This window comes from Pleuronectes platessa, chromosome 16 (genome assembly GCF_947347685.1).
Source record: "Pleuronectes platessa chromosome 16, fPlePla1.1, whole genome shotgun sequence".
Taxonomy (NCBI): domain Eukaryota; kingdom Metazoa; phylum Chordata; class Actinopteri; order Pleuronectiformes; family Pleuronectidae; genus Pleuronectes; species Pleuronectes platessa.
In genome coordinates this window covers 8,267,614-8,330,608 of record NC_070641.1, presented here as the reverse complement: position 1 = coordinate 8,330,608, position 62,995 = coordinate 8,267,614, and the positions used below count along the sequence as shown (strand labels likewise).

General features: G+C 43.4%; 1 protein-coding gene across 1 annotated transcript; it reads left to right on the top strand.

The window, feature by feature from the left end:
* Positions 1–3,527: 3,527 nt before the first annotated feature.
* Positions 3,528–61,203, top strand: shank1 (SH3 and multiple ankyrin repeat domains 1). The gene is made up of 27 exons (XM_053443563.1): positions 3,528–4,059; positions 17,580–17,783; positions 18,354–18,425; positions 18,849–18,957; positions 22,816–22,970; positions 23,619–23,786; positions 24,588–24,704; positions 25,657–25,734; positions 26,406–26,472; positions 26,722–26,891; positions 29,625–29,746; positions 30,623–30,771; positions 32,618–32,731; positions 33,686–33,761; positions 48,405–48,487; positions 48,619–48,743; positions 49,621–49,756; positions 49,869–49,949; positions 53,569–53,577; positions 53,867–53,893; positions 54,011–54,067; positions 54,252–54,367; positions 54,835–54,958; positions 55,601–59,117; positions 59,314–59,325; positions 59,616–60,530; positions 61,116–61,203. The coding sequence occupies exons 1-27, from the start codon at positions 3,553–3,555 to the stop codon at positions 61,201–61,203; spliced, it is 7,398 nt and encodes a 2,465-aa protein (XP_053299538.1). The 5' UTR covers positions 3,528–3,552.
* The last annotated feature ends 1,792 nt before the right edge of the window (positions 61,204–62,995 follow it).

Below are 62,995 nucleotides of genomic sequence, written 5' to 3'. Positions count from 1 at the left end.
AGCTCTCATTCCTTTGTGTCTCCCAGTTGCCTCAGCACACGCACACCACACAAACACTCACACACCGCCGACTGCGCCAAGTCAATTTACAATTTAAAGTGGCCTCATTATTCCGGCACTTGAAATTCATATGAAGTGAAATGAAAACAAACAGCATCTTGATACTGATTTTTTCTCTGGATGCGTAGCTCAGTTTTGTACAGTTTTGTCTTCACGTCAGTGGTGCAAGAGACACTAAGATGCGTATGAAAGAATATGCAAAGTTACAAGTTGTTTAAAAGAAAAGCAGTGAAAAAAAAAATGTAGTGGAGTAGAAGTATAAGAGACTAACTGAACAATCATATTTCAGTAACCATCTTTTCAGTGTACAGTTCATGTACAGCACAAGTACAGTTTATGGGACGGACACAGCCAATTCACATAGATAAGTTACAAGTGATTTTGCAATAACTCGACAATAGTCTCTAAAATCCCTGAGTGAAATGAGATATTTCAGTTCCCAGGTTTTCTGCAGCTTGCTCTGTTTGTAGGGATTAAAGCATGTGTGACGGATAATGTCTGAATATCCCATGACATGATATCGTAAGAACTGTTCTTGTAAAGACAGGGATTGCGGCAATTTTTGCAGTAGAGCCTTATGGTTCGTAAAGGAGGATATACCTACCTCTGGAAATGAGGAGTGGGGTGTTTATCCACGGCGATGAAGAGCAGTGCTCTCTGTGACACAAAAGGCTTTAAGGTGGAGGGACAGGCTACATTTACATAATGGTACATGGACTGCTTTCATTTAGGGCTTTCCTAGTGTGTAAATGCTTGTCTCACTCACATATTCACATAAACAAGCAGTTTGAGGTTCAAGCTTCGACTCACTGTGGAGGAGTCTGGGAATCAAACCAGGTATCCTTGTGATCACTCTATGACCGCTGCCCCTATAATCCAGGGCAGGCAGAATGGCAGTGGACAATGTAGTGGAGGAAAGCTCGTCAGGTGAAGTCCATCCTCCATCCTCCTGTGGATTTGAGCGTCGTCCCTCTCGCCATTTATTTCGTGCAGAGCTGTCTAGAGTGTAGTGGTGCTGAAAATCCCGAAACAGCAAACAAAGCCGTTCGGGTGCCGCCAGGGGCTGATCTGTTATCTTGCTCAGCTCATTACTTGAATGCAGCGCTGCGTCACCGGTGCTCTGAAGTGGCTTCACTTGGCTTCCTCAAGGGTGATGGCAAGAGCAAAAGAGTACAGTTTATCATATGAAGAGCTGTTATCCACTGAGAGTGTCTGTCTTGCAGATGAACAGTGATAAAGAAATATGCTGCTGTGCAGACTCTGAGTTTACAGAAGTCGTTGTTAGGCTTAAAGGGACTGAATTAGTAAAAACTGACATTTAATTTCATCCTGCCTCAAGAAACTGTAGGGGAAAAACATTACTTCTGAACATGTATTTCGATTGATTTTATTTTAGTTCAGACAATTGTTACCTTTAAATGGTTTGAGGATATTGATTAAATAGCACTTCGCTGCAGCTTTAGCAAAGAAAGACTTCAACTCTCGGTCTTGGTAGCGGTGCCTTGAGGCGACCTTATTTTTTATAACCGACAACATGAATGTGTTGCACGTATAAAACTAGAAAAGGTACTCAGTAACTGGCCTTCCCCTGCCAAGGCCCTTTGGATTCAATCAAGCTGCACTAAATTCCACACACTCATGGATATGAGTTCCTTAGACATACGTGATTTATTTTAATCAAGATTCATTTTTAAAAACGTCTTATTATGCAATTTTAAAGAAGTGGAAAACAAATTCCTGGGTCCACACCAACATTTAATGGGTATCCTTCCAAAAAATTAATTCTGTGGTGTAGTTTCTACTTAATCCAATTTACGAGGTACAAGCTGTCCTGACAAAAGAGATGGAATTGATAGTAAAATTATATATTTTTTGTGAACTTATAATATGGTTTCCTGAGGAGACTGTGTACTCTATTGAGTGCCACTATAATATTTCAAAAGTTTTCAAAATGGAAAGAGTTTATTTTTCCCTGGGGAATGAACCTGTGCATTGTAGTTCATGTAGATCTTTTTCCCTGTGACGTGTCTGCCTTGGTTCATTTTCTGTGTTGTGTATTTGTTTTGTTGTTATTTCCTGTTTTATTCTGTACTCACCGTCATCTCTTGTTTTGGAGCACTTGACTTCCTGTCTTGTCTTCCTTCCCGCCATTTGTGAGTACCTCAGATCTGCTTCAACTTTGTGTGTTTCAAGCTGTCGGTTTGTTTCCCTCACTTCTCTGTGAGTTTATTTCTCAGTGTTAGCTCTTTGTGTGTGTTTGACCCAGTTCAAATTATGTATTGGATACCACCAACTTTCCTCCTTCCACACCTGTGTCCCGAGCCTTGTCAGTCACTCAGTCGAGTCCTCGTCTCTCTTACTTTATTCTCACATTCCCCGAAGGTTTTAACATTTGTAAAAGGTGTCAAGCTGACTTTATCAGTGGTTTCCAACGTATTGATGCAGACGGACAGAAAGATCTGTTGTCTTCAAAAAACTCTACAGAGGAACATTTCCCCCTTTAACAGGCCTCAGTCGTTAGTTCCTCAGAAGGTCGTCCTGACTTCTGTGTGCTCAGGTGCTGTGAAGTCAGACCGTTGGGTGTGTGGATGCTGAAAACATAATGTTTTTTATTTGGGATCCAGAGGGTTTAGGCAGTTTTTTTCCCCCAGTATTGAAAAAGGATCATGTGTGACAAGCCTCTTGGACGTGATATTTAAATACTGAATCTTCAAATTTTGATCAGTTGCCACTTGGACTCACAGATAAACTGCATGGATTTTCGTGATGAAAGAGCAAGGTGACTTCATGAGTCTGGAAATATAGTGTGGAAACTGAAACTGCACTGGCTGGTGGGGAAACAATACAAAAACCTGAAATCATTTCAGTTTTTTATTTCTAGTGTACTTTTCTGCAGGTCGACAATAGACATGTGCAGCTGATTTCACATCACAAGCTACTATTTGAAACTGCTTGTAAATTGGTTTCTGTGATTATATCAGAAACTTGTACCAAAAGTGTTTAACGTTTCCATTTTAAGTCGGAGTTTCTGACTATATTCCCAGTAAAGGGAACTCTTTTTTCAGATTATTTACCAACACAACATGAATGCATAATCGTTGCAAATATATATCGTTGTGTAGCACTGTCCTGTGAAGTCATACATGTCACAGTAGAGCCTATCAATCGGAGCATTTTCCAATATGGTTTTATGCCCTCAGCCGTAGAGCCATTTTTGAGTCAAATACTGATATGTCTCATGTGTCTGAAGGTTCAGTCATGTGCATGGAAATCATGGAAGTGTGAAAATGAAAAGCACTTTTACCTAATATACGCATGAGCTGTGTGGAGTATATGTCCTCATACATGGGGGGTTGGATGTACTGTATGTCTGCAGTTTGGCAAGAAACTTTTCTTTATCTGTTTTAATCATGTCTTCTCCACCTTTCTCTCCCGATGCAGTGTCTCACTGGGAATGATGGTGTTGACACTGGTGCCCCCCTCCCTGATGCCATGACGATGCCATTCAGCCCCCTGTCCAGCGACGAGGAGCAACAAAGGATGCTGGTAAACAATCGACGTCTCTATCCAGGGGCAGAGGACGAGGAAGAGGAGGAGGAAGAAGAGGAGGAGGAAATGGAAGAGGATGAGCGCGATGAGGACGGGGAGGAGGAGGAGAATGGCGAGCTGGAGGGGGAGGAGGAAGAGGACGAGGAGGAGATGGTGGAGGAGGTCAGGCGGGGAGGCCTGTCGAGGGGGGGCAGAAGTGAAGGACACAGGCAGACAGGGAAACTGGCTGCACGGCCCGGTGGGGACAGACAGGTCCGGCCAGGGAACCCTGGGCACACCGCTAACCCCTACTCATCTAACCCAGGACCCACACACCAACAGCCAGCCAATCAGATACAGCAGCAGCAGCAGAGGAGGCTGAAGGAGCGCAGCACCAGCTCGGTGCCATCTGAGGACACCCACATCGCCATGATGGTGTTTCGCATTGGGATCCCAGACATTAAGCAAACGGTCAGTTCTGTCTCTGCACACACCCACAGAAAGTGAGAACAAACCCTGAAAGTTCACAAACACAAAGAGCCTCCATCCCCTCTTTGCAGTTCTGCTCTCACTTTCCATTATTTTCACCATTTAATCTTCTTTGCGTTTCATTTTCTTGCATCCCTGAGAAAAACTGGTCTTTTCTACGAAGATCTGCATTTGAAATATAACTTGCCTCAGCTACGTTTTTGTCTTACATAAATGTTTGACATTTTATTCAATGCTTTATTATTTCTGGCTGAAAAGGGGGAAGCAGCTTGCCTGGCTCTATCTTAAGGTAACACAATCCACCTGCACAGTAATTAACAAGTGATGTCTTGTTTATTTAAAAAAATAAAAACTATCACACAACTATTTGCCTTTTTAAAGTGGGTTGTTTGATCTAATGAGTTACTTCATCTATTAACTTTTTTGTTTACCTGCTTAAGGATGACAGATGCAAATGAGCAACTCTAGAGGGATTACTTTTAATTATGTGCATGTCCCTCCGAAAATAAGCAATTCAAATAAATATAATAATCTGCTGGACTATTTCTGAATAAAGCAAGGCTCTTGGTTTACCCCTCTATCTAACCCTTGGGAATAAAAGTGAGTAATTTCCCAAAACTATCGTACAGTCCTTGATATATACAAACAGTTCATGTACACTCAGATCAGTGTTTCGATAAGTGGGTGCATTAAATGAGTTGGTGGATCAGAGAGTAAAAGCACAGAAGAAGAGGCTGTAACCTTCACTTATGTCGCAACAAGAAAACCATTATGACATCTTCAAACGAAGCGTTTGTCCCTTCAGGTTTTCTGTAGAACATTTAAGCCTCCGAACTGACACAATATTGTGTGAGCCTTAGGGGTCTGGAGACGGATGGTAGGTGAGCGGTAGCCATGTTTGCCGTCTGTGCCTAGGGGCCTGTCCGTAGTCTCATTATCTGTCTGTGAGCTTATGACATTATATGTTGTCAGTTTAGTCAAAACCGTGCTGTGCTCCAGAAACACTCCAAATCTCAGAGGATTTGACTTATTATGTCAAACAGATTCTCGGTTTTTCATCACTGGCCGAAAGCTGAGAGGAGCAGAAACACTCATCAGCAAAGTGATTGTTCAGAGAGGCTGAGGGAGACTTTCAAGGTGACCGAGGGAAACCGAGTGACGGCGAGAGACGGAGCCAAATTGCATTCAAGAGCACAATGAGAATATATGGGCGAGAATTCGATTTAAAACACACTGGGAGCAAGAAGGGATTTAGAGGGAGCGAAGTTGAAGTGAGGAGAAGAGGGGGAAGTGCTGCCTCTGGCTTTGCGTTGCAATAGAGCTTTTAAAAATGGTGTGATGAAGCATGCCATGAAAAGCGTGTTGTCCAGAATCGTGATAGAACAAGCCGCCATCGCTCTCCATTTGCGGATCTTACATCACGTCAGCACGAGAGCCTGCAAAGCGTGTCGAAATTGGCTGCAGAGGCTGGAGATGCAGCTGCCTCCATTTACTGAAGCTACTGTCCCACATCCCTGGCAATGATAACGCCCTTAGAAACTCACCTCTGCTCCCCAGAACTATATTAAGAGGTTTTTCCCTTCATGCCTGTAAGAAATCTTCGCTCTAAAACTCTACATTTTGCCTTATTTAGTATTTGCTGATCCATGATGAGTAAATTTAGCCCCATGTCTATCTCCAGCTTCCCTGCAGCTGCTCGCCTGCAGCTCGGGATCTGCTCTTTCAACACATGAACCTTTTTTTTTGGTTTGTTAGAGTGCTGGGAGCTACACAGTGGCAACCTGTTTTAGAAGAGAAATTCAGGCGTCACGACTTTGAGGATCAAGATTGCTGGTTGCTTATGACTAATTTGCAGCAGAGACGGCAGAGTAGGCAATATCCTGGGGCCTTGAGCCAAGAGGGCAATTACCCAACCCCCCCACAGATCACGTCTGTCAACAGCAACTACAATTTTGCGACAACCCTCTTCAATTCTTTGATGGACTATGTACAGCAATTTTGTACATGCAAATACTCGTGCAGCCAAAGTGCTGACTACTTATTTTTCTCCTCTGTAATCCACATTTGAAACACCATATGGGCTTGATAACCCCTTCCAATGAAAATCCTTTGTTAGTTGCCAGTCGCTTGGCACATAGTTTCTCTCTATTTTTTCCTGTTTGTGCTCTCCCGCTGAGCAATGTGTCAAAGAGAATAATCAAGTGGCAACCCACTGAGACGTTACCCATTGGTTTGTAAGCTGCCGTTTTGAAGCTTTGACTTTGGTATTTTGTCGAGCGCCATCTTGTTTTTTTTCTAAACCAGACGTAAGCGTATTTGAAGGAGTTGGAGCTGAGAACTGAGAGCTGGGGGACACTGCATGCTGCCCAGCCAAACCTGGGACCTGCACCCAATTGGATGATTCTAGCTGTCAATCACGCGTCCTGTATATCCACACTCTAATGCAGTGGTCTTCAACAGGGGGTCCGCGGGGGTACTGCAGGGGGGTCGCGGAAATTTTTGTTGATAAGACAATTTTATTTAATTTTTATTTATTTTTTCAAAAAAAATGTTTCCACAAATTCACCTCTTCAGAACCAGAAGTGTATATATTGTCTTTAGATACACATTGACATTCAACATATTGTAGCGAACGGATAAATTGAGGCAGAAGACTTTATCTTTCAGTCAGCAATGCACACATTCAGCTACACACAGTAGCTCTCTCAAGCTGGGCACCGGTTCACAGCCCCTTTCATGCAAATACAACAGCACAGGCACTAGCCAATCAGATCGCGTTTATGCTCACGTCTAAAGAGTGCGAAGCTCAAAAATAAAAGATGGCGGAAACTCTGTAGATGATCGTATTTGTACCTAAAAGTTGTTTGTTTGCCTTTTTTTGCTTAGATTTTAAAAAATTTACAGAGAAATAGACACTGTACAATGTAAAAAAAACATTACTGTAACTGAAAAATAAGTCTGAGAGGATTTGCGAGGTGTCAAAGCCACCTTTCTAATGTTAGCATGCTACTACCCACAAGGGTAGTATTGAATGCACAAAAACAGGGTAGCTATGTTTATACATGGCACTAGGCCCAGAATAATATAAACACTATTTTATGCAATTTATATAGTAGGGGGTCCCTGCTCCATCTCGCCATCAGTTTGGGGGACCTTGGTCTGAAAAACGTTGAAGACCCCTGCTCTAATGTATACCAAGCTTTATCATCTATTTGACTCTTGCAAACTATTGATTGAGATCATGAACTTCTTTGGTCAATTTTTACCGGCGTTAATAAAAAAAAGGTGACAAAAATATTTTTTCTCTTAAATGTCCACAAAGGACTTATTTCTGCAGCCAGTTGAGTCGTCCTTTGCAGGTCATTTGAGAGAATACAGGTTCCAGAACCCGCAGACTGCGTCTATTTTTTTTTATAGCTGTTACTCAAAGACTGGTAACTGAAGAAAACCAGAAAGAACAAATAATTAAGCCCATTTTAGAAAGAGGCTGCATCCAATTTGTATGTTTTGGAGCAGGACAGACAAAACCAGGAAAAGGCAGAGGAGAGGAGCGGGCGTCTTTGTTCATTGCAACATTTGTTGAAAACGAGACTCTTTGTATTTGACAATCAGAAGGCTTCTCAGACATTTGCTGTCTCTCCTCTTTTCTCCTCTCTAATAAGTGATCGAGGCCCCTGTGATGTGCCGCTTTGATAAATCACCAGCAGGTATCAAGCCGCAAATGAACTAAATGTATTTGTATGTGGCTGTGGAAACGAATGTACACATTTTATATTTGCCTTCCCAGTGCACTATAAATGCCTCGCTCAATGCTTCTTCCTCCCTCTTGCTGCCGTGTGATTTATTATTGATCTGTGCATGGGTGTTTTAAGCACTGTGTGTGTGTGTGTGTGTATTTGTGTGGATGCACAAGTGCGCTTGATTCAGTGTTTTTAAATCCAACCATAAATAATTCACCGCTGCCTATTTATTCTAACAAATCGACATCAACATTTTATTGTAGAAAGAGGCGACTGGGGTTAAAACCTCAGGAATTTCTTGATAGTCCTATAAAACATACATGTGGCACAAATGAGTGGAGAGAGAGAGATGGGAAAAATTGTGACAGAGATAAATAAAGGAAGACTGAAATAGAAATGGATCAAAGCAGAGGGAAGGTAGCTGAGAAAGATAAAGGTAGATGGAGGATGACAGAGCTAGAGATAGATGCAGGGGGATAAAGTAAGCAGGAAATAAATAAATATGGAAAGTGATTTAAGCACAGAAAGCCCTACGTTGTCTTTTTAAGCTTCCTGTGACTTCTTTTATACTGTATCTTTGGATCTGAGCAGGTAAATCTCTGGACAACTGTAAATACGGCTTTTTAAAATATGAATGTCATCATTGCTTGCGAGAAAAATCCCACAAAACAGCATTTACACTGTGAAACAATTACTTAAAACTCAAAATTAATTGGAATGAATTCAAGATATTCACCATCACGTCTTTAAAAATCAACAGTGTCTAATTCGTTGTTGTCACAAAACTACTGTATATCATAATCACCTGTAAAAAATAAAAAGGCCTTCAAAAAACTCACAGATTCACCTCTTCTGAGTGTTTTAACAGGAAAGGTGTTCACACTTTTAAGTAGTTAAGTGCTGATGTTTTTGACTATTGTGCCAATGTTAATTTACTGAATGCTTCTTCTTTTCCATTACTGGAACATTTAAGCTGAAGCTCCACCAAATATCACCTTTGCACAGATATTAACATTTTTTACCTCCGCCAACAAAGTTATGTCCCCCCCCCTGTCCGTTTGTTTATTTATTTATTGGGGGGGGCAGGTACCAAAATCTTCCTGATAATTTTTAGGTTTTTTTTAGGTAAGTGATATTTCTGAGTGTGTGGAATTTGGCACAGATCCAAATAAGAATCCAGATCTAGTGAATGTAAATGTAGTTTCCCTGTTGGGCCTTGATAGAAGTGACATTTACAGACCTACTCCTCCATAAAATGTCATTGTAATTGGTTCAGTAGTTTTTTTTTTGTAATCCTGCAGACAAATGGACATCAATGAAAACACTGGTGGAGGTAATTATCAGTTTTGAGTCAAATTCCTTTTTCTAAACTCACACACTCAGACAAACATTAACAATAGAAGCTTAAACACGTCTTCAATCTGGGTTTTGCTCTCTCTCCGTCATCCTGCCCTGACTCAACCTCTTCAGGCCATTTCCCCTCTTTCTCTCTGTCGTTCACACTCTGCTCTTTCAGATTAAAGTGCACTCAGATGTTCCTTTTTCCCCTTTTTTTTCCTTCTTTGTATCTCCTCACCCTCCTGATCCCCGGGCTCGGGTAATATCCCTTTTCTCTGCCAGTACATTGGGTCTGTTCCACGTGTCAGCTAATTCACCCTCAATAAACTCTAATTGCTTGTTAATTGCGTTGTAATGAGATGAGGGAGTGACTGTATCACGCAAATGCAAATGTTAGGAATTGAGGAAGGAGGGTTATGTCATGACGAAAGAGCACCCACATGTGGATAACACACACACACACACACACACACACACACACACACACACACACACACACACACACACACACACACACACAAACAGGGGTAATTATTGCTGTTCTATTTTAATAGACATGTTATGTGGCTCTGTGATGTGGGATTTTCATCAGTCAGAGACGTCGACTGATTACAGACTTGCTTTCACCAATTTACTTTAATACATCAACTTACATAATGCTTCCAGTGGGTCTCAAACATGTGGCTACATTAAATCCTGAGGCAGTAAACAGCTCCTGGTGATTAAAGCCTGAAATAAATCTTTTAGTGCTGGTATCAATATTTGAAAACAAATCTGAGGTCAGGTCTTTTTGAATAACCACATTTTCAAGCCTCAAACACAAGCTACATAAAGGATGGATTCAAATGTTTCTGTGTCTCTTGAACCAATATTCAGGCTCCTGTATGAACAATGACATTTTCTTGCTGTAATTATTCTTCCTTTTCATTCAACGGTGCGAGATACAAGATGGCAGCACCCTGCTGCTAAATTACACAAACAACTACGGCAGTTTCTGCATAAAATAAACTGCTTTTCTGAACTATATTTTCTAGAATGACTTGAAAACATGAAAAAGGGCCAAGATGTTGACTAATTCATCTCCAAGAAAGGCCGGCATTTCCACTTACTGGACATCAAAAGACTATTTCTGGATGCACATTCAATTTAAACGATGGGGACTAAATCTGCAGACCTCTTTTGGGGCAGATCTGTATTGGGCTTTGCCAATGGGAGAAAATAGAATCAGGAATGGTTTAAAAAGGATTGACAGCTCAGTTGGTTGTGTACCACCACGTCCTCGACACCACGGCTTGTTCCCTCGAATCCCTGGGACCTCGAATCTTGCTCCAAATGACGTTACTGGCTCAAAATAACAACTTTCCGATCATTTCATTTCTGGACAGTGGGAGGAGATGGAGATACCATGTTTTAATACAAGCTGTCTTTCTTGTGCCATGGCTGTCATTTTGTGTATTTTGTAATGTGGCGGTTGCTAATTCCCTCAGACTTTTATCCAGTGGTCAGTGTTTGTTAATTTTTGTTGTTACGTTTCCACAGAGCACTCAGGGAAATAGTTGTGTTGATGACTGATGTCAGCACAAACCAACAGGGGAGATCGCTCATGAGTCGTTGTTTATGAAGACTCACTGCTGATGCACAGGTCTGACTGACAGAGGGAGAGGCCTGTGGGCTCCATCAGTCCGTTGTCAGGGGGGGGTTCAGACCATAAATCTGGGCTTCAGTTGTTTGCTTTTACAGGTCAGGGTGAAATATAGTTGGCTTTATTTCCACCACTTCATGCTGGAGAGAGAGGTTCTCTGTAAAAGAAACACATTTTTGCAGCGTAAGAATTGATGTCTTATCCCATTATATGTGCTGAAGGTTAAGGCCCTTCTGGCACACCGAGCCTGTGTTGCAGAAGGCTTCTTGCACAACCCGCTGTTTTGCTGACCGAGCATCATCGTTGGGATTTGCAGGTCAGATGTGCAGGAACAGGGCTGCTGCAAAAAAACATCGGTTTGGAAACAGTGTGAAAGTTGTGGCTAATTAACGTTTAATATTAATGGGGCAGAGATTTCCTCTCTATTTCACATTTGTCCTGTTTGTTTACAGAATGAGCAAAACAAAACGTGTAAATGAGAACAGCTTTATTGGGAATTGGGCTGTATTAAAATTCTGCATATGTGAGCACAGAGAGTAGGAGGAGAGAGAAAAGGATTGAAAGGCTAAAACCGACACTAGTCAGACAATTTATGCAAGCAAATATGATGCAGTGATACACTTCAAATGGTGTATTGTGGTTCCAAGGCGGATGTAACTCCTCCTACTGCACATTGACCTTCCACAGTACCACCATACACTATGGTTTGACCTTGTCTTGTTAATGCTGTTGTTTCAACATGAGAATGAATCAAATACTGTAGCGACCAATTTCAGATTGAACTATTGGGTCCTCGAAGTAATACATGACACTTGTATTCCCTTAAAAGACCAGAAGAGGGCGATTACACTGGGTTATAAATCAGTCCGTTTCTTGATTTATAATATCAGTTAACATTTTCCTAAGGAGTTTATGGTCTCAATCTCTAGTTTTATGGCTTCTTCAATACATCATAATGTTCATTTTGTGAATTATGGTCCCATTTAGGGTATAGAGTATCATATGCATCGGTGTGTGGATACCGTGTGATTGACAGCTAGTACTGTCCAATGGGTGCAGGTCGCATTAGTGGGTGGCTGTGACTTCTGGTTTCAAAAATCTTGAACCAAGCTTGATGCTTCCCGACGGCAGTTCACAAACCAAGGGTTGACATCACGGTGGGTGGACACTTGATTTGAGTGTAGGCGTCACAGTGCAGAGTAACTAAGTACATTCAGTCAAATACTCGGTTTCCAGTTATTTTAATTCATTATTAAATTCTATGTAGCTTTACTCATTCAGACATATAAAACTCCCATCATATAATATATTACACATATAATATATTAGTATTTACACTGCGTTTTATTTAAGTGAAATTTTCAATTCATAATTTTAACTTCCTGTAGTATTTCGATTTTTCCTGAACACATCTGCATACTTCACACTGATGAGTGGACCTTGATCCTGCCTCTAACTCTGGTGTCTAATGAAATATGTACAGGTCCATTAACTCAGCAGGGACAGTGTATCAGACGTTGTTGAAACCATCCTCTCGCAACAGGAGGTCAGGGCCATTTTGTTTGCAGGTTTATTATATTGTCAGACTCGTGCACACACGGACGAGTTGGCATTTTCCTTCCATGTGCATTTAGCAGTGAGAAACAAATGAGTTTTTCTCCATGGTCTCTACTTGAGCTGAAGTTGTGAAAACTACGAAGTACGATCAGAAGCCCCTGAGGCAGGATTTGGCCTAGTAAACACTGTGCATGCTGAAAGACAGAGACAAGCATGCACGCAAGGACTCACACTCTCATATTCCAGTGCCTAGTCCGACAGGCTATGTGAACTACTCAGACTGCAAGACTCAGACACTCCACACTGCCTCTGCAGAAGTGTAAAGGTTGCATGTCAGGGAAAGGGTGAGACCCAAAGGTGAACAGAGGGGGTGAGATAATAGAGAGGTAAGTATGGAAGGAGAAGAGAAGGGAGGGCTGCATCAGAGAGAGAGAGAGAGGGAGAAAGATGACAGAAACTAGAGAGACAGAGGGAGCACAAGGCAAAGAGGGGATGAGAGGAACACTTCAAAGAAATGAATTTGCTCTTCGTACAAACTGCAGTAGAGAGGAAGGGGGTGGCTGGAGTGGTTAAGAGAGGAGCAACAGAAAGAGAGTGAGGTATGGAGAGAAGTTGACTTAAATGGTGACAAGGCTAGCGTGTGAGTGTGTGTCTTCGGTGGGGGGTTATTTCCCTACAGATCTCATTAAAGGCTTCTAGTCCCTGTGTGCTTGGCCTTCAGAAAAAGGACAGAAATGGAAAGAGAGAGACAAAAAGAGAGAGAGAGAGAGTCTTATTCCAGCATATTAAGATGGCAGAGCTGTTGCAGAAAGATGGAGGGAGAGCAGGAAGGAGGAGGGAGAACGAAGGCAGAGATATGCAGCGGTAGATAAAGAGCAGCATGGACTGAGTGAGTGGGCGTGTGTGAGTGGGAAAGTGTGATCACGGCTTCAGGAGACAAGACAGAATTTTTGGTCTGTATCCTAAGGACCACAAGAGAAACAGAAGGACTTAAGAATTTCATCTACAACTGAAACTCATGTGAAAGTCATCTGTGGCACTGACTACATTAACATACTAGTACCTAATTATGAGCACAAGCACAGTGTAACGCAGACAAAGCCAAATTCATTTGTATATTATCGTTATTAGTGTTGCAGTAATGTATAAGTGGCCTGTTACTTAACTAAACGCTTTTGGCTTACCGATCTTCAAAAACCTTCAATCTCATAGACATTTCTGTAAATTATTACGACCATTTTTAAGGAAGAATATTTTACTTCAAATCAGTTTGTTTAAAAATGAAGGGAAGTGACGGCTTAAGCTTGAAACAAGATATAATGAGGCAGTTTGCTGCACCAGGACCATGTAAAATAAATCTGTGTGTTGAGAAAACACTTGAAACAAAATGATTTGTGTTTAAAATGTTGTTATTACGCTGTCAACTTATTGTGTTTACATTTCCTCAAAGGAAAATAAGATTTAAAGACTGGCGAAAAGGACCTGGGTGGCCCGGGAGTTAAACCGAACCGCTCCCGTGCAAAACTGTCATAGCTGTAGACTGCGATCAGCCATATTTGGGGGCCCCCTCACTTCGGAGCCCCTGGCAATTTCCTGCTTTGAATAGCCTGTTGGAACACATGTATGATAACACACATACATATACACACACACACACACACACACACACACACACACACACACACACACACACACATGTATATCTGTTCCCTATCACACAATCTTAAAAGAAAGTAGTACAAAAAAAAATCCTGGTTCCAGAGCAGAATTTGATGGGTTTTCTCCTGACCCGTTCTGCATCATTTCACCAGATCTCCCTGAAATCTGTTCTGTTGTTCTTGAGTTAACTTGCTTAATCAGATGTTATCATGCTCTCAGGAAAGTTAAAAAACAAAAGACGAACAGCAGTGGGTGATCCTCTCTCCCCCCTCTACCTGGCTGTTAACTCGTGAATAATTTAGACAGTGTGATTTCCAGTAGCAAACTGTAAGAAGGAGAGATACTTTGGCTGAGTGTAAGTGTTAATCCTGGTTTATCTCATTTCTCTGGTGGGAAGCAAATATATTCAAGTCTAACGATAGTGTACTTGAGCATTTACATTTCTCCCACTTCGTCTTAGGAAATATTGTCCTTTATATTCCTCTCCATGTTTCTGACTAATACACCACTAAATCCAAAAGTTGCATTGCAAATATTGAAGCAGTGGCCTCTAACCTCTAGGCTTGTTACTGCCTGCAAATAGCAGTGTGTCAGATGAGCCCTTTTTGTCATGTTTCCTTCAAAAGAAAGATTTCCCGTCGCGATATCTTTGATGGTTTTATTAAACTAGCAGTTTGAGGCTCAAGGAAATCCCACGATCCAATACTTGAAATCAAAATTACAGAGATAAATGAGCTGAAGAATGTTTTTCAATGATCGATGACATCCCCGCAATTTCAAGTATGAAGCTGACACTATTTATGTGCTTATAAGTAGGTATTTGAATGTAGTAATTGAGTATTTTTACACTCTTACACTGCCATTTTCAAACTATCCGAGTAATACTTCTAGATCCTGGCACTAAGCGGTTTAAGTGCTTTGTGTAATTTACCCCAGGTCAGTAATGATCAGCCAGTCTTCTCGCAGGGACAAGCAGTAGTCAAGACAGCAAAATATAAAAAACATCTTGGCATTTATATCTTTATATTCTGGCACAGAAACAATACTGTCAATGGACATTAACAGTTTGCATTCGGCCTCAACTATTCCGACACACAGCAGCTCCACGGGAGGCTAAGTTGCGAGGTGGTCTGATGTTAGAAAAGAACAGTTTCCCATCTGCACCAATGAATTCAGAACGGTGCATAACTGTGAGTAATATGAGACGAGTCGGTGGGAGAAACCATCTGCTCACAGAACCTGGGTGCGTTTATTTCGAAGACCTGATGAGGGTGATGAAGCCGTGATGAGCTCTAATTGGCTGGCTGGTTAGAGGCTGTAGGATCAGTCATATTCCCTGGAGGTGTTTGGATCAATAAGCTGCATGATGGCCGCCTCAGTGAAATCTCCCACTCTCTAAAGCTTCTCAGGCTGTGTAAGCAAAGTTTTAACACAAACTGAAGCTCCGTTAGTTAATGAGCATTTTCCTGTATCCTTTGAAGTGTGTGTGCGTGTGTGTGTGTGTGTGTGTGTGTGTGTGAAACCTAATCTAATAAAAACAGACACACCTGTTCATCCTCTTTCAATCCCATACTCGTAATCTTAGACGTTCCCCGCCCTCTTACTGCACGGTTGAAGAAAAAAGAACCATGCACACCCTCACACACGAGCACAGGCACACCCTCCCAGTACCCCATCTCCAAGGGAACACAGGGATGTCTCTATGGCAACAAGCAGCTTGCTCCACTAATGAACCCGGTTGCCGTGGCGACCGGTTTGGCTGTGCGCGAACACTGAATGAAATAGAGAGAGAAAATGTTGTTAGTTCTCTGCAGGGTCTTTTACCTCTTTTCTCTATAGGACACACACGCACAGAGGCATTCGTATGTGCGTCTGTGTGTGTGTGTGTGTGTTTGTGAAAAGACATGAAGATGAATGACACGACTGAGCGGACGTTGTGGGTTACAAGTTGTTGCCCAGCGACGAGTGGCTGCAGTACTGCAACGTGAGGCAGGGGTGTCTGCAGCTGGCTGTTCTCTGCATGGGCTGCTCGTCCTGCTGCTGCCTCAAGGTCAGAGAACATCCCAACTCCAATTTGGGCAGGGAGAGGTAGAGAGGGAGAGAAGGACGGAGAGAGAGAGAGCGAGGCAAAGAAGCAGTGTCAAACACCTTATGTCAGCCATCTGTGTGGTGAGTTATGCTCCACTTTGCTGAGTGGGCCTCTGAGCTGACATGCATTTGGCCATTCGTGACCCCAGCGGACGCACTTAAAGCTGCACCAAACTGCCATTAATATCCTGGCTGCAAACCCAGGCCACCGGGAATCACCCCCTTTCTTTTCTTTTTTTTTCACTCTGCAGCTGTCTCCCCCTGCTGGCTCAAGAGGGGGATGGCTTCGGTGTGCTGCAGTCAGTCTGCTGAGAGCATCCACTGCCACAGGACCGTAGGCACACAGAGAGGTCATAAGATACACTGTTAAGGATACAGGATGATTAATCAGCGTAGAACTTAGAATATATGATCCTCTGTCAGTACTGAAGTGAAAAACCAAATACTAAAATGTGTGAATTCTACAAATGTCCTGCTGTGAAAACAGAACAAATACTCCTGTGAATATAATCAACATTACTTGATTGTCAGTACTGACACATTGATGGATAAACAGAACTTTAAAGATGTGGCTGTTCAAGTGAGATTCAGTTTCTAGGTATATTAAACCAGTGTTTTTTTTAAACTGGGACCTCAGCCCCTCCAAAGGGTCCCAGAATAAACCTGTACAGTGGTTATTCAGGAAGGAAAAGAAAGGAAAAATTATGTGGTTGTATACACACATGTGCTTTTTGGCTTTTCTTTTTTTTGTAAAATATTGAATAATTTAACTTTTTCAGGATTTTAACAAGCATTTAAATGAAACCGTCTAAGGCTTTAGTGGCACCAATAACACGCGCGATAAAGATAACAAGTGATTTGTTGTGAGGTGCCACACCCGGAAAATGTTTCCCCTTAAACTGGTCTAAACTTTAACAATGTGGTGTATTCTATAACCTTAATCTATGTGTTTTAGGTCAAACATTTTTGTGAAAAGTAAATATTGATTACAGCAGTAAATTAAGTGAAGATTTACATTTTCTTCTGAAATGTAGAAATACTTGAATAACGTCAGAGATGTTTGTGTTCTGAGGCGGTGTACTGTTTAAAAGTTTACAAATCGATTCTAATATTATTTTCACAATTTATGAATAGCTGCTTTAAAGATTGTGTTAAATCACAGCATCCCGTCTAGTTAATTCTGAGTCTATAGATTTACCAGAAGAGATCTTTTCTTCCATGACGGCTTCTATTAGAAGATCAATGCGCATGATGAATTCAGTCCAGTTCTATCCTTTTTAACCTCAGCTCTTGATTCTCGTGTTACTGCTGCTTTCCCTATGATTTGAATTTATGTCTGAAAACCACCAACTGTGTATTCATTTATGCAAAGGTCACATTTAATTCGTTGACATTTAGAGTTTCTCGTTGTGCCAATAATAATTTCTTTGTGAACTGAAAGCCTAGCTCATGCCTATTTGTCCCTGTATCTACTTCAGAAATGTTTGCGGTTCAACCCAGATGCCACGGTGTGGAAGGCAAAGCAGCAGGTGCTGTGCTCCCTCACCGAGTCGTTGCGGGACGTCCTGAACTACGGCCTGTTCCAACCGGCCACCGACGGCCATGACGCCAAGTTCTTGGAGGAGGAGAGGCTGCTCAAAGAGTACCCACAGTCCTTTGAGAAAGGGGTGCCATATTTGGAGGTGCTATTTGCGACTTTCCTTGACACAGTTGTAAGACAGAAGTGATGTGACCTGGATTTCCTCAAGAGGTTTTATCCGTACATTCGCCGGTTTAAAAAGGCTCTCGTAAGATCCCTCCTCCTTGAAAGTTTGAGTGTGTTTCAAGGGTCATCTCCAAAGTCTAATATTGATGTTTTAATCAACTGTTTGTCCTGCAGGGAGGATGATGGTGTCTGTTATTTATGAATGATTCAAGTTAGATCAATGAAGTTTCTCAAACACTTCTTGGAAGGAACGTCTCTATTTTCTATACCTTCTAACTTCTCCGGTCCATTCTCGCACCGTATTTTCATGCTACATATTGACTCAGTGGAGGCTTCTAACCATCTTTAACCAACTGCTTTAAAACCAGGTCACTTTTATTTCTACACATCTTGTCGTCAGAGAAGTAGAAGATCAGGTTTGTTCAGAAAACCAGTTAAAGCTTCTCTGTGAAATAAATCTGCAGGCCCCATTTTGTGGATCCAGGCCAAAGGAGAATTGAGGACAAAGGATTAACGCTTCTGTTTCTACACTTTTTTTCTGTCTTAGTTTCGATACAAGACCCGGGTGTACAAACAGACCAATCTGGATGAGAAGCAGCTGGCCAAGCTGCACACTAAGGTCTGGGGATCTTCTTTACATGATATGTGAGCTGCATGTTACATGGCAAACTGTGAATGAATGAAACTCAGTACATAACAGCTATGTTTGTGTAGGTGTCTGCATGGTTTCCATTCACAGTTACTGGCCTTGACTGCACTGCAGTGTATTATACTGCACTGTACTTGTGTACTTGTTTACCCAAAACAGAAAGAATAGGGATTGCATCTCTTTTGAGTACAAATAACAAAATCATGAGAAATAACAAAAATCATGTTCACAATTTCATAAATTTACAGCAAAATATGTGAATATGCTTTATACGTATTTGCTGCTATAAAACATAGGAAAGCACCACTTATGTCTCATAAAATAATATTTCACATTCTGTGATGATACCATATATCTGAGTTTGTTCTGTTGCTTTCTTCTCTCTACATGTAGGCCAGCCTGAAAAAGTTCATGGATTATATCCAAACCACCGCTGTGGACAAGATGGTCAAGTTCTTAGACAAGGGCCTCGACCCCAACTTCCAGGACGGGGACACCGGCGGTAAGGAGGGCCCCCGAAACACCAAGTGTCACCGATGTTTTTCCGATTTACCTCAACTCCGACACAGTCCCGCAGATTCTGAAGTTTAGATTAGCAGTTTAAAGCAAAGTGTCAAATTAGACGGGTTCACGTGAAAGTAGCTTTAAACTATACTATTTTTGCGTCAAACAAGAGCAGCCATGTTGATGGAAATTTGAATATGCTATATAGTGTCTGTTTGACTAAATGATTCAGGACAACATAATTTAATTTACTTCAAAATCTGATGTTGATCTGATGATGAAATGTTGTACACTCTTGATATCAGTCCCCTCAATATGCCAGTTTTTCTATTAAGAAGCATTAATTATATAATAGGAATTTGGTGAAAATGTGAAAAAACAAAACTGAAAGAAAAAATTGTGACCCATACCACATACGTCCACCTATTTCCGTGGAAATCTGTTCTGTCGTTTTTTTTTTAAATCCTGCTGCGGAAAAATCCTACCAACTAATAAACCAAACGATAAAAGGTTTAAAGCCTCTAAGAAATATTAAGTCTTTGACAGAAGTCAAGTGATTTACATAAACCAATTATGTAACAGTAAATTTAAACTCCATCCTTCCGTACACAGTTTACTCTACATACATTTACACACTTACAAGACCTTCATCTCTGTCAGTTGTGTCATGTCTGTCCACGGTGTATAATCTCAGATGAGTCGCACCGTTGCAATAAACATTCAGTGTAAATGTGTGTTGGAGATTCAACGCATTTGAGTTTCTGATGAAGATATTTAGATTTAGATTTAGATCTGACGATGATCGTTTTGTGAACTACTCTCTGAGCATGCTTGTTGCAATGCTTCAGCTGGTGCTTATCATTTAGAGAATTCTAACACAAACATGCTGTTATCATGCTGGCCGCTGAAATACTTCTGGGTCAATTCACTAAGTTAGGAATGGACTATTAGAACACAGCAGTTCTGTGATCTGTGGCTCTGCCGTATAAACTCCACCTTTAAACTCTTTGCGAGCAACAGCTCTCCCGCTCCATTCTCTGCCCTTGGCTCTGCAGCGCGTCGGCCTCACACTCTGTCAGGGAGCGGGGAGCCGGCGCTGTTCACAATTTGGTGGCTTTTTTCTCAGGTCTTGTTAGTGCCTGGGGTGGGTGGGGGGAGTGGGGGGGTGCAGCAGATGGCTCATTTGCAGTTTGTGTGTGCTTCTCTGTGTCACTTCAGCCACTCTGGGAGCAAGTGTCAAAACATAAACACAGCCTGTCATCATGGGTGTGAAACACACTTCCACTGCACAGCATCGGGGCGGAGGGGGAACCCCCGGGCGCGTCATACCTCCTCAGACACGACGACTCCCCCACCCCACCATCCGCTCATGTCGCGGGAAAATCACAACCTCAGACTAATATTCATGTTGCAAAATGAAAAGTCAACATATTCGGGGCTGTTCTTTGTCTTGTTACTATCTGGTGTATAATCACACTCTGCGTTTGAGGAGGAGAACGTTTATTCCCTTTCTGATGATAAACTCAAATGTTTGGAACAAGAGTGACTTACAGCTATTCAAGCTCCCAGGGTTCCATCTCTCTAAGCTTGTGTGCATAATCTCCCCAAAGTCCTCACACTGATCACCTCACTGGGTTTTTACCAAAAGACAAAAGTTTGTTACTAAAAGTGATTCTTAAGGTCATTTTCACCACATCATCCACTCAAGGTAATCTGTAGAGGCGCCAATTGAAATTTCAAGTTTATTCTCGACATTTTGATTTATTCTTTATATGCAAAAATCGTATGCTTATGCTTTACTCTAATGCTTAGGGAGATGTTTTGGATTATATGCACTTGTCTCTTTGCAGATTGGCACAATTAGAAGTAGGCTGAATTACCAGTTTCTGTTCATAGAATTTAAATGGATGTATAGACAGTCACTGGCGTACCCTGATACTGAAGAAACACTTTTATAGATTATGAACTTGTTAGCTGTATATTTTAGTGTGCTTTCTTAGATTTATTTGTGATGTAGATATGTCCACAAATGGTTTCCTCCTCTTTCATGACTATGAGATTTTGTTACGGTGTCCTAACATTTATTCCATGATAAATGCAGCATTAGAGCTGTGAAGGCAGAGTGAGGACACGATTAAAGGCCTTTAGAATGATGCTTTTTTTGGGCGCTCAGTTTTGAGGCTTCTGCAGGGGCCCCAGGTTTGGGTCCATTGGGCATTTTACTCAGTAGAAAAAGTTCCTGCCTGCAGGATTAAGCCATTTAAATACGGTTAATCACCAAAGAAGCATTTTGAATATTTATTTGACACTCTCGCAGAGATTAAGTTGTGCTGCTGAGTAACCCGGGAATAAAACTGAGCATGTGATGGTGGGATTAAGGACTGATGTCTGTTCCATGGAGTGACTCTTCTTTAAACAGTGAATGTAGAAAACGGTCCCTAATAATGAAATTGTTACACCTAGATTAGAGTCAGGAGGCTCTTCAACCCTAGGGCTGGAGTTGGCCCTCAGATCAGTTCCATAGGACCCCCACATGCTGTGGATCTATTACACCGGCTGCAGTTTTCCAATAAAGCTACAGAATCTGAGGATAATGTCTCATGACATTTAAGGTGGTGATCTCCTGACTTTTCCTGTAGCGCCTCCATGGGGTCGATGTTTGTACTTTTTGGTGAAATGCATCATCAACGACTGGATGCATCATCATGAGATACATTGCAGATGTTCGTGTTCTCCCCAGGATAAAGCGTAAACACTTTAGCGATGCCCTGACTTTTCCTTAATTCTCTTAATTTCTTAATGAGTTTACTAATTGTTGCATCATCCTGCTGATTTTAACAGCAGCAGGTTCGTACTAGCATTTAGCTTCAAGCACCACTGTTTCTAATTGCAGTCAATGAGCCATTGACCTGACTGACAACACAGCTGGAGCTTTGTTACATAGAAAATAATTTATTGACCACCTATGCAATTAGGTACATTTACTCAAGCACAAATATGGTGCTTGGTTATGAACAAAAACGACCCAACAAATATACAAGAGGTAAATATCTGTAGATTCAATAAATTTAATAAAAGCACCTAGCCTGACGTTGTCATACTCACAATTCTAGTCAGAATGTGAGTCTGATACCGCTCCATTGGGCTGTGATTATTGGGCGTGTTTCAACCGAACCAGAAAAAAAAAATCCTCTTCGCTCAATTGGATAGACCTACAACCAATCAGAGAAACGTAGTATGTGACGTATGTAAAGCGACGCATAGCTGTTGTTAACAGAGCTCAATTGCACCCATGCTGGAAGAAGTAGAAGAAGAAGATCAGTAAAAACGATTTTTGCCAGTGTTGTAAAAATAATTTAAGGATACATGGAGATCTTACCAACACGATCAGCATTTTTGAGAGAAACAGTAAATGTTTCTCCCGATTTCGAGCCGTGCATAATTTCTCCCCAACGGAGCGACTCCAGACCGAACTTCCTGACCTCAAATGTTGTGGGCGGGGCTAAGTTCGTCTGGCATCCAGGCTAAAAAACACCAGGAATAGCTTCCCAAATGTGATTTTTAAATAGATAACATTTAAATTGTTGAGGTGTGAACTGTGAATCAGACAAAACCTTGAAGAAGTGTGAATGTGACACTGCAGGTAATTGTGAAGACTGCAAATATTATCAAAACATAATAGAGTATTCTGTAGAGTCTAATAGGACCAGTATCTGTCTCATATTCAAGGACAAGGTTGGTGCTCTCTCTGAATCTAAACAGAGCAAAGAAACGCAGCTGTGGGTTTGACTTTCCTTCTCGAGAATAATCCCTCCAACCATAAATAACCGAATGTGAATCTGTGTGTGTCCTCCAGAGACTCCTCTGTCCCTGGCTGTGCAGTGTGAGCCAGGTGGAGGTGAGTCCATCCGCGTCCTCGCCGAGGGAGGGGCTCATATTGACTTCCGTGCCAAAGATGGACTCACACCGCTACACAAGGCTGTTCGAGGCCACCGCCATACAGCCCTGCTGGTAAACACTCACACATCACAACAGCAGAAAGGGCCGCTCTTATATCACCATAACAAGTGACTGAGAAAGAACCAGCCGACACATACAGTATCTGCAGGATGGATACGTGCCATGAATCTGACACTGCCATCCTCATTTGTTTCCTTATAAGTAAACAAGTTGAAGACAGAATAGACAGACTCTCCCACTCAGCAGTCCACACCAGCCCACACACAAAATGCACAGGAACAGAAAAACTATTCTCCTATTCAAACAGGGTGAAAATCTTTTTTTCAAGAATGCAGGCACCAAGGGACGAGAAACTCCTTCAGGGGGTAATAATGTGTAACGTCAGCACTAAGGAAAGAATCAGCTGCTATACTGCATAGAGGTTTACAGTCGACTGATTGAAAACCTAATTCTCTCCAGTATGGGGTGTTGCATGACCCCTCTGAACCCCTACCTATGAGTTTCCATCTTTATTTAAAATCCACGACTCCTTGACCCCCCCCCATGTATTTTTCTGCTTCCTGTGTTTCTATTATCGTTCTTATTCATGAATTCATAACAGCGTAATAGCTGCATAGTTTCTCAAACTCCCCACATGTTGTCATGACTTATTCACGACCTGCACATGAGGTTTATCTCTCTCTCCGCGGCTCCCTGCAGGTCCTCCTGTCTCTGGGAGCATCTCCGGACTATAAGGACCGACGAGGGCTGACGCCGCTCTACCACACTGTGCTGACAGGGGGCGACACCTCCTGCTGCGAAACACTGCTTTACCACCACACCAAGCTGGGCATCAGGGATGAGAACGGCTGGGACGAGACACACCAGGTACACCAGTGTGTCTTTCTGTGTGTGTGATGTCATTCCCTCTAGACTTGCAGGGATTTTAAAGGGATTTTTCTTAAGATGTAAGACAATATTGCAGTTAATAACTACAATTCATGAGAAATTTACTTTTCATTATCTGCCAAGTGCGCCTTGTACAGTTAATTCAACATAAAATAACTGGTAAAACCTAATGTTAGCGGCTAAAATATTAATATCTAGTTGGGTCAGTGGCCTATTTTGTATTTATTGGTGGGATGTGACGGGAAAGCACCTGCCTCATGGTTGTTCAGTTTGTGTTGTTTGTATCCTGTGCGTGCGTCCTTTTTGTAATGTACAAGTGTATTGTGTGTTCCAGTGTCTGCATCTGCCCCCACATCAAAACCCATTCCAACACTGCACCTCTCATCCTTTATCTCAGACACCTCTCACCCTTCACCCCACCCATCCTGCTTCCGTGGCCTCATGACTCGCAGCGATGAAGTGGATTGTTGAGGCCAGGGGAAAAAAAATATATAATAAAGGTATCAGCCTCTTCATCTTAGTGTGATCACCCACACGCCACTTCATCAGCATGAGTCTCTTCAGCTCTCCAAGCCACTCATATCCCCCATCTTATACTTCCTGTGTGTTCACTGGGATTTGACTCATACTCATTGATACTTTGGTATTTTGGTTCACCAATGCCTGTACGTTATATGTGATGTAGGTGTGTGTCCAAAGGAGAATTAAAAATATTTGAATATGATGTAATAATTGGCTCTCAGTTCTTCTCTCGCTGTTTTCTGGCCCTCTGATCATCAGGCCTGTCAGCATGGCAACTCGCAGCATTTGGAGCACCTCCTCTTCTATGGGGCCGATTCCTCCTCCCAGAATGCCTCTGGAAACACTGCCTTGCACATTTGTGCTTTATACAACAAGGTACTCATTTTTTTCATTGTGGCTTGAATAGAAGATAGACGAGATAATACATGTTCCTCATGTCTTTGAACATACAGAATAAGAAGGTAAAAGTCACAAAAGCCACATACTGTATAACAACAGCACCGACCCCAGCCGCTTCACCTACCAACCAGACAGATGCTGTTTACCATTCTGAATAAGTTCTTCATATTTGTAGCTTCAATGCTTAGAAGCTTAAAACACCATCTATCCGGAAGTCTTGTCAAAATGTTCTTCCTCATCAGAAACAGCAACTTTAGAGTAAATATTTACCTGAAACATCACCTGAATCTACCTGAAGCTCAAGTATTCCAATGCTTTTATTATCATTGCAAAGTGAACAATTAATGTAAGTGTCCCAGTTGCACAAAGTAACAGTATTACAACCCACAGAAAAATAGACACAGTACAATCTAATAAATAAACATAAAAATACAAATTATAAAACACAGTGTATTAAAGCAGATGAGTATATGATGCCTATAGTTAAAATGCAAATGATAATATTGTACAGTTATATGTAATATTATTTAGCTTGGTTAAGTTTTTTAAATGCACTTGGATAAACGCCTGTCCAGAGTCTGGAAGAGGGAGTTTTTAAGGACCTGTAGCACCCTCCAGAGGGGAGCAGTGTGAAACAGTGTTGACCTGGTGAGATGACTCACTTATGATCAATAATTGAAAAAAGTACAAAATCTGAGAAACCGGATGTTTAGGCCTTTTGAACTTTAATTTAACTTTAGTTAATTTTCACCTAAATATGTTACAAAAACACATTTGACATGAAAAATAAGTAAAAAGAAGGAATATGATACCATGCTCTCTGAAGCCAATGCTCTTATGAATGACATACCTTCCTACGCTAAGCAGTTATTAAAGATTTTATGTTTTAGGACAAAACCTGTGCATTAATTTACAGTGTCTGTTGCAGGAAAGCTGTGCACGAATTCTGCTTTACCGGGGAGCAAATAAAGACACCAAGAACAGCAGTGGGCAGACCCCGTTTCAGGTAATGGCTGAGTGCGTGGCTGGGTTATTATTACGTTTGTTGGTGGGTGTATGGTTCAGTGTTTTATTAAGTTAATGTAGCAGAAAGCGCCGGGGCCTAATTTCACTTTTAAGCATTATTGTGCTGCGATGCACACGAAGGTCCCAGGTGGCAGGAAAGAGTGTGACCCCTTAATCTGGATAAATTAATTCTGTCAGTGCAGAAAAAGCCAGCTGAGACTATCCTGTCGAGTGTGTGTGTGTGTGTGTGTGTGTGTGTGTGTGTGTGTGTGTGTGTGTGTGTCTGTGTGTGAGTAAAAGAGAGGGAAAACGAAATGGAAAAAGCATTAGTCTGCTTTATTGTGCCCTGACCTGCATCATTTTTTAAAGCATTTATTCAGTGGGGGAAAGAATGCTTAAATATGTTTTCTAGTGTTCGCAAACTATTATTCTTGATCAAGAAACTAGGAAATCTCATTTGTTTTTGACTTTGTACTTCTAGATATTCTATAATCTCCAAAGAGATTAAGTTGGATGTATCAAGGGGATGATCTGTAGGTTTGTGTTAATATTAATCTAAACAGGCTACAGCCACCAGTGCCTACAAAATAATGCATATCTGTGAACCTGTTTCTGCCGCCTCTGAGTCGATATCCCAAAAAATAGCATTTTTATTTTTGTTGTTTATATTAGGTGGCTGTCATGTCCGGCCATTTTGAGCTGGGAGAAATAATTAAAAACCACCGGGATACAGATGTGGGTAAGTAGCTGGGGTCTGGTCTGATCTTGTCATGTTCAGTCAAATGTTCCAGTTTAGATATTCGATCGAAAAAAAGACAAAATATAATCTTCACGAGGGGAGTTAACAAAAAGAACCAACAAATGAAAAAGGATATATAACTATAGCAGCACATTGGAAAAAGTCTGGATAAAGAATGTGAAGAAATATAGGTGAAATCCTGCAGGAAAAGGATTGACCCTCTCTGTACCATTTCTCCTCAACTCACAGTTCCCTTTGTGGAGTCTCCAAAGTACGCCCCCCAGAGGCGAGAGAGCGCCCACAAGCTGACGATACCCCACCCTCATCCCTTCCTGCGGGCCAACAGCGACAGCAGCATGAACCTGCCGGACTGGATGGCAGGGCCCAACACTCCGGTGACCAACATCGTCTCCGTGCAGGTGTGCCCCTGTTTGTGCGTGTGTCCATTGTGTTTTAAGTTAGTCACTTCTGAATTCACATATACACACTTATGTTTCTATTTATTTACCTCTGCCAAGGAGGTTATGTTTTGTCTGTTGGCACAAAAACTACTGGATCAATCACCATGAAACTATAAAAAATGTTTTTATCACTTAACAAGATGATGATTTCTTGTCATTTTCATTGATTATTCATGGATTTGATAAAAACTAATATCAGGCACATTTAGGGCACAGATCCCTATGAGTGTGTGAAATTTGGTGCAGCTTGATGGAATTTAAGAAGACTGTGAGTTCTTGGTGGAGGTTTTCAAGTTTTATGCTTTTTACCGTCAGCATCAACAGGTACTATATGCATATGAATATATAAGTATGATCTGTGTATTACTGTGAGTATTTTGATGCAGAAAATCTAATTAAATGTTTCAGGGGTCAAAATATCAACATTAGAGGAAAGTGCAATCTTGGTCAAAGTAGTGTCACACACAGTTTTCCAGTGAGGACATTTTGATCAAGTAAATATCCATTCATAATTCAGATTGTTGACCAACCATCATATATAACATTTTACTTTGAGTAAATTTTTTACCGGACTGCAAAGTCAAACCACTCTGTGCCAACACTTTGATGTAGTACAGAGCTTTAAACACTGGAAGGTGCTGTGTCTCAGACAAATGAAAGGTTTCAGCTGCAGTTCACTCTGTGGAACACGTGGTACTGGACATGAGGCAGTTTAAATTCAATTAATTCAACATTCTTTTTTCCGATTTAGTTATTAATCTAATGATTTTTTTTTTTTTTGTCTAATAATTATATTTTTTACTCAATTAATATAATAATGAATTTTTCTCAAAATTAAAATGCAAGGCATTATTCCAGAACAAAACATAGCCCAGTCTGAACTGCTTTTTCCAGTCCCATATCTCAAATAAAATAAGTGCAAGAGCTTGTTCCATTCAAGTAAAAGGAATCTATCAATCTACATTAAGCTGTCCAACAACAAAATAAATGAAAACCAGAGTAAAATTCAAGTATCTTTAGGAATATCAAACAAATTATCTTGAAGAAGCCTAGTAGCTGTATCAATGTCTGTATGAAGTCAGAGACTGACTGTCAAATAAATAAAGTAAGTATAATTTCAGTATTTCAACAATGATTATTATTAATTTTCACACTGAACTGAAGTGTAATAATAGAATGATTAGGCTTTTAGCCTGTTGCCTGCTCGGCCTCACCTGAGCAAACAGGCTAATGCCCGTAGCTGAACACGACCCGAATCTGTGGAGAAGTTTTCACAATAGTTTGTCACTCGGCTGCTTCTCCTGACAGAGAAGTCGAAGACGTCTGTGGTCCAGTTTCTGTGGTAAGTCAAATATAGAATTTATGTGTTAGTAGTGATGAACAGGTATCTGTGTTTCTGTACCTGGCTTGTTAGCTTAGCTCAGCTAGCCTCCAGGAAAGAAAACAGCAGTAATGTTGATGCTAACGAGACCGTACCAGAGTTATTCAACAGACACAACACCGACATGAACCGGTCCACAAGGCAGAGAGAAGCAATAGAGTTTGTGGTGATACAACTTTTAAACTGAAGGCGACTGTGTGTGTTTGGAGACTAAGCTCCCTTTCTGAAGACTTTACTGAATCTGTCGTTGTTGTGAACATGCAGAATGATGTATTTGTTTGACACATATAAATAAATCATAGGAAGTGTAACTTTACGAGACTAGAGAATCACAGAGAGAACCTGAGGCTGATGTCCACCACCTATTTCCTAATCAAAGTGAAGTGATTATGATCTGATGAGTAATAAACTTAGATTTTTATCATCCAAAACCAAATTCAAATACATATAAGTAACACTTCTTCTGCAATAATGCCATTCTTTTTATTCATTTTATTAGGGATGGACGAGCCTGAAGGACAGACCTCTGCTGACCTTGTTCTGTCTCTAATGGCTAAGAAGAAAAATTAAAAAAAATGGTTTTATTATAAGTGTATAACATGTGTATAACAAATATATGAAATGTCTTTCTACCTCCTCTGTGATATTAAAGGTGACAATCTCTCACATTGCTTGTGATCTCTCAAAGCAGGCCTCTCTCTGCAGGAGTCTGATGGGAGGAGTTTGGTCGTCAGGGAGATTCAGCTCTCCCCCATGGCTTCCACAGCATTTGGTTTTGATATTGATATTGATTTCTGCATTAACCTTTCCTTAATAAAACACATTTTTAGGTAAAGCTCATGTGTGGTCTCCCCTACTTTGTCCAGCTTTGAGCCGGGTTGTGACAGTGCTGTTGATAACAGCCCAGATCAAGTCCCTAGACTTCTCTGTGTGAAAACAGACACATATATACTAAATATGAGAACTGCTCATAACAGCAGTGTGTGGAGATTATAATCTCATCTGCACTGAGTCTAATCCCCATAAATTTCATAACAGGCTAAATAAATGAGTTGGTAATAGTAATGGTGGTTATACGACCCTGTTTTAGAACATTTGTGAAATATAGTTTCTATCACATGCAACCTACACGTGTATCTTATTCATATTAACCTATACTTTTTCATCATACATTGAATATTTTGTCCAGCTGTTGAATTGAGAGCCGCAACTGCATTGTTCTAAACCAGAATATTTCTGCTAGGGCAGATGGCAGTTAAATAATGTTAATATAACATGTAAATATCTTTACTTGTCTCTCTCTCTTGCAGGGCTATAAACATACTGGTACCCTGCGGAGCTCCAGCAGTCCCAGAGGAGCGAGGACACGTTCCCCGTCAAGAGGGAGGATCGGTGACAAGGAGGACCGGAGCAGGCAGAGCCGGAGGCAGGGGTGAGTGGAGAAGGCTGAGGTGTTTCTACTCAATGTCTTAAAAATATTTTAAATGCATCTAATTTAAAGCAAGGCCACAAAGGGCTGTAAAGTGGTTAAAAGTTCAGTTTGTGAAATTTAGGGACGTCTTGTGGTGAAGTTGCGTATTGCAGCTAAATACCACTCACCTCACCCTCCCCTCCCAAACAGGAAAGAGAACCTGTGGTAGCCTCCAGTTGTCAGTATCAGGTGTTTAGGTTGTCCAGTCTGAGCTACTCTAGAAAACATGGTGGGCTTTGTATATATGTGACCAGGTCCTTACCCTCAAAGATGAGCTAAAGATCCTTGCCCTCCAAATGATCCTGTTTTAAAAAATCACTATTTACATCTACTCTCTGCACTTTTATGTTACTGTATGTGATATTGTCCTGTCTATGTTTTGTCCAGTGGCATTTTGTCGTGTCACTGCTGTCTGGGCCAATGTCTTTGTTATCTTTCATATTGAGATGAGCTTTCATTCATTCTAAAAAGTATCCATGATTGGAAGAATATATTCCCTTTCTGTCTTCTATTTTTTTTTATCTAAGTATATTTAGAGATGCTTATTATTGAGTTTATACTACCATCATGTTTCGAAAGGAGCTGTTGTACTTTTTATTCGATAGGGGTATTTATAGTAACTAGTATTCAAATAGATAATTAAATATAATACATTGAAATAAATTACACCATCCAACACTATATAAAGAAGTTCCAACTAGCTTCACCTTGAGCAGTTTTAATAATATACAAAATTCTCCTTTTCATATGTAACTACTTCTTGCAGTTTTGTGCTTTAAGTCAGTGTTGATTTATAGTTTGTAATTGCTGCGTATACTTCTGCTCCTGTCCACCTAGGCCTGCTCCTGCCAGCACCCCCACACAGACAGCAGGGCAGCGCCGACGCCTGTACAGCGCCGTCCCAGGACGAGTCTTTGTCGCCACTCGAGCGCACTCTGCACAGGGAGAGCGAGAAATCAGCTTCAGTAAGGGGGACAGGGTCAAAGGTGAGTATACCCACGTTTATATTACATCAGGACAATCTGTGTATGTGTGTGTGTACATATGTCCGCGTGCTGGAGCTGAATACTGTATTTTGTCTTCCATGTGAGCTGAGAGTGTCTTTCTGGTTGGGACTCAGTGTTTGTGCTGTTGTAAAAAGCCTGGTATGAACATGACATGAAACACAGTGAACTTCTGTTCTGTCAAAGCACCTGCAGAGGTGTGTGGAAGGACAAATAGGCTCTGTAACCACAAAATGTGTCAATTAAAGAAAAGTTTACGTGACTCTGACATGCGGTTTTCATAGCCACACAAATGCAAAGCAATGATACTCACACCTTGAAAATATGCAAGTGTCTCTGTTTTGGCTCAGAACATAGCCCCACCTCGTTCCTAATAATGTGTAAACTGCAGACTGCAGAGGGTCAACAGTTTTCAGAAAGAACTCAGTGGAGTCCATATCTCCATCAAAGCAGCCAACAGTCCCCTTATGTAACCACATTTAAATTCAGTAGTTCTGGATTTTTATTTGGATCTGCACCAGATTGCTCACACTCATAAATATTAGTCCGCTAAACATGGCAGATTTGTTTTAAATCAAGATTCATGAATCATTCTCTGAGACGAGATGAAAATCTGTGTTACAGAAAGTGGGAAAACAATTCTTAGATCTCCCCTGATCAAATTCCACACAAAATTCAATAAAATGACCAACACCACATCCTTCTACTGAGCTTTGTGGTATCCGTCCAGTAGTTTTTGTGTAATCTTATTCACAAATGAACGAACGGACAGTGGTGAAAACATAACCTCCTATAGGTAAATATCAGGTGACCAAAAACACCATGGCTAACAATTTCATCCAAAGCAAACACAGCTCAGTTATCCCACTGGTTTATCAATGTGCACATACATACAAACATTAATAAAACAGAGGGCAAAGAATGCAACACGAGCATCCCACAGACGTGTTGTTCATCAATCTCGAGCGTTTTCCTCCCACATGTTAGAATGGGAAGGCAGCTGATGACCGTGGTGGGATTCAACCTTTTGGCCAACGTTCAGACCAGTAAACCAAAAGAAAAATGCTCAAAAAAGCTTCATACCAGTAAAACCTATTTAACGAAGCTAAATGCAAAAGTTTGACAATCTGTGAGATTTTCTTTGTTTCAGAGAGTGGGGTGAGAAGATGAGTATTGCTCTCACATCTGTCCAACTGTTGCGCGGATGTAACAATGGGGGTAGAGGGATTTGGTTGCATTTGAAGAGAGCCAGGCAAACATGGTTTTCACCTTTAACAGACAGAAGTCGTTATCACTCAGACCAAGAAAGTACATTTTTGCATTTTACAAACCAAGCATCTTTTGACTGTAAGAAAATCTCTTCATAATGAATACGATAATCCGTCTTCAAACACTAAAACACAACCAACCTCGACACCGGTATATAAATGGTGAGTGTGCATGGAGACAGATCAGTATCCAGGCCAGGAGAAGTGTCTTCAGATGAGTTTGTAAGTCATTTCCCTAACATGAGTGTAAGGTCTCTGTATATGTCTGTATTCAATGTCTGCAGGTATGAATATGTGTGTGTTTGTGAGTGAGTCTAAGGTGTCGCCAGGTATGTATGTCTTGGTGAGTATGTACAAGGTTTGCATGTCCGTGTGTGTGTATCCTTATTATTTCTTTTCTGTGTGTTTAATGTTGTCGTCGTCTTTTTATGTGCGTGTTTATTGATTTCCCACTATTATCTGTGTGCGTGTGAGAGACAAGTCGCCCTTTTTCCTCTGACACACTGGTCTTTCCTGCACCCCCCCCCCCCCTTCCTCCATCCCTCCCTCCGTCCCTCTAGTGTTGAGTGTTGGCGAGGGTGGTTACTGGGAGGGGACGGTCAGAGGTCGCACAGGCTGGTTCCCCTCCGACTGTGTGGAGGAAGTGATGCTTCGGAGCCAAGACAACCGATCAGGTGATCCCAGCCGGTCACAAATGCACAGATAAACATACATGCCTACACAACAGGGTCATCAAGACAAATACCCTACATCACTTCTTTTTTCACATTTACCTGAATATTGTGAATTTTCTACTGGTTTAGCCTCTGTCAAGATGTTGGTTTTGACTATGTGACCATGCACATCAAAGACAAGAGGCTGCTAGTAAATCTAGTCTACAACTGATAGTATTATTACGCCCTCCATTATCAAGCCCTTGCATTACCCATCCCTCCTCACCAAAGTGGGATGGATGGATGGACGGACACCATGAGGGAATCCCTTCAAATTTGGCAGAAACATTCAGAGATGGACTGATTGGATTTTAATGGTCGAAGGTCAAGGTCACAGTGGCCACAGGTACTGTGAAGGCGGTTGATCATGAATTCCCAGAGGCAATTTTTTTTATTAAAGTAAAGTTTTAAACGCTTATTAAACATACAAGCGTTATTCTCCATCTTGTCCTATGTTCTAATATGACGTGATTTTGCCATTTCAGTAGGTAATTGTTACCATCCCCAGATTTTAAAAGCATATACAGCATATATCAAGATATATATCTATATAGATATATCTCTCTCTATATATTGGATGCTAGCAACTCCTCTGAGCCCAAAGTAACATACACATTTCTTGTTTTGAAAACCCAATTTTGAGTGACGTGACATAAATAAAAGGAAAACCGCAAGCCTGGAATTCAATTTTTTCATTTAAACATTTGATTCATACAAATATTTGTCAGTTATAAGTGATTAAATTGTTCTTTTTCTCCCTGTACTAATGCACATAGTTGTCCGAGCTGTAGGTTGCAGATCCCAAAAGCGACTTGGTGAAGAGAGATGCTGGATGTTTCCCATGATCGTAAAGTCGGTGAACAGTCGCTGTGTAATCTGATTAAATGTCTGTTCCTGTGGTTTTTCTGCTTTCAGAGAGCCGTGGAGAAAGAGCCAAACGGTTGTTCCGTCATTACACGGTGGGATCCTACGACAGCTTTGACGCTCCCAGGTAAGTGTCATGTACTTGCAAGTACTCATGTACACATGTTGAGTGGTAGAGGTCAATCAGGTCACATCAGAGTGGTAACAGAGGCGTGTCTGAGCTGAACACATTCAGGGGCAGGGAGATGCACTGGTGCCTGTTCAGTGCGATATTGATTAGGACCTAAATAAAGTATGAAAATATCCCATCAGGACACTTAGATTCCGGACAAGAGTTGGACAGTTTGGCAGATTAGATTCAGATTGTTATTATTCACCTGATCTGACACCTGACAACGGTTTTAGTAAAGTGTGTGATGCATGGACTGGATCCTGGAACTCAACCTGACAACCTTTTCATTTTGACCTCACTGCTCAACTTGTTGAGACCACAGCAGATGCTGGCAGTGGATGTAGTTGTATGCCAACATACTGTACACATCTAGCCAGATAAGTTGATTCATGCAGTGATTCATAAGTGTGTCCACTGCTTTCTGTGATGTGTTGTTGATTCATGCCGCAGGATGACGATGTGCGAGGATTCACTGCCTCAGGTCTAGAGGCTGATGTGCCTGCTCTGGTACTGGAGTCATCCTCGAGGCAGAGGTTGACCAGCTGAGTCTTGACTGGTTGGTTTTGCTGAATTTAACCTGTGCAGACAGACAGATTTCTTTGTCACATCTTGGTTTTAGAGTCAATCGCTTGCTCTGTGTGTCCTTTTGGCTCCGAGGTGCAGAGTCGTGTTGTCAGGCTGCAGTTTGTAGGTGGGCTGAACTTCGAAGAGATGGCGAAGGTTCTTTCAGACCACTGATGACTAAGTGTGAAACTTCTTTGTGTTGATCAATGTTATGAAATCACCAGATGACCACAACTGACCTTGATGCCCACCCTGTTTGAACTGATGCATATGTATCACAGAAATCTCAGAACAGCAGCTGAGAGCTTTTCCAGCTTTAACAGAAGGTCATTATACGTTTCGTATAAACTAGTGCAGTGCCCGTTGTAAACCTGCCTGTTTGGAATGGGCTGTTTGCTTGTTTGGTGGTAATGCTGGATGGTAATTGAGCAGCAGCAAATACAGACAGACGACAGGACTCCAGTCCACCGAACCATGAAGCTGCACGGCTGCTAATACAGATATCCACATCCACCAAGTGCAAAACCAGGATCAAGTCTCGCACATTTATTCCTGCTTAGCATGTAGTTGCTATATCTGTGGAGCTGCAGTCGAGCATTGCTAGAAAATGTTCTTATTTAGCTTTTTGAACATCGACCCACATTTTCTCGAGACCCTGTGGAGGTGATCTGTTGACTCACAAGTGCGCACTACTCCCCTGTATTGACTGTGGCCATGTGACTTCTCCTCATTTAGGGAGACAGATGTAATGACCTTCCCTTTAATGCCTTGCCTCTGCATCGCGGCAAGGGTGGTGTCGCTCCTAGGCAAACTCATTTCCGTGTCCAGGACTTGGGCTGAGCAAAGAGAGAGAATTTTTTACATAGAAATAAAGCCATTGTCAATCAAATGATTAATTTATGTGAAATGTCTCTCTCTTTCCCTCTCTCTATTCCCCTTTTATCACCCATCATCATTCTTCATAATTCCTCTGCTCTCTTCGTATGGCCTTCATTATTTTCTTTTCATGTTTTATTTCCTATTCAGCCTTTCTCTCTCTCCGCCATTCACATGTTATCATGCTAGGGTTTGATAACACACGATTTTATTAACGTGCTGCTGATCAACAGGGACATTTCATGCATGCGACACACTCAGCCATGCAGACTCACATACTCTGTTTGCACACACGCGAGCACACACATCATGGATAATTAAAGCTGTGTGTAGCGCAGCATAGAAGGAGCCCGAGACAGCTTGTTTGGCCGAGCAGTGGGGCACAGCTGACTCAGAGCCGCCCTCACATGGGCCTACTTTTGCAGCCTTTATCTTTTCATGTAATATCTCACCCATCCCTCTTTTCATCCCTCTATATTTGGCTGCATCTCTTGACCATCTCTGCATCCCTCCCTCGCTTTTCATTCATCACTGTATTGCTAACCCCCCTGTACTTTTTAATTTTCTTTCTATCACCCTCTCTCCCCCGTGGTGTCTCCATCTGGAGGTCATACACTGAAGGGCACTCTAAAGGCAGAGGAGCGTTGAGGAGCTTGGGGGGAAGAAGAAAGGCGTCCCATGTTTCGGAGAAAAGAGACACGTGGATCGTTTGTGTTGTCTCTGCGACCATATGGAGACACAAACAATATAGAGAAAGGAGATGATGCTGCCCTGCCATGTTGTAGTACACATCATTTTGTCTTTGGTGACGAAAGCAACCGACATGAATTTCCACGACTCCAAGGATTCTGATTATTTGGTATTATCGATCGCAATGTCAGTTTGATCCTCCACTTCGGTCCAAATTGAAATATGAAAATATTATTAGATGGATTGGCTATGGTTCCCCCCCGACATATTGACGACTTCTGATTTAGCGTCAGCAGAAAAAAAATATGTTTGTGCAAAAACATAGATTCTTTACGAAAAACATTCATCTTTTTTCATTCATCTCCATCTGCTCTTTTGTTTAGTTCCCATTACATCTCTAAGCATGGTAACATGCTAACATTCTAAGCTAAGGTGTCGAACAATTGGACTGTGAGTGTCCAATTCCTCCGACTGTACAAAATTTAAGCCAGATATTTACCATGTGGGCTGTGCCATCATGTACTGGTGACATCATTTGAAGCAGGAGTCTGCGCAGTAGTGATGGAGTGGAGTTGCGGCCCCGCCAATACACACACTTGACCAATTGTGAGTCAGTCTCAGCTGTCAGTCATACCGTTTTCAATCTGTTTAAATAGCATCAAATAGCTAATTAAAACCAAACTTATCAAAAACAATTGAACTAAGATCTCTATGATATGAACCACCTAAAATAACTGAAATCAACTTTTTGGAAAAACTTTAGTTTGGTCCATGTCCCTTCCACTAAAATGGAAGCGGCCGATTTTATAACCTGTACTGCAGTCAGCCACCAAGTGGTGTGTGAGACACTTGGTGGATCTGTCATGTCGTCCATCTTTATTCACGGATTTTAGCTGAATGTGGTATAAATTCCCACTACAGATCAGCATGTTAGCATTGTTAGCATTGTGCTCAATACGGTTCTAAAGCATAGCCTCACGTAGCTGATAGTGTTAATGTACACATTAAATTGTCTTTATTTCCTTTTTGGGCTAAAATTGTTGTCCAAGAAACAATTAATGTACACATCTTTTAGAGAGTTTCTCCTAGCACTGTGTTATTTTACGTTAAGTCGATTTTTGCACATTTAAAACCATAAAAGTTGACTAAAATAACCACTGTATTGGCTAATATGTAAGACCTGTTAACTAGTTAAAATGCCAGAGGGAAGAGGTGGGTCGAACCTGTGCTTTGAATGACTCAGTGGAGGGGGCAGAGTTTCTTCCACAAACTAAGGTCGTCTTTTGATAGGAGAAAATCCTCTAAATCTGTATTTAGGTCACAGAAAAACAAAGCTCATTTGAAGAACGTAAATTTTTTTGAAAACAGCCACTTGATCCCTGGCAGATAAGCGGCAGCAGAAGAAAACACATTCAAAGACAAAAAAAAACCCTAGCACTTTTTAAAACATTAAGGAGGCATTTAGAAATCATAAGCTGCATTTGCTAGAAGTAAAACTCTTCCAACATTGTTTTTCTCTGTAAAAGTGACAGCTCACCTGATCTGTGTCCTTGCCACAGATGCACCGAGCAAGTCCACACAATCTGTACAAGCTGCTGCCCACATGAGATCACATTTGGGCCAACAGTGGGTCGAATGAGGACAAGCGAGCACACAGTTTGGAGGAGCATGGCAGAGCATCCTGCGAAACGCTGCTGCTGTGGCTGCTGTAGTTTCTTGTAAGACACATGCTTGTGCATATGTGAAATAGGAGTTGGTTGACATGGTTTTTCATAAATAAAGAATTTTATATCCGACGCAGAGACGGTAAACAGCATTTAAGAGGGCGTGTTCAGTAAAATGGATGCACAGATGCTCACGTGTGCGCACACACACACACACACACACACACACACACACACACACACACACACACACACACACACACACACACACACACTGTACTCACAGAATCACAGCGGTATACCCTGACATGCAGGCGGACAGTCAAAGAGGCAGAGATGAGAGGGGAGAGAGGACAAGAGTTGTGATCATTCTCGTGTACAGGAGGGAGGCAAGAGGGTGAGAGAGAGAACAAGGGGTGGAGGGAGGTAGGACTAGTCGACAGAGGACAACTTGGACATACATGGAAGAACGCTTTGACAGAGATGATGTGAGTGCCCATTCGAGATAATCTGTACTACTCCTCTCTCTTTCTCTCTCATCCTCTTCCTCCTCCTCCTCTTCCTCCTTCCGCCACTCATCCACCAGCTGTTTCTATGTCCTCTCGCCTCTTCCTGTCTGCGTCGATGCGTCTCCTCCTCCTCCCCCCTCCACCCCTTTTTACGCGCTCTACCCCCTCATTCATGCTTTGTTTACAGTTAATGTGTGAAGGGAGTGTGTTTGTGTGCATGCCAGCATGGTTGTGTGTGTGTATGTGTGTGTGGGGGGTGAGCGGGTGAGGTTAGGTGTGTTTTGACACATGGGGTCAATAACAGCAGGATAAGCAGAGGCTCCAGAGGGATCTGACGTATTTATGCTCAAATAAGAGTCAATCTTTTTTTTTGTGTAATAACACAATAATAATGATAATACATGTCTTTAAACGTTATGTCACGTGATTAAACCTCTCCAGTCTCTCAAACTTCACAAGCCTTCTGTCATTCCCCCTGTGAATTCATTATTCCAGTCAGGACTGTATTGTATGGCAAAGATTTTATCTCAGCCGCATCAATTTTTATGAATGGAGAATCATGACAGTGACAGATTCACAAAGTGAATACTATACATACAGTATATCTATGGGAAGTGAGGGAGTGAGGAAAAATGGATGCAGTTGGTGAGGAGGATAGAAAAAAGAAAGCATGTGTGTTTTGGTGGTTGTGTGCATGAACGCACAAATGTTTGGACTGTTACGTGTCTGTGTGTGTGTGTGAAGCCCCTTTCAAAGGAACCCAATCACCCCTCTCTCTCTCCACAAATTACCTCATTTTTCTTTCTCTCCTTTTTCAAGTCACCTTATCCCCCCTCCCTCTCTCCCTGCTCCTCTTCTCTCTCCCTTTCTTTCTCTCCCTCTCTCTCTTTCTGTGTCGCAGTCACAGCGAACCATCTCTCTCTCTCTCTCTCTCTCTCTCTCTCTCTCTCTCTCTCTCTCCCATTCCTCCTCTCTCTGTCTTAAGTATGAAGGGGCTGGGAGAGCTTGGCCCTCTCCCTTTCCCTTCCTCCATCTCTCTCTCCTACTCTTCCTCCTCTCCTCCTCCTCCTCTCTCGCGGCTCGCGCTTGCTGCTGTCTCGCTGGAAGACGAGAAGGAGAAGGAGCAGGAGAAGGAGGAGGAGGAGAGGGAGGGGAGGAAATGGCGATGGGGGCATGCGACGAAGAGGATCTCTCCCTCTCCCTCTCCCTCTCTTCTTCCTGGCCGTCGCTCGGCCCTGTGAATAGGAGCGTCTGGTTCATTTACAGGTATCTGCCATGGCATTTTATACCACCCCCCACCCCCCCATCATCCTCTCCTCCCTCTCTCTTTCTCTCCCTCTCTCCCTCCAGTTGCCAGGGGAGATGGGGGAGTGGAGGGAGGGGTGCATGCATGTGGACATCATGGATGGCAGGGCAAGATCGATGGGATAGATTGACAGATGTTGCATCACACGTTTGCAGACGGATGAGTTTGATTCAGTGTGTGTTTGTTTGTGTGTGTGTGCGTGTGAAGACGGACAGGAGCTGCTGCTGCTGCTGCACAGGCTATGAGCAGTGCAGCTGTTTTGTGTTTAACTGTAGGAACATGTGTGCGTGGCATCTTCTTCTTTCTGCTTTGAGTCACTCTATGAACAAATATCTACCGGCAATGCAGCAGCAGAAGTGATGCTTTTTTTTTTTTTTTACTAATGTGCAGATCTATTACATGTTTATGTGCATGCATGCCTGTGTGTGTGTGTGTGTGGATGGTGTGTTTTCTATCGTCAATCAAAACAAAGATATTATAGTAGCATTTCTCCTCCTCTGCTGGTTGTTTGCATGTGTTCCTGTTTCCTACGTGATGTGTGCCCTGTCTCTGTATGTTTACCTGTGTGTGTGTGAGCCTGAAAGATAGACTGTCGACAGAATGGAAACAGTGCATGATGATGGAGCTTTAAAGATGCAGCGTGCATGACAAGTTACAGATTCTTTCTGACATCTCGATGTGACTCCGCTTGACCAAGCCTGGTCAGTGCTGTGGCCTCTTACCTGTGTAGTGTGAGAGACACTGTACGGTGTGCTGGATCGTCCAGCTCAGTCGTTTCTATCTGAGATAGTGATGACAACACTGTGCTGCAGAAACTGAGGAAGCAATGTTATCACTGTGTCCCAGTTCAGAGGCTCCCCTAAAGGATGCAGTCCACATAAGTGGACCCGAACCTGCTCTTCCTCTGATGGTTAGGACAAAAACTAATTGTGGATACAGTTGCTTACTCTTAAATAATATTTGTTTGTCACAGGAAGTTGCCCTAAAACTTGGTTATAAAGTTATAAACTTCCATGATTCATCCTCCACTAAATTCCTATTAGCTGCTCAGAGACATGCACTGAACTAATCTCTAGACTTGTATCTTGTATCTGAGAACACAAATATCCGAGTAAGAGGCTCTGGACTTTCTCTGGAGTTTCTCCTGCCAGCAACCTGGTAAAAACTCTGGATAATGTCCAAAGAAACCTGTGTGCAAATACAGACGCTCCGCAGAATGACGTTCCCAACACACAACAGATGTAGTACTGAACCAAAAAAGATCCCAGCATGAAAAGGAGTAAAATAAGGGCCAAAGCCAGTGTTCATCAAAAACATATGAACACTGCAGTGGACTTTGTACGTTATACATGCATGCTGCACCGCCCCCCCCCCCCCCCCCCCCCCCTCACCTGAACACTACAGAGATCTCTGAGTTGTTGTGAACATGAGCGGAGAATCTCCTGCTGCATCGTTCATGTGTGAAAAGCAAACTCTCGAGACGGTGTGGACTCAATTGTGCAGACATCCTCCGCAATTCCTGTCTGAAAATGGCTTTAGTCAAGTTAATGCAGTATGTTTACCTCCATCTGAATACAAATACCTGTTCATGACCATGCCACATGATATTCTTTGATTTAACATGTTTAAGAGGATTGCATGAACACTGTAATACACAACTAACCCCCTCACATCGGATTTGGGTGATGCGCTGGTTGGCATCAAAAGGAGGCAGCTTCTCTTCTCAGCTGCATGTGGAGGAGCTGGGACAGGCCTTTTGGCACCTGTAGCCATGTACTCTGTGTGGAAACTTGGACTTAAAAGGATCGAGCCTCTGAACTGGAACACAGTGCGTATCACTTAAAGTCAATGACATCCTTGAAGGCAGCAGAGCCTGAGTTAGTCGTTGGTGTCGTGTTAATGGGATGCAGCCGCTCACTAGAGCACATGCAAACAGAAACTGAATGAAAATGGGGTGTGCAGCAGAGTACACATACGACAGCTCTGACACACATTCCAGTGACTAACTCTTAGAGACTGGGCTGGCTGTGGCTCAGGAGGTAGAACGGGCCGTCCACTGAACAGAGGTTCATTTCAATCCCAGTCTCCCCCATTCTGCATACCGAAGTGTCCTTGAGCAAGATGTTGAACCCCAAAATTGCCCCTGACGGCTGTGCAGCCATGTGTGATAGAGTCGTGCACATCGATGTAACTGCACTGTAAAGAGCTGTGAGCGGTCATCAAGACTGGAAAAGCAGAACATACAGATCATTTACAATTTAGCACTTGTTCACATTGCATAAGACTTGATGCTTGTCACTTTGTTCTGTTTCTTTAGGTGTTGGTTGTCAAATGGTTCAGGGTGCATCTCTGTATTGTTTCCTGCAATCTTAATATTGCAAATTAAGCTTTTTCTGCTGCTTTGGTGTCTCCTTTCTGGCAATAACGGTCAGATAGAATGAGCCATTCGTTTTAAAATAAAACAAAAATCAAGTACATTACATCTGAGTTAATTATTACCCCTGGGGATGGATGCAATAGTTTCAAGGTTAGTTTTTAAGTCGCATCATCATGTATAAAGTTGTATGAAATGCAGAAACTTACCACAGCATGTGCTGAATGACGATAAACCCTGTCAGTAGCAAAAGGGCAAAAATCTGATTGGTTATTGGTGTTGCGTGTGCTGAACTGCTGCTTGACACTGCATTTTCACGGTTGTTCAGTAAATGAATGAGTTCCAGTGACCTGTTGCTTATGTTGCCTGCAGGGACGGAGCAGGCCTACGGGTGAATTTGATGTGTGCGCCTGCATTTAACCAGTAGCTGATTTACCTGATCTCCAATATGTCAGTGGAGAGTTTAGGCTAGTGGCTGTAGTTTCAAAGCCCCCTGTGGTAATAAGAAAAGGTGAGTTTCAAGGTTTTGTCTGATTATAAAGCAGGTCTTCTGCAAAAGCTTCGAGGGCCAAGTCACCTCAATACGTATCCAGTCTGTTGATACTTGATTCTAGTAGATACAACACACGACCATCAGAATTTTTTTTTCTTGAGGAGGACAGACAAGATTAATTTTAATTTCATGCACCACACGTTAGGAAAGAGCCACAACACATCCTGTACTTGGGATCGTTACCCTCTCCTGGCATTTGTAAAAATCTTAAATGTTTTCATAGAACAATGTCATTAATTTTGACATACATGCGTTTTATTTTCTACAATTCATTTTTGATATTGACTCGTGTGGTCTTTTCAGCGCTTTAGTCTGTCTGCAGCACTCTCATGTTATTGACCCTGCACACAGCTAATATTCATACTGCTGTAAACAGGCAGCAATTATACAGTCACCACCCTCATTCACACCCACAGCACTGTTCATCCACCGACCAACCTCTTAACTGGAATCTGTTTTTTAATCTGTGTTTGTTTTAAGAAGGATTACGCAAAAACTACCTAACAGATTATCATGAAACTTGGTAGAAGGATGCTGTATAGGTCAGTATAGAATCTGCTATATTTTGGTGCTGATCCAAATCAAGGGGGGGAATCTTTTGCCCCTCACTTTTATATTGTAAAATAGAAAGATTTTCAACATTGATAAAAAAAATCTGCATGTTTAGGGGAATGATATTCACGAGTGTGTGCAATTTGCTGCAGATCCATATAAACATCTGCATCTAGTGAATTTAAATGTGGTGGACGTACAAGCTCTATTATTTCTCCTCAAGCTTTTCATATAGTAGCTTTCTCAACAATACAACATGAGGTCATTGGATCACTGAGATAGCAAGTTACAAGACAGAGAAATGTTGTGGAAACACTGCAGAATGGTTGGATGTCAGGAAGCCAACATATAATTGCTCAGCTTTTCACAGCCTTCCGACTGATCGCAATATTAGATACCAGTGGCTATACAATGAATGAATATCAGAATTTCTGCCCTGACTGACTATTGCTGTTTGCATACATGAGTTTTACCAAGCTGCAGCTGAGGGCTACAGTCCGTTTTGCCTGTGATGGGCCAGGCTCTGAAAACACTCAGCCAATCAGAGGAGAGGCTCAGAGACATAAAACAGTAATCTATATTCCAGCACTCGCTCCTTGTGTGAATGTGTTTCGATGCACAGTGTCCTGTATGTTCATTTATTCACTTGGCACTTCAGTGCATTTGAGATGTGAGCTGGGCACCAGAAATGGACACAATAAGAATAAGAAAGAGACCGAGGCTTGGCAGAGACTGAGGGGCCATCACAGCCTGTGGAGAGCGGGATGCACTCAGAAGACTGAATCGAAGAGATCATGACGGAGGGGGGAAATGTGATTAGATAAAAAATGAGTGAATGATTAGAAGTTTGGAGAACAGCAGAGGAGAGGGGGAGGAGATGGGGCCACGAGGATGGAAATATGAAAAAGAAGAAGAGCCAGTGAAGAGAGAGAGAGAGAGAGAGAGAAGGAGGAACAGATGGTGTGGGCTGGGACGAGTTTGGTGCACGATGGGATTATCAGCATGTGTTTACAGAATGTTGCAACTGACGAGGTTTATATACATGTGACTCGCCCACTGACTGACTGACTGACTGACTGACTGACTGACTGACTGACTGACTGACTGACTGACTGACTGACTGACGGCCTTTCCATTCATAACTAGACTCTGATACCTGAGAGGTGCTGTTCCTCTACTGGACTCAAGTGAATGAAATGAACATGGTCTGACGTCTGTGGCATGTTCGACCTCACATGTTATTGGAATTATGTATTACTGAGTGGACTTACTCGGCATGTCATGAATATGTTTTTATATACATAGATATACCTTTATTTAACATAGCAAAGTGCCCTTTCTAATTCTGCGTCATTGAAATGAGCAGTTATCTTGGACTGTGTTGATTCTGTCGAGGCCCCTTCAGAATTATACCTTGTCATTAGTGAGTCCTCCTCACTTTTTATTGTTTGCTGGACATTGTGTGCAGAGCTTTTTATAAACAGTCAATGGTGCAGAGTGAGGTTGGTTAACTAAAAAATATTGCCAATGTCAGAGGTCTGGTCAATCCACGCAATCTTCAGACCCAAGTTTACATCCTTTCAAATTAGAGCTTGCTAAAGAGGAAGTGATTCTGTGAATGTTGCTCCCAACGACGAAGATCAACAAAAAGATCGTTAAGGGGAAGTTTTCAGCGCGATCATTTATCTACGATCCCTCTTTTACACCAAAATAAGCGAGTGAACACTGTTATTTGAACCCATGTAAAGACAATTACTTCCTTTCCTATTGTCAGTGGAGGAATCTGGATTTCATTTTTTTCCCCCTGAGCATCATGTTCGACGCCATGAATGCACAGAAAAACTGAGGCGCGCTCTTCTCCCCAAAGTGTCTTCTCCTGGGTGACATGATTCCCTCATCGCTTATTGGAGCCAGGCCCAGTAAAAACCTGTGTCTACTGCAGAGTAGTTTGTCCGGGGAGTAAATGCCGATTGAATCCATTCCTATTGCAGACAAAAGCCAGATGTTTGTGCCACAGGATGGAGCAGATGTTATACTACAATACAGTATATGGGCCTCACCTGTGAGCACACAGCGCCTGTTCGCTACTGACAGTGACTAATGGTGAACCATTACATGGCTTGGCTCTGGTGTGGACCTTCCCGAGCAAGTTTCCCTGCGTCCAGTTCTATCTGTTGCTGAGGCAACAAGCTGTATATAGCATCTCTCACTGAGGTTCTGGTAGCAGTGTTGTGCAAGTTCACTACTCTCATGAACTAGTTCAAAGTTCAGTTCATACAAGTAAACATGAATAGTTCACGTTCATAGTTCACCACTTAAATTCTGAACTAGTTCATATTTCAGTTCATTTCATAGTTTTAAGGTGGACAGTGAGAATGAAAGACTTAACTTGTTAAAGAAAACCTTATCCATCACTACCCCTTGCCTTTACTGTCGGAATGTTTATCAGACAGTGTGTAAAAATCCCTCAGATAATAATAAGGTGCATCGGATCTCGGATGTAGTTGCTGAGTCTGCGTCTCTGCTTTCTCTTGCCATCTGTATATGAGACTGAGAGCTGTTGTGTTGCAGGTATGGCCTGCCCCTTTAAGGAAAGTTTGTAGTGTGTGACGTAGTGCACCAGGGTATTGTGGGAAAATACGCTAAAAGTGTGTTTAAAAGGAGAAGTGACGGAGCACCTAGAGGCGATGCGAGTGTTGCTCCTGCTGTATATCCGAGAAATAAAGTGGCCGCATTCCAAGTAAAGAAACATCTCCTCCTCCTTCTTGACGGAGCGGTCCGGACGGCTGGTTACCGGCCAGACAGCGAGCCAAGATAACCAGTGACAGGGGCGGCTCCTGGTACAGGCGACATAGGAGACTGATTTATCATGACGTGACACATGCCATGTAAAACAATACATTAACGTCACACCATCATCCTCTAACCCCGGGGACGCAAAGGAGGTAGAAGCGCTGTGAAAAGCGGTCTGCCTCCTTTCCTCGCCCATGTTAAATACTTTGGCTGTTCGCACCGGCAGCGTAGTGCCGGGAAGAACCAGGAAGCGCCGCAGCCACACACACAAGCACATAATCTCCTGTGGGGGGGTGGCGGCTACAGGCTTGCGTAGGTCAGTCACCTGTGAAGACCAGCATCATTTACCCCTGAACCAGCGCGGAGAAATGATGATGAAATGTAATAAAAAAAAATTTAAATATAAAATGAAATATAAAAAAATTAAATTAAATTAAATATATATATTTTTTAATTAAATTAAATGGGGAAAAAAAAAAAACTGCGCGCACTTCCTGCGCAGAAGCACACTGCGCACATCCTGCGCAGAAGCCCATTGCGCACATCCTGCGCAGAAGCCCATTGCGCACATCCTGCGCAGAAGCCTACTGCGCACATCCTGCGCAGAAGCCCATTGCGCACATCCTGCGCAGAAGCCTACTGTGCACATTCTGTGCAGAAGGCCACTGCACACATCCTGCGCAGAGGCCTACTGCGCGAGTGCTGCGCAGAAGCCCATTGCGCACATCCTGCGCAGAAGCCTACTGCGCACATTCTGTGCAGAAGCCCAATGCGCAGGAATTGCGCGCGCAGCTTTTTTTTTTTAAATTTTTTTTTTAAGTAAATTAAATTTTTTCCTGTTTTTATATTTAATTAATTTAAATTAACATAGTGTATGTAAGATATTTTGAAATTAATAGGATAAGTCCTGCCAATTTTAAGTGTAACATATTGCCAGCTTGAAAATTGGAAAGAGTGGGATTCGAACCCGGGTCGCTCTTGTTAGAGACCGAACGCTTTACCGACTAAACTTCAGCTGATGGTTTCCACCCGGAACTAAGCACATTAAGACGATGGACAAATTATCGTGTGTTTGTCGGTGTCATTTTATGCTGCTTTTGATAAACACTTCAGAGAAAATATTTTCTACTTTACTACATATATTTGACAGCCTTACTTAAAAGTTACTTTTATATTTTTGGCTTTTAGATACTGGATGAAACCTATTGTTAGAGAATAACCCAGTGGGGGGGGGGGGTAATATTTTTTGAGAGAAGATTACAGATTCATTCACTATACGGCTCAATAGAGCCGTATAGTCTCTGATCCATGAAGCTTCCTTCTACCAAGTTGTGTGGTACGGAGCCGAGACACTGGCCAGAGAAGAAAACACTTGGAATACGTTGCTTGTTTGGTCTGCATATGTGTGCCATGAGTGATGGGTAACGTAGTGATAAGTCTAGCTAGTTGGTTTCGGTTAGGCTAAATCGCGGACATTTTACGGGCACTGAGCAACGACATGGTGAAAGCATTCGATTTAGACAGCGTCTCTCCTGAGGAGAAAGTATTGAAATGTCCCGAGGGTCAGTGAACAGGTAGGGGTGGGGCACGTGAAAGTTCTAGGCCAATGGCTGTAGGGTTTTGTGGGATGCCAGGCTCTCATTGGCTGATGAGTTGGCGTATCAAGGGTGAATGAGGAAGGGGAGTGAAGAATACAGTGGTGGATGAGAGGAGTGTCAGAGTTACAAACAAGAAGCGTGTCGTGTTCGCTGGAATTTAATAAAGTTACACATAAAGAGAGACGTTTCCTGTCGTCTATACGCGAGGACGCTACAATATGAACGTGTTCACCGTTCAAATTCATTATTTGTCATTGAGTTGCGTTCAGTTCATCGTTCTCATAAAAGTGAACGTGTTCATTGAACGCGTTCTTTTGCGTTCGTTCATGCACAACACTGGTAGAAACTGGCTCTGGCCATATAGAAACAAAACGTTGTACTATGTCATTACTGTTGTGTCGGGGTATATAACACTTAAATAGTGGCTTTGAACGGAAGCTGCAGTTTGGACGTTTGCCCACTGTGAAGTATTTATTGTCTCCATTTCAGTAATATATAGTCATTAAATCAGAAATGTTCCATGTTCTGAAGTCAAACTGCATCATGTCAATGTTAAACATTTTATCTCCATTTATTAAAAAAAAGTTGTGTTCATAATTTTTCCAAACAATAACAAGCAAGTGCTTAACAACTGCAGCAATTAACACTTCCTCCATTAGCAATATAAATAGTACAGAATTCGAGGCCTTTCTTGGATGTATCCCAGGGATTTACAGTAAAGTCCCTCCTCATAAAAATATTCCAAAACAGCTTGAAAAATGTAGGACATGTAAAATCAGGTGCAACAGATTAGAACAACAAATAAATGAGAAATAATGGAAGGATAACTTTACAGCAATCTGTTACAGAAAGATGAGCTAATTTATCTTCATTTAAAGATTTGAGATTTGAAGTATTTACAGTCTTCTAGGTATTGTAAAAATAAATTAAAGTATTGGCAAGATAAATGTGAGCATCTGTTGGTTTTAAAACTCGACTTTCAAGTCATCTGCCATGAAGGTGAATACAGACATGGAAGGACGCACTGTACATGTCCTCCTCGTCTCCTGTCCTTCAGTTGTATCTTTTTCTGTCATTTCAAACTCTACATTTGTCTCTCCTCTGTCTCCTGCCTGCCAGTGACTACATAATCAAGGAAAAGTCGGTGCTTCTGCAGAAAAAAGACAGCGAGGGCTTCGGCTTTGTGCTGAGAGGAGCCAAAGGTAAGAGAATATGAAATCAAACATCCTGCCGAGCAGTCATGCTCATCGATTTACATCATATATTATATGTTTTATTAGGTGCATTGTTAACGCTTCATCTCCCGCAATATGTTTTAATGGTGTGTCTCCAGCTCAGACTCCTATCGAGGAGTTCACTCCAACCCCAGCCTTCCCCGCCCTGCAGTACCTGGAGTCGGTGGACGAGGGAGGAGTGGCCTGGAGAGCTGGTCTGAGGATGGGGGATTTCCTGATCGAGGTACGGCCGTGATTCACCGATGCATCATCACGATAAAATTGAAAGCACTGTAAGGTTTCATGTGGAGGTTTCTACACGAGAAAGTAAAAATTTCGAAATTTCAAATGCGGGAAATGGTGAGAATGGGGCTGGATCCAAATCCGTATGGCCTCACTTTTCTCTGGATGTCATTCAATATATTCCCCAGGTCTATAAAACATTGCAAATTAAAAAAGAAGCCAATGACATTTAACTTAAAATGTATTATCATTCTGAACAAAATTTGGTTTGTAAGCAGCCATTAAACTTACAAGATAGAACGAAGGAGATTCTTGTGCCAACTTGCTCCAAGTATTAAGTCAATAATACAAGTGAAAGTAAATATAAAATATAAATATAAAGTGTATAAGGAATGATATTTGATACATGAAATTTAACATAATAGGAAGCTAAACAAAATAACATTGAACGTAAAAAATAAAGTAGTATCACACATAGTGTGCCTCAGTGTTTAACACAGTGATTTAAAAAATATACATTATTCAACACATTTTTTACTGAAAACAAAAAATACATATACCTAGTAAAAAACAGCTATGGATAAAGCTAAAGATGGAAACACAGCTAACAGCATGTAAAAGCTATTGCATAAAAAGTAGGTGACGCACATTTAATATAAAGTTGTCCACCCACGTTTCTGTATTCTGTGTTATGTTTTAGTTAAATACAATTGTTAAACCTGTATCTTACACCCTATTTAACAACATGCCATTTTGCCAACACAAATTTTAGATTAATATTCTGTAAATGCCGATGAGAAAGAATTGTGAAATAAACCATCACCTTCTGGTAAATGAATAAACACACTTTTCTGTACCACCTTGCATCTCTGTCCCAGGTCAATGGTCAGAATGTGGTTAAAGTTGGACACCGGCAGGTCGTCAACATGATCCGGCAAGGTGGCAACAGCCTCATGGTCAAGGTTGTCATGGTAACCCGCAACCCAGACATGGAGGAGGGTTCGAGGAAGAAAAGTAAGTTTATCTACTTCCCCTAAAGGGGGGTGTTGTTCATGAATGCTGGTTACTGAGCCTTGGTCTTCAGCAGCTTGACTCACCACTGCTTTCCCTGTTTGCTCCTCTCCAGTTCCTCAGCAGAGTAAGAGGCTCAGCACTCCCGCCATCGCCCTACGATCCAAATCCATGACCTCCGAGCTGGAGGAGATGGGTAAGAAACGGGTTTATGGATAAACTGTCTCTTAGGGGCAGGGTGGATGGCAAGGAATGAAGGAGCAGTTTTACAGGGAGATGTAGACAAAGAAGGGGAGTGCTTTGGAGCTGAGGAGGAGAACATAAGTTAGTGGGTAGAAATAGATTGAGCAGATGAAGACTTGTGGAAACAGTGTGAAACCAGAGTGTTGGGGGTTGTTAAGGATGCTGAACATTAGGGGAGGGGGGGAGCCCAGCTTAAAATAGATGACAAGAAAGTAGAGAGGGAGATAGTTTTCTTACTCAGTGACAAAGGGAAAAGAAAGAAGAAGATTGGCAACCGCCGTGGATGACGCTCTCCATGCATTTCACTGTTCTTTCAGAGGTTCCACACTGTCACTACCAGCACCCCCACTACAGGTAACCCCACCCAGCAAAAGTGTCGCCATCCACCGTGTGATCCCCCCCTCTCACTGCCCGCCTCTCTTACCTCTCTTACCCCCCCCCCTGAACCCCACCACCGCTCCCTGGCCCACCCTCAGCTTTCACCCCAGCGTCCACGGAGCAGCCTACCTCTGCTCAACACACACAGGACACACAAACACTGACACTTTTTGTTGCGAAGGTAACACTGCGGGAGAATGAGGAGTTCCCGGGGGCCACGATCATCACTGCAAAGTGGTTTTAATGTGTCGTAGGTTTTAAAACATCTTCCCCTTTTGTTTGTATCTCCTTTTTAAAATATTTTGGATTTGTTCAGAAGAAATATCACCCAGCATGGAATTATTGAGATGAGTAATTTTTCAGAGAAAAAAACAACTTTTTTTCAGAGTACGTCGTTATGGTAACAGCATTATGTTTGATTTATGCCGTCTCTATTTGAGTCAAAATAGTGGGAGGAGAGTGCATGGTGAGGGTCAGCGCCCCCATTTGCACATCAGAACGTTGGCCAGCGTTTTATTGGTAATTGGGTTTTCATCTTCGAGACATTTATGATGCTTGCCGTCGCTGCTGTGTGGATCTGAGCATGCCCAGTGAGCAGTTGATGATGTATGAGCACCGATGACATGTAAAGCTGCCGAAAAATGAATCTGCCGGGCTGGTTTCGGGCCTTTTCTCTCACAAACAATGTCCGACAACTGCACATCCCTGTTAACAGCAGCAGCTGTAAGTCGGGATCTGACCACAGTAAATCCTGAGGTGCAGAGATCGGCCCTTTGCTTCATCCCTATCCCCAGACTCCTCCCCTCACCTGCCTTATCTCTGTGGTGTGCCCTCACCTGACCAGCACAAAGCATGAGCACTCAGTCTGACACACAGGTTCCTGGTTCCTGAACCCTGAACCCACCTCCACATTGAAACACATCTACCAGTGCTCACCACATACTGTGTGATCTTCCTGCGAGCACAGTATGCAGTGATGCTGCAAAGGTCAATCTGTGTCCCAATACAAACAAAAAGGTGCCAGAAGGTCCATATTCATGTTTGAGACATGTAAACAGAGGCACAGAGCAAATGTTATCACCTGTATTTTACCATTTGCTCTTCCAGCAAAAATTTTGAAAAAGGAAGTCGCAATTATTTGATTGCTTGAAGGAGACATATAATGCTCATATTTAAGTTGATTATCTTAAAGCATATCACTTCTCTCATTGTGTCACTTTGCTGCAGCTCCTCTTTTCAACCGCTGTCTAAAACATTGAGGTCCCCCTCCTGATAAAATCCTAGTTTGCTCTGACTGGCCAGCTGGCCCACGCTGTTGTGATTGATCAACCTCTTCCAGCATGTTTAGGAAAAGTTAGCCTGTTTAGCCCAATTCATGCTTCTGCGTCGAGGCTACGCCATAAACTATGCAAAGATGTGTCCCCTACGCAGAGCCCTACGCTGTACACTGACGTGCACCTCCCCAAAAATGTAACTACGAGTTGAGGCAACGCAGACCACGAGAGCTGTGATTGGTCCGACAGACTCGCAGCCACTTTGAATTGAGTCGAAGGAAGGAACACGTCTTTCTTTTCATCGTTGTTGTTCTCTGAGAAAAGATAATTGCTCTCCATCATTTACCAACTCCAACACAATCAGCTTAGTAACACTCGCCATTGTTCCCCAGTAAACAGACGTTGTGAATGAGCAGACCAGAAACCGGAAGACACTCAACAACCGCATAGAAACTCTAGCGTTTTGGCGGTGTTATAGCAGCGTGACTCACACACACATACGAACGACTATGAACGCTCGGCCCTGTGCGGAGGCTACGTGCCTACCTACAGTGTAGCTTCGACCCAGAAGCATGAATTGGCCCTTAGATGTGCATTATGCAAATGTGGGGCTTCGTGTTTTTGTCACCTGACCTCACAATGTGGCGGGGGTATGGTCCAGAATAATGAGCTTCAGGAGCTTCTGTGTTTGAAGAGGAGCTTCCTGTGCCACACACTTTGGCCTTTTGAACTTTCCAGAACATTTACATGCACAAACAAAACTATATAACACACTAGAGGGAAAAAAAACACTGAAAAAGCATCATACGTCTCCTTTAAACTGGCTCTCATGTGTACTGAAAACAACTGAGCAGTGATAAACGGGTGTAAAACTGTTAATGTATTCGCTTTTTGCTGATATATCTGTGTATATATCGTCCGATAAATAACCTAAGAAATTGCAGTCGCACTATAAGAAACAAGATCTAAGGTCATTTAGAAACAGAACTACAACAAATGGATTTTTCAAATGTAAAGTTAGTCCAACAATCCAATCAATCCATATTAGTACTGCTTTTTTTAACTATGTTTAGATGAAAAATGGCTGATGGCATAAAATTATCGTAATATTTAAAAAATCCAAATATTACTACGACAATCCATTAATAAATCCAGAGCGCTACACGCCATGCTTTACACAAAAAATGTATCTTTTAAAGAAAGTGTCTGTTTGACTCAATATGAAGTGCAGTAAATGACCGAGGTTCCTTGAGATGTGGTGGCTTCATTTGCAGTCAGAGCGTCTTTTATAGCTTTGCTTGTGCCTCCTTCTGGATCAAGGTGAGAGGACCACAGTGTGTGACGAAGCCATGTCAGTCGCTGCCATATGCTTATTCGAATGCATTAGAATTCATTTAGCTGTGACGCCTATTAAACTATCTCACCTCTGTGATTGGTGCAGTGTCCCAGTTCACCTAGAAGTCATGCTGGAAGATAACAAGGGCATTCAAATGGAGTGGATCGAGCAGTGCACTTTAGTCCATTGTTTTCACAAACCCTTAATACAAAACTCTAATTTATTTTTAATTATATGAAATAAATACAAGCTCCAAATCTGTCCAGCCTTCGTTGAACCATCAGACATTAAACGTTTTCTTCTCCACAATTTAGCTCATTAAACTTCAAATAATCAGAATATGAATATGGCAGATAACAGTATCCCTGCTCAGTACGCACACACAAACAGACACACACTCTCTCACTCACACACTCACTCCCTCACTCACACCAGTGGATGCAAACCCTAAAGGGTCACCTTCAGTTCTTTACTCCCTAATGGAGTTGTCCTTTTACTGTTCACTGGTTTAACCACTAACTCCGTCTTTTCTTTGTCTCCTTTGTCCCCACTTCAACGCCGTCGGGATCTTAACCATTATACAGTGGAGCGAGGTGGGAGCCCTCTTCAGACTAATTCCTCATTTATGCTTGTGTGTTGTCGAGTGTGTCAGTCAACGTAACTGTGTATGTGTGCAGCATATTTACTGTATCATAAGTGTGCACGCTTCAGCTATCTTTAGAGCCAGGGCATGATTTACGTTCTCTTACATGGACGATCGAAAAGCCTTGTGAGGTGACTCAGTTTGTCAGGCTCCAGGGAATATGATTAGTATTCAGTGTAACGATGCTGTCGCACTTTCACTCCTGCCAAAACTTAAGTCTCCTTTTGTCCTCCTTCCAGCTGCTACCCCTTGGAAAAAAAAATCAGGTATGCTCTGGTACATCGGTGCCTGAGGCGTTGTATTTACTATACGTCTTTCCAGAATGACTTGGTGCTCACCGCTCCACCCCTTACTGAGCTCATTCTCTGTTTCTCTTCTTTCAGAATTCGAATCCTCCCAAGTTACAGAGAAGAAGAGGACAGTCTATCAGATGGCTTTGAGTAAGGCAGCTCATGTTTGTCAGTGGTTGTTTCCTCGAGTGTCTTCCTCTCTTCCTTATCCACCTTCATCGAGTGTCCCTTTCCACACGGTTTCCTTCATGTTGCTGTTCATGTTTCTGTTTCATTGTCCTATGTCCTTCTCTCTTTCTGTCTTTTTCTCTCCTGTTCGTTTTTCTTCTCTCAGATAAACTAGATGAAATTCTTGCAGCAGCTCAGCAGACAATTAGCACCAATGAAGCGCCTGGGACACGGGGACAGGGGCCAAAAAGAGACAGAGGGCGAAGCTTCTATGGCAACGAGGTGTGTATGGTGAAACACACTGCATAGGAATCTACATGTGCTCTTAAATATGATGTGTGTGTGTCCCTATGATGACGGATATGAAAACATAACCGCCTGGTGGAGGTAGATGTGAAACAGTTTAAAAAAGAAACTGGAGGGAGAGCAGGGTCCTCCACTACCTTAAGGTGGGTGGTTTGAACCCCGGGTCCTCCATATTGCATGATGAAGTGTCCTTGTTCAAGACCCTAACCCTAAATTGCCCGAGATGGATGTTCCATCAGAGTTGGAATTATGTGAGATGGGAAAGCAAATATGGAGTTGGAAGTTTGCGACCTGATGCTGCAGCATGCTTATGTCTTTTTTGTTTTATTTGAAAGATTTAGAAAGTGAAGAGCTGCTCTGCACAAATGCAAGAAAGACCATATTTAAAACCCATCCCTTTTGTTTTACCCTTTTTCACCTGCTTTTCTTTTTTTCTATTTCAGCAAAATTACGGGGACCAGTCCGGGATGGGGATGATGTCATCAGGCCTGGGCCTCGGCTACGAACGTGGACAGTATGCCTCAGGTCACGGCCCACCGCACGGTATTATACGGCAGAAATCCATCGGTGAGGCTGTCTGTTTTTTCCGTCTGCCCCTCTGTCCGCCTGTCTGTCTGCCCTCTGGACCAGTAGAGGTCAACACTGTTTGTCTGTGGCCGACAATGTCTCGTCTGTGGCCAAAATGTGCACAATTTGTACTTTATCTGTAGATGCTTTTTTCGTATCTTATACTTGCACTGTAAGAAATAAGATGTCTGTTTGTTTTATACTCACACTACTACTATTTGTTATATTGAAAAGTGCCACTAATCAGATTTTATTTTCATGGCTTATTTTCTGGTGTGTTGCTTACTACGGCTTTGCTAACTCTCCCTTTGATAGTTTTGTGCTCTCTGGTGACTGGTAAAAATGCTGCATTGTAATTCTGTCCACTTGCTACTTGTTTGTTGAATATAATAACCCCAACTAATGTACATACTAACAGATACGAGTTGAGAACCGACTCGGTGACAGGTAGATGGGCAGGCAGATTTAGACAGACACTCTCACTGGTTACCTCCAGCTTCCCCTTTTCTCTGGCCCCATTTCTTCTCTTTCATCAGCCTCTTATTCTCGCTCTTCTCCATCTGTACCTTCTCTACTTGAATGGTCGCAGCCGTGTTTCATCCCCATGTTTTTTTTCCTCTGTCTCTGAATGCTGTACTGCAGGGGTGGCTGAGGACGAGAGGAAGTTCCTGCATCCTCCGGCCATGAAGTTTGCACGAAGTCTTTCGGTGCCTGGCCCAGATGACATCCCCCCCCCTCCCACCACTGCTCCACCAGACCCTCCCTTCTCCTCTGCTCCACCACTAGGTTGGAGAGCCAAGTCTTCTCAGCAGCCCTCTGTCTCCGTGTCCCAGTCCACATCCACCTCTGCACACTACCAGCCCTTCACCCAGTCAGCGCACTTCACCCATAGTGGCAGGGAGAGGGCAGGTGCTCCCCCAACCGGCCCCATTGGAGGAGCAGGCGACCACACAACCTCATATTCACATGCTGCTGCCCACACGGTTCAAAGCAGGACTGCTTCGCGGAAGGTTGCCTATACTGGGGAACCTGTTGGAGCTGGCATTGGAGCTGGTGGAGGGGCAAAGGCGGGGGGGCTTAGGAGAGGCTACAACAGCGCTGTCCCACCATCCAGCATTGCCACTGTAATGCCCCAGCAACAACAGACTACCCAGAGTCAACCCCAGCGGGTAGACCGCAGTGCAGCTGGAGCAGGGGGTCCTAAAGGCGGAGCCCGGAGAGGTAAGGGCCCCCTGATGAAGCAATCCAAGGTAGAGGACCTGCGTGCGGCCCAAGGTACACTTGGGGCAAAAGGCTCGTTGGAGAAAAGTTCCATTCCCATACCCACCATTATTGTCAAGGCTCCTTCAACCAGCAGCAGTGGACGCAGCAGCCAGGGCAGCAGTGTGGAGGCGGATGCTCCAGCACCAGGGGAGACGGATGAAAGCAAAACACCCCACGGTCCACCACCCTCCACTCCTGCTCCCCAACCCCCTGCTCCGCCTTCCATTCCAGCTCCGCCACCTCCAACTTTGCCTTCTATCCGCGCCCAAGAAAACCTGGACTTTACCAGCCAGTTTGGGGCTGCCATTGTTGGCGCAGCTCGCCGAGACAGAGAACGATTTCATGAAGCTCGCAGAAAGAGTGCCTCCTTGTTTATGTCTGTTGAGGACGACGTGAGTCTTGGAGGAGTGAGTGATGGAGTAGGAGCAAGGACTCAGGTGTCACAGCAACAGCTTAGCACACAGGCTGAAAGTTCATCCACACGGCTGCGCCCGTCAAAGTCTATTGATGAGGGCATGTTCTCTGGAGACACCTTTATCCATCACACCCGCAGTATGCCTCCGGCCTTTGGTCTACCTGAGTACTCCTCTTCTGCCCTGGATTATCAGCCTAAATCTGTGCCTACTGACTTGTACACACCAGCAGGCAGGCAGTCAGCACCCTCTGCAACCACCACCTTTATTCACCCACTAACAGGCAAGGCTCTTGACCCCACATCGCCATTAGGCCTCGCCCTCGCTGCCAGAGAGCGTGCTCTGAGAGATGACAGCAGGTACAGGCGGGGAACAGACCACCACTTCAGCCGCCAGATGTCGAGTGTGGTGTACCCTTCATCGGCTGTCACCTCTCAGCCTGTGTCATCTGTCGCTCAGTCCTCCAGCACCTCCTACCTGGTCACTTCATCTTCTCTGGCTGCCACTACACCCACCGTTGGCCGCCCGCCATCACCCAGAATCCTCAGAGGAGGTGGGAGTATGTGGGGTGAGGAGGGCGGCGGAGGAGAGAGGGAGCGGGAAGGAGGAGGGGCTCGCGAGGGGCTACGAGTTCGGTTCTCTGAGGACAAAACAGTCCACACGCACCACTACCAGTCTCCGCCGTATCAACCCACCTATAAGGAGAGGGAGCGGGAGAGGTCAAGGGAACGGGACAGGGAGCAGTCAAGAGAAAGAGAGAGAGACAAAGAGAGAGAGGGTTACATGAGGAGGGCAGAGCAGGCTGAGAGCTCCGCCCAGCAGGGGTCTCAGTCTCAGCAGCCGCAGAGGCCATCTTTTCTCCGGATGGAAAGTCAATCTGATGCCTATATCTTGTCCCTCACCCCTCCCTCTCCCCCACATACCAGTTCTCAGCAGACAGCGAACACTACTGGGAGCACTGGGACTGGTCTGATGGTCCTCCCTCCCCCCGCCCCCTCAGTTGATGCGGACGATGGGTTTGGCTACGCCGATCCCCTCCCACCTCCGTTAGAGTTCGCGAACAGCTTCGACAGGGGAGGAGGGGGGATGTCAGCATACACAAAACATGGGATGCACCCAAACAGTCTGACCTCCCGCAGACAGCAGGTACCACCCCCTCCGCCCCCTCCTCCCCCACCGCCACCCCCTCCAGCCCCCCAGAAAGAAGCATTTGCAAGTGGGTTTCCTGCTCACACGCCGCTGCCCTCACCCCAAGCAGGGGACTCCACCACCTCCAGCCTCACATCTTATGACAGTGAGGTGGCTAACCTGACTCAGTCTGCTCACTCCCCCTCCCAAACATCACCAAACCCTCTGCCACCTTCCTCACCCTCTACCCTGCAGCCCACCTCAACAGCAGGACCTCCCCCTCCCCCGTCAATCTCACCACCGCTTCCTCCTGGATCCTACCACAGACCCTTCTCTATGTCACACCCCCACCACCTTTACAACAGCACTCATGCTCCTGGGCGCTCTTCTCCCACGCCTCCCCTGCACACAATTGCACCTCCCCCATCCTACCGTGGACATCCAGTACCGTCCTCCACTGCTGCCACCTCTGCTCCACTTAGGGGCACTGCCTCCCATGCCACGACCGCTAGCTGTGCCGCTATAACCACCGCTGCTGCCACCACAACAAGCACCTCCACTCAGCTCTACCAGGAGCGAACACATCCAACATCCTCTGCCACTATCACAGGCAGTCGAAGGACTGGGGAGCACCACCGCCCTCCCCCTGCTACCAAGAAAGGAGAGTCCCAGGAGACAGTGGTGGACTCTGGGATTGAAGAGCTTGACAGCCGCAGCAGCAGTGACCACCACCTGGACACCATCCTCTCTCTAAGCGGAGCCGGTGTCCGTGGTGACAGGCTGGACCGAGGGGAGAGGGGAGTTGGAGGACGTTTGGGGGGAGGCGGGGCAGGGGAGTCAGAGAGGGGAGGAGATTTCCTGGAGTCCTACATGAGCTACTTGGACGGACAGACTTTCGAGATGCAGAACGCCACAGCAGTAACTTCCACCTACCCAAAAGCGAACAGGTTCAGAGAGGGAGGTCGCGTCGGGGATCTGCACAGACAGACCAGTACTGTTCCTGCATCCTTTCACTCCCACCGACGACGAGAGGAGCAGGAAGATGATGATGTCGAGGAGGGAATGTCAGAGGACGAACGTGGCCCGGATGGGTACAGGGTGAGGGACATGCAGACCATGGGACGTCCCTCTTCACCGTACTTTGATCGACCACGCACGCCTGAGATGAAGCCTCTGTGGGGCGAGGGGCAATTGACCCGTGATGGGAGCAGCCAGTCCGGGACACTTTTAGAGGGGAAGAGGATTTACCCACCTGCATCCAGTATGAAGCCCAGCATCATCAATGAGCTGAGCAGCAAACTGCAGCATCGCACCAGGGACAGCTGGAGCAGCCAGAGAGCATTGAGCAGACACAGGTACACATCAGACACCTTTAGTCCCACTTTGTCACTTTACCCATGTCTCATCTCCATGCATACATCAGTGTGACCTCTTCACCTCCCATGCTTGATTTCAAAGCCTTCTGTGTATTGTGAGTTTGTGTCCTGTGTTTGTGTCTATACTGTGTAAATCTCTTTTATGTCTCTGGCTTTTTCCATGTGTTTCTCTCAGAAGCAGAAACAGGTAAAGGAGCCCCTTCCACAATACCTTTCTTTCTGGAAAAAAAAATTTAACTTTGACATCTGCCTGATTAACAACCTAATATGCTGCCATAACAAGGGAGAGGAAACCATGTTAACTGCACAATCTCAATAGCGGGATAATGTTTCACTCGTGTGTGTGTGTGTGTGTGTATGTGTGTGTGTGTGTGTGTGTGTGTGTGTGTGTGTTTTTGTGTGCATGTTTTTCATGTCAATGTTTATGGTTCCTCTCATGGATTTTCTCTCTAACAAAGTATCTGTCTCTGTCCATAGATTTTCAGAAGACTCAGCCTCAGCCCTGAGCCCCCCCTCAGCCCGATCCCAGTCTCCGTCTCCAATCTCGATGTCCCAGCCATCATTGTCCCCATCCCCGTCCCCCACGGCTACCTCCCAGTACCACAACTGGGGGCGATCCCCGTCTCCTCAGCCTCCAGCCGCCTGTCAGCCTCCAGCCGCCTCTCAGCCTCCGCGTTCTCATTCACCGCTGTCCCCGACATCTTATTCCCCTTACCCCACCTCCCCCAAACACAGACCTGTCTACCGGACCAAAGCCCTCGAATTCCAGTTCATCCCAAGTCGCGAGTCCCGTAAAGCAGAATCACACATACTCCAGCGCAGGCGAGCACCGAGCCCCCTCATCTCCCCATCAGAGAGGCCGAAGGTGGGCCCACCTCGTCCATCCTCCCTTCCACTTCTCCCCACAACACCCCTATACAGCGCCATCTACGACCTCCGAGGTTCAATTACCCCACCATCCCCTGGAAACCCTCTGGGTGATCCTTACTTCTCGCCTTCTCCTCCCCTTTTCGCCCCCTCTGGAGCACCTCCTCCTCCAAACTCCAATTTACTTGTTTCACGATCCCTCTCTCCAACACATTTCCTGTCTGGGGCCTCATCTCCCCCGCTGCATCCTCTCCCTCCACCTACCTGCCTGAGTTACCCCCATCTACCGCCCCCGTCCCCGACGAAGCCGTTTGCCTCCAAGCCGCTGCCCTACTGGACCAAGTATGACGTTGCAGACTGGCTGGGATACCTGAACCTGGGTGAGCACAGGGAGCGTTTCCTGGACAATGAGATCGACGGCACCCACCTGCCGTCGCTAACCAAGGATGATTTTCTGGACTTGGGAGTGACACGTGTTGGCCATCGCATGAATATAGAACGGGCCCTGAGGACTATAATGGACAGGTATGACTGCTCCAACAGATAGTCAGCACAGATGATACTCCTTGCATCATATCAAATCATATTTACAGTTGACTACATACATTTCTCCCTGAGTTCACTTGCTAAAACATTTCAAACGTTGTCATATCTTAACTGTACTACTGCAAACAAAACACTATTTTATGACCAATAAGAGCTCTTCATCACTCATTTTTATTATGTTCTAAAAACATAGACAACTACTTAGTTCTGACTTTAATTCCTATAGGACAGTACTTATTTAAATATAGCATAGGTAATTCCCCCTGTAACAATAGTGTTATAGATTTATTGCTTTATATTTTGTCTCAAAGATTCAACAAGGAATTTGTTTGCAAAGGTGCATGATGTGTATATTCTTTTCTCTTGGTATTTCATTAACTTGGATCTGACTCCTAGTGATGACCTCAGTTTTCTCAGTCCGATTAGAGTCCACAGCACAAGAGCTGCCATGGTTTCCAATTGAACAAATAATTCTCTCCTTTTTAAAAAGCAGGAATCACAAAGCATTATTCATTATCATCAAACACAAGGCACTAAACCTCATGTTTGTTCTCCTGTCCTCAGGCTGTCCAGCAGCCCCTTCCCCATCTCTGTTCTCTCACCTCGGGAAGGACTGACTGAGAGGAGGAGGGACGACGGGAGTCGGAGCTGAGTGTGGAAGTGCAGAGATGAAAAGACAGAGGAAGGACGGAAGGAGGGGTTGGAGTAAATGAGGGAGGAAGACACAACTGCTGCTGTTCATGGTGGTTTCACACAACAAATGAGGGGGGAACAGATTTCACATAGAGAGCGACAGAACGAGGGAGTCGAGTCCCAAAGGGAGATTGAAACGCAGGGACGGAAAAAGGGCTGACGATCCATAAAGACACCGGCTGGCGCTCCCCTGGATGTGGCAGGCTGATTTACACCCGTACACTCCCCACATGCACGCACGGTCACACCAATCAGCTAACACAACAAACACCCTCCCATCCAAAATGCATTCGAAGACACCGTGGCTGCAGCAGAGTGAAGAACCGTGATCTTGGAGGAACAATGAAACGCCAGATCGATTTTTAAAACAGAAGGGTTGAGATATAGGCGTTTGTGCGGCCGTCTTTGTCGAGGCGTCCTGCTACGCCTCGGCCCGCTGGTTGAATCTGCTCGAGCTCAAGAGTGAAACCCACCAAGAATATTTGGAGTGTAATCAATCACAACCCCTCCCTGCGTGAGTGGATGCTAGATTTATATTTTAAATGTGTCTGTAGATAACAGAGGATTATGAATATTTGATGGGGTGAATGAGCGTGAGTGTCTGCAGGAACGAGGCTGTGTCTATTTGTGGGTTAATGCAGGACGATGCAGAGCGGCGTCCACGTCTCCTGGAGGGGACGAGGTCAAGTTGCGTCCTCGCTCCATGTGGCTGTGACTGGTCTTGTTTTTTACCTCACCACCGGTAGGGCTCTGTCCTCACTGCAGCTCCTGTCGTCAGGATCTTGTGTGTTCCTCTATAGCTCTTTATCATCTTAAGTCTTATAATGACATATATACAGACTGGTCACTGTATCACAAATTTGTAGCAAAAATAAGTGCCCAGACCGACTACATGAAAAAAAATAAAAGAAAGAAATACACCGATACACACACAGGCACCCGAGTTACTACTATAACCTGCCTGCATGCATACACCAACATGTAGACACACACATACACACAAGCCCTAGCTACCTGGGCTTGTGTTAGAATTTATGGGACACCATATATATAGACACAATATACATTTTGATCGGAGATGTACAGAAGAAGACAGACTGCTCAACTGTTAGACGGGGACACGCGTGACAATGTGAAGAGAAACAACTCCCAGAGGATTTTATTTACCAGGAACAGACTTCCTCAGCGTCCGGGCAACTGTTGTGCACCCAGTCAGACCTTCTGCCCTGGGGAGGCTGGGAAGGAGAGGGGAGGGGAAGAGGACAAACTGCCATTTTCTTGCTCTTTCCCACCCAATCCCCCCTGCTCCTTCCAGGAGTGGCCCCCTCTCTCTCTCGACTAAATCCAGGAGGAAACCCCGGCCCAACGGATATCTGAGAGTACCGCTTATATCGAATTTTAATACTATGATTGTTCTTACAATTTTTAAACTTTAAATGAAAATACTGGAATACCGATATGAAGAGATTTATTGTTGCTATTTATCATTACTATCATCGTCCTTACTGTTATTGCAGCTTCAGAGAGTTCCTGGTTCTTCCCTTTGGAGGCGAAGGTGGCGCTCTTGTACAGCCAGTGCTTTTTCTGACTGTGTGGTGAAGATAATCGCCTTGGTTATATATTAAAATATATATATATATATATATGTATATGTAGGTATTTTTTAACTGAAAGATTCATACTATTCCGTGCACTGTTCCTTAACATTGCTTCTATGTGACAAGAAGCATTGCAACTTAAATGTGAAGCAC

Bases quoted from the DNA above. Each gene is read 5' to 3' on its own strand.
- shank1 (XM_053443563.1), top strand. From the start codon at position 3,553: ATGACGATGCCATTCAGCCCCCTGTCCAGCGACGAGGAGCAACAAAGG. The intron at 18,426-18,848 runs GTCTGGGGATCT...CTCTACATGTAG, and splicing joins TGGCCAAGCTGCACACTAAG to GCCAGCCTGAAAAAGTTCAT. The intron at 18,958-22,815 runs GTAAGGAGGGCC...TGTGTCCTCCAG, and splicing joins CCAGGACGGGGACACCGGCG to AGACTCCTCTGTCCCTGGCT.